Here is a 72,089-nt window from a genome sequence, read left to right on the forward strand (position 1 = left end):
AACAATAAAACCATCATCTTTGTCTATACATCCAACAATAAAACCATCATCTTTGTCTATACGTCCAACAATAAAACCATCATCTTTGTCTATACATCCAACAATAAACCATTATCTTTGTCTATACATCCAACAATAAAACCATCATCTTTGTCTATACATCCAACAATAAAACCATTATCTTTGTCTATACATCCAACAATAAAACCATCATCTTTGTCTATACATCCAACAACAAGAGGCCCAGAGGGCCTGTATCGCTCACCTGGTTTGTAATGCCTAGGAATGTTCTGAATTCAAGTTCATTGTTTCTTTCTGAATTCCCCTATTAGGCCCCACTCTTTCTGCTCCAGGGGGTCAAAGCCAAAATTTATACAAATTCTGTTAACCCCAAGGATGTGTCTCGGCTAAATTTGGTTAAAATCCAAGCAGAACTATATGACTATTAGCGATTTACAGGATTTACCTCTATTTCCACTATTGGGCCCCGCCCTTCCTGCCCCCAGGGGGTAAGAGCATAAATTTATACAAGTTCTGTTCCCCTTCTGCGCCAAGGATGTTTTTGGCCAAATTTGGTTACAATCCATGCAGAACTCTAGGACAAGTGGCAATTTAAAGGATTTACCTCTATTTCCCCTATTGGGCCCCACCCTCTTGCCCCCCGGGGGATCAGAGCCAAAATTCATACAAGTTCTGTTCCCCTTCCCCCAAGGATGTTTCTGGTCAAATTTGGTTACAATCCATGCAGAACTCTAGGACAAGTAGCAATTTATAAGATTACCTCTATTTCCCCTATTGGGCCCCGCCCCTCCTGCCCCCAGGGGGTTAGAGCATAAAATTTATACAAGTTCTGTTCCCCTTCTGCCAAGGATGTTTGTGGCCAAATTTGGTTACAATCCATGCAGAACTCTACGACAAGTAGCGATTTAAATGATTTACCTCTATTTCCCCTATTGGGCCCAACCCCTCTTGCCCCCGGGGGATCAGAGCCAAAATTTATACAAGTTCTGTTCCCCTTCCTCCAAGGATGTTTGTAGCCAAATTTAGTTACATTCAATTCAGAACTCTATGACTAGTAGCGATTTAAAGGATTTATCTCTATTTCCCCTATTGGACCCCGCCCCTCTTGCCCCTGGGGGATCAGAGCCAAAATTTATAAAAGTTCTGTTCCCATTCCCCCAAGGATGTTTGTGGCTAATTTTGGTTACAATTCATGCAGAACTCTAGGACAAGTAGCGTTTTTAAAGGATTTACCTCTATTTCCCCTATTTGGCCCCGCCCCCGGGGGACCAGAGCCAAAATTTATACAATTTCTGTTCCCCTTCCCGCAAGGAGGTTTGTGGCCAAATTTGGTTACATTCCATTCAGAACTCTATGACTAGTAGCGATTTAAAGGATTTATCTCTATTTCCCCTATTGGGCCCCGCCCCTCTTGCCCCTGGGGGATCAGAGCCAAAATTTATACAAGTTCTGTTCCCCTTCCCCCAAGAATGTTTGTGGCTAATTTTGGTTACAATCCATGCAGAACTCTAGGACAAGTAGCGTTTTAAAGCATTTACCTCTATTTCTCCTATTGGGCCCCGCCCCTCCTGCCCCCGGGGGACCAGAGCCAAAATTCATACAAGTTCTGTTCCCCTTCCCCCAAGGATGTTTGTAGCCAAATTTGGTTACATTCCATTCAGAACTCTATGACAAGTAGCGTTTTAAAGGATTTATCTCTATTTCCCCTATTGGGCCCCGCCCCTCCTGCCTCCAGGGGACCAGAGCCAAAATCTATACAAGTTATGTTCCCCTTCCTCCAAGAATGTTTGTGGCCAAATTTGGTTACATTCCATTCAGAACTCTATGACAAGTAGCGATTTAAAGGATTTACCTCTATTTCCCCTATTGGGCCCCGCCCCTCCTGCCCCTGGGGGATCAGAGCCAAAATTTATACAAGTTCTGTTCCCCCTCCCCCAAGGATGTTTTTAGCCAAATTTGGTTACAATCCATGCAGAACTCTAGGACAAGTAGCGATTTATAGGATTTACCTCTATTTCCCCTATTGGGCCCCGCCCCTCCTACCCCCGGGGGGTAAGAGCCAAAATTTATACAAGTTCTGTTCCCCCTCCCCAAAGGATGCTTGTGGCCAAATTTGGTTACAATCCATGCAGAACTCTATGACTAGTAGCGATTTAAAGGAAATGTTGACGGAAGGACGGACGACGGACGACGGACGCCGCACCATGACATAAGCTCACCGGCCCTTTGGGCCAGGTGAGCTAATAAAACCATCATCTTTGTCTATACATCCAACAATTAAACCATCATCTTTGTCTATACATCCAACAATAAAACCATCATCTTTGTCTATACATCCAACAACAAGAGGCCCAGAGGGCCTGTATCGCTCACCTGGTTTGCAATGCCAAGTAATGTTCTGAATACAGGTTCATTGTTTCTTTTCTGAAGGAATTTTAATATTAACCTCTAAATCCCCTATTGGGCCCCACCCCTCCTGCCCCTGGGGTATCAGAGCCAAACTTTATACAAGTTCTGTTCCCCTTCCCCCAAGGATGTTTGTGGCCAAATTTGGTTACAATCCATGCAGAACTCTAGGACAAGTAGCGATTTATAGAATTTACCTCTATTTTCCCCTATTGGGCCCCGCCCATCCTGCCCCTGAGGGACCAGAGCCAAAATTTATACAAGTTCTGTTCCTCTTCCCCCAAGGATGTTTTGTGGCCAAATTTGGTTACATTCCATTCAGAACTCTATGACTAGTAGCGATTTAAATGATTTACCTCTATTTCCCCTATTGGGCCCCTCCCCTCCTGCCCCTGGGGGGTCAGAGCCAAAATTTATACAAGTTCTGTTCCCCTTTCCCCAAGGATGTTTGTGGCCAAATTTGGTTACAATCCATGTAGAACTCGAGGACAAGTAGCGATTTATAGAATTTACCTCTATTTCCCCTATTGGGCCCCGCCCCTCCTGCCCCCGAGGGACCAGAGCAAAACTTTATACAAGTTCTGTTCCCCTTCCTCCAAGGATGTTTGTGGCCAAATTTGGTTACAATCCATGTAGAACTCTATGACTAGTAGCGATTTAAAGGATTTACCTCTATTTCCCCTTTTGGGCCCCGCCCCTCCTGCCCCCGAGGGACCAGAGCCAAAATTTATACAAGTTCTGTTCCCATCCCCCCAAGGATGTTTGTGGCCAAATTTGGTTACATTCCATTCAGAACTCTATGACTAGTAGCGATTTAAAGGATTTACCTCTATTTCCCCTATTGGGCCCCGCCCCTCCTGCCCCCGAGGGACCAGAGCAAAACTTTATACAAGTTCTGTTCCCCTTCCTCCAAGGATGTTTGTGGCCAAATTTGGTTACAATCCATGTAGAACTCTATGACTAGTAGCGATTTAAAGGATTTACCTCTATATCCCCATTGGGCCCCGCCCCTCCTGCCCCTGGGGGGTCAGAGCCAAAATTTATACAAGTTCTGTTCCCCCTCCCCCAAGGATGTTTCTGGCCAAATTTGGTTATAATCCATTCAGAACTCTATGACTAGTAGCGATTTAAAGGAAATGTTGACGGACAGACGGACGCCGACGGACGCCGCGCCATGACATAAGCTCACCGGCCCTTCGGGCCAGGTGAGCTAATAAAACCATCATCTTTGTCTATACATCCAACAATACAAGAGGCCCAGAGGGCCTGTATCGCTCACCTGGTTTGTAATGTCAAGTCATGTTCCGAATACAGGTTCACTGTTTCTTTTCTGAAGGAATTTTTAATATTTATCTCTTATTTTCCCTATTGGGCCCCGCCCCTCCTGCCCCCAACTTATTCAAGTTCTGTTCCCCTTCCCCCCCAGGATATTTGTGGCCAAATTTGGTTACAATCCATGCAGAACTCTAGGGACAAGTAGCGATTTATAGGATTTACCTGTATTTCCCCTATTGGGCCCGCCCCTCCTGCCTCCGTGGGGTCAGAGCCGAAATCTATACAGTTCTGTTTCCCTTCCCCCAAGGGTGTTTGTGGACAAATTTGGTTACAATCCATGTAGAACTCTAGGACAAGTAACGATTTATAGGATTTACCTCTATAACCCCTATTGGGCCACGCCCCTCCTGCCCCTGGGGGGTCAGAGCCAAAATTGATACAAGTTCTGTTCCCCTTCCCCAAAAGATGTTTGTGGCCAAATTTGGTTACAATCCATGTAGAACTCTAGGACAAGTAGCGATTTATAGGATTTACCTCTATTACCCCTATTGGGCCCTGCCCCTCCTGCCCCCGGGGGGTCAGAGCCAAAATTTATACAAGTTCTGTTCCCATTCCCCCACGGCTGTTTGTGGACAAATTTGGTTACAATCCATGTAGAACTCTAGGACAAGTAGTGATTTATGGGATTAACCTCTATTTCCCCTATTGGGCCCTGCCCCTGCTGCCCCGGGGGGGTCAGAGCCAAAAATTTATACAAGTTCTGTTCCTCTTCCCCTAAGGATGTTTGTGGCCAAATTTGGTTACAATCCATGCAGAACTCTAAGACAAGTAGCAATTTTACTTGCCCCTCCTGCCCCCGGGGTGTCAGAGCCAAAATTTATACAAGTTATGTTACCCCTCCCCCAAGGATGTTTGTGGCCAAATTTGGTTACAATCCATGGAGAACTCTATGACTAGTAGCGATTTAAAAGAAATGTTGACGGACAGACGGACGGACGGACGGACGACGGACCATGACATAAGCTCACCGGCCCTTCGGGCCAGGTGAGCTAATAAAACCATCATCTTTGTCTATACATTCAACAATTAACCATCATCTTTGTCTATACATCCAACAATAAAACCATCATCTTTGTCTATACATCCAACAATAAAACCATCATCTTTGTCTATACATCCAACAATAAACCATCATCTTTGTCTATACATCCAACAATTAAACCATCATCTTTGTCTCTACATCCAGCAATAAAACCATCATCTTTGTCTATACATCCAACAATAAAACCATTATCTTTGTCTATACATCCAACAATAAAACCATCATCTTTGTCTATACATCCAACAATAAAACCATCATCTTTGTCTATACATGTAACAATAAAACCATCATCTTTGTCTATACATCCAACAATAAAACCATCATCTTTGTCTATACATCCAACAATAAACCATCATCTTTGTCTATACATCCAACAATAAAACCATCATCTTTGTCTATACATCCAACAATAAAACCATCATCTTTGTCTATACATCCAACAATAAAACCATTATCTTTGTCTCTACATCCAACAATTAAACCATCATCTTTGTCTATACATCCAACAATAAAAACCATCATCTTTGTCTATACATCCAACAATAAAACCATCATCTTTGTCTTTACATCCAACAATAAAACCATCATCTTTGTCTCTACATCCAACAATTAAACCATCATCTTTGTCTATACGTCCAACAATAAAACCATCATCTTTGTCTATACATCCAACAATAAAACCATTATCTTTGTCTATACATCCAACAATAAAACCATCATCTTTGTCTATACATCCAACAATAAACCATCATCTTTGTCTCTACATCCAACAATAAAACCATCATCTTTGTCTATACATCCAACAATAAAACCATCATCTTTGTCTATACATCCAACAATAAAACCATTATCTTTGTCTATACATCAAACAATAAACCATCATCTTTGTCTATACATGTAACAATAAAACCATCATCTTTGTCTATACATCCAACAATAAAACCATCATCTTTGTCTATACATCCAACAATAAAACCATCATCTTTGTCTATACGTCCAACAATAAAACCATCATCTTTGTCTATACATCCAACAATAAACCATTATCTTTGTCTATACATCCAACAATAAAACCATCATCATCTTTGTCTATACATCCAACAATAAAAACCATTATCTTTGTCTATACATCCAACAATAAAACCATCATCTTTGTCTATACATCCAACAACAAGAGGCCCAGAGGGCCTGTATCGCTCACCTGGTTTGTAATGCCTAGGAATGTTCTGAATTCAAGTTCATTGTTTCTTTCTGAATTCCCCTATTAGGCCCCACTCTTTCTGCTCCAGGGGGTCAAAGCCAAAATTTATACAAATTCTGTTAACCCCAAGGATGTGTCTCGGCTAAATTTGGTTAAAATCCAAGCAGAACTATATGACTATTAGCGATTTACAGGATTTACCTCTATTTCCACTATTGGGCCCCGCCCCTTCCTGCCCCCAGGGGGTAAGAGCAAAATTTTATACAAGTTCTGTTCCCCTTCTGCCAAGGATGTTTTTGGCCAAATTTGGTTACAATCCATGCAGAACTCTAGGACAAGTGGCAATTTAAAGGATTTACCTCTATTTCCCCTATTGGGCCCCACCCTCTTGCCCCCCGGGGGATCAGAGCCAAAATTCATACAAGTTCTGTTCCCCTTCCCCCAAGGATGTTTCTGGTCAAATTTGGTTACAATCCATGCAGAACTCTAGGACAAGTAGCAATTTATAAGATTACCTCTATTTCCCCTATTGGGCCCCGCCCCTCCTGCCCCCAGGGGGTTAGAGCATAAATTTATACAAGTTCTGTTCCCCTTCTGCCAAGGATGTTTGTGGCCAAATTTGGTTACAATCCATGCAGAACTCTACGACAAGTAGCGATTTAAATGATTTACCTCTATTTCCCCTATTGGGCCCAACCCCTCTTGCCCCCCGGGGGATCAGAGCCAAAATTTATACAAGTTCTGTTCCCCTTCCTCCAAGGATGTTTGTAGCCAAATTTAGTTACATTCATTCAGAACTCTATGACTAGTAGCGATTTAAAGGATTTATCTCTATTTCCCCTATTGGACCCCGCCCCTCCTTGCCCCTGGGGGATCAGAGCCAAAATTTATAAAAGTTCTGTTCCCCTTCCCCCAAGGATGTTTGTGGCTAATTTTGGTTACAATTCATGCAGAACTCTAGGACAAGTAGCGTTTTTAAAGGATTTACCTCTATTTCCCCTATTTGGCCCCGCCCCCGGGGGACCAGAGCCAAAATTTATACAATTTCTGTTCCCCTTCCCGCAAGGATGTTTGTGGCCAAATTTGGTTACATTCCATTCAGAACTCTATGACTAGTAGCGATTTAAAGGATTTATCTCTATTTCCCCTATTGGGCCCCGCCCCTCTTGCCCCTGGGGGGTCAGAGCCAAAATTTATACAAGTTCTGTTCCCCTTCCCCCAAGGATGTTTGTGGCTAATTTTGGTTACAATCCATGCAGAACTCTAGGACAAGTAGCGTTTTAAAGGATTTACCTCTATTTCCCCTATTGGGCCCCGCCCCTCCTGCCCCCGGGGGACCAGAGCCAAAATTTATACAAGTTCTGTTCCCCTTCCCCCAAGGATGTTTGTAGCCAAATTTGGTTACATTCCATTCAGAACTCTATGACAAGTAGCGATTTAAAGGATTTACCTCTATTTCCCCTATTGGGCCCCGCCCCTCCTGCCCCTGGGGGACCAGAGCCAAAATTTATACAAGTTCTGTTCCCCTTCCCCCAAGGATGTTTGTGGCCAAATTTGGTTACAATCCATGCAGAACTCTATGACAAGTAGCGATTTAAAGGATTTACCTCTATTTCCCCTATTGGGCCCCGCCCCTCCTGCCCCTGGGGGATCAGAGCCAAAATTTATACAAGTTCTGTTCCCCCTCCCCCAAGGATGTTTTTAGCCAAATTTGGTTACAATCCATGCAGAACTCTAGGACAAGTAGCGATTTATAGGATTTACCTCTATTTCCCCTATTGGGCCCCGCCCCTCCTACCCCCGGGGGGTAAGAGCCAAAATTTATACAAGTTCTGTTCCCCTTCCCCCAAGGATGTTTGTGGCCAAATTTGGTTACAATCCATGCAGAACTCTATGACTAGTAGCGATTTAAAGGAAATGTTGACGGAAGGACGGACGACGGACGACGGACGCCGCACCATGACATAAGCTCACCGGCCCTTTGGGCCAGGTGAGCTAATAAAACCATCATCTTTGTCTATACATCCAACAATTAAACCATCAACTTTGTCTATACATCCAACAATAAAACCATCATCTTTGTCTATACATCCAACAACAAGAGGCCCAGAGGGCCTGTATCGCTCACCTGGTTTGCAATGCCAAGTAATGTTCTGAATACAGGTTCATTGTTTCTTTTCTGAAGGAATTTTAATATTAACCTCTAAATCCCCTATTGGGCCCCACCCCTCCTGCCCCTGGGGTATCAGAGCCAAACTTTATACAAGTTCTGTTCCCCTTCCCCCAAGGATGTTTGTGGCCAAATTTGGTTACAATCCATGCAGAACTCTAGGACAAGTAGCGATTTATAGAATTTACCTCTATTTCCCCTATTGGGCCCCGCCCATCCTGCCCCTGAGGGACCAGAGCCAAAATTTATACAAGTTCTGTTCCTCTTCCCCCAAGGATGTTTGTGGCCAAATTTGGTTACATTCCATTCAGAACTCTATGACTAGTAGCGATTTAAATGATTTACCTCTATTTCCCCTATTGGGCCCCGCCCCTCCTGCCCCTGGGGGGTCAGAGCCAAAATTTATACAAGTTCTGTTCCCCTTCCCCCAAGGATGTTTGTGGCCAAATTTGGTTACAATCCATGTAGAACTCGAGGACAAGTAGCGATTTATAGAATTTACCTCTATTTCCCCTATTGGGCCCCGCCCCTCCTGCCCCCGAGGGACCAGAGCAAAACTTTATACAAGTTCTGTTCCCCTTCCTCCAAGGATGTTTGTGGCCAAATTTGGTTACAATCCATGTAGAACTCTATGACTAGTAGCGATTTAAAGGATTTACCTCTATTTCCCCTTTTGGGCCCCGCCCCTCCTGCCCCCGAGGGACCAGAGCCAAAATTTATACAAGTTCTGTTCCCATCCCCCCAAGGATGTTTGTGGCCAAATTTGGTTACATTCCATTCAGAACTCTATGACTAGTAGCGATTTAAAGGATTTACCTCTATTTCCCCTATTGGGCCCCGCCCCTCCTGCCCCCGAGGGACCAGAGCAAAACTTTATACAAGTTCTGTTCCCCTTCCTCCAAGGATGTTTGTGGCCAAATTTGGTTACAATCCATGTAGAACTCTATGACTAGTAGCGATTTAAAGGATTTACCTCTATATCCCCATTGGGCCCCGCCCCTCCTGCCCCTGGGGGGTCAGAGCCAAAATTTATACAAGTTCTGTTCCCCCTCCCCCAAGGATGTTTGTGGCCAAATTTGGTTACAATCCATGCAGAACTCTATGACTAGTAGCGATTTAAAGGAAATGTTGACGGACAGACGGACGCCGACGGACGCCGCGCCAATGGACATAAGCTCACCGGCCCTTCGGGCCAGGTTGAGCTAATAAAACCATCATCATTTGTCTATACATCCAACAATACAAGAGGCCCAGAGGGCCTGTATCGCTCACCTGGTTTGTAATGTCAAGTCATGTTCCGAATACAGGTTCACTGTTTCTTTTCTGAAGGAATTTTAATATTTATCTCTTATTTTCCCTATTGGGCCCCGCCCCTCCTGCCCCCAACTTATTCAAGTTCTGTTCCCCTTCCCCCCCAGGATATTTTGTGGCCAAATTTGGTTACAATCCATGCAGAACTTCTAGGACAAGTAGCGATTTATTAGGATTTACCTGTATTTCCCCTATTGGGGCCCGCCCCTCCTGCCTCCGTGGGGATCAGAGCCGAAATCTATACAGTTCTGTTTCCCTTCCCCCAAGGGTGTTTGTGGACAAATTTTGGTTACAATCCATGTAGAACTCTAGGACAAGTAACGATTTATAGGATTTACCTCTATAACCCCTATTGGGCCACGCCCCTCCTGCCCCTGGGGGGTCAGAGCCAAAATTGATACAAGTTCTGTTCCCCTTCCCCAAAAGATGTTTGTGGCCAAATTTGGTTACAATCCATGTAGAACTCTAGGACAAGTAGCGATTTATAGGATTTACCTCTATTACCACTATTGGGCCCTGCCCCTCCTGCCCCCAGGGGGGTCAGAGCCAAAAATTTATACAAGTTCTGTTCCCATTCCCCCACGGCTGTTTGTGGACAAATTTGGTTACAATCCATGTAGAACTCTAGGACAAGTAGTGATTTATGGGATTAACCTCTATTTCCCCTATTGGGCCCTGCCCCTGCTGCCCCGGGGGGGGGTCAGAGCCAAAATTTATACAAGTTCTGTTCCTCTTCCCCTAAGGATGTTTGTGGCCAAATTTGGTTACAATCCATGCAGAACTCTAAGACAAGTAGCAATTTTTACCTTGCCCCTCCTGCCCCCGGGGTGTCAGAGCCAAAATTTATACAAGTTCTGTTCACCTTCCCCCAAGGATGTTTGTGGCCAAATTTGGTTACAATCCATGCAGAACTCTATGACTAGTAGCGATTTAAAGGAAAATGTTGACGGACAGACGGACGGACGGACGGACGACGGACATGACATAAGCTCACCGGCCCTTCGGGCCAGGTGAGCTAATAAAACCCAACATCTTTGTCTATACATTCTAAAACAATTAAAACCATCATCTTTTTGTCTATACATCCTATACGTCCAACAATAAAACCATCATCTTTGTCTATACATCCAACAATAAAACCATCATCTTTGTCTATACATCCAACAATAAACCATCATCTTTGTCTATACATCCAACAATAAAACCATCATCTTTGTCTATACATCCAACAATAAAACCATCATATTTGTCTATACATCCAACAATAAAACCATTATCTTTGTCTATACATCCAACAATAAAAAACCATCATCTTTGTCTATACATCCAACAATAAAACCATCATCTTTGTCTATACATGTAACAATAAAACCATCATCTTTGTCTATACATCCAACAATAAAACCATTCATCTTTGTCTAAACATCCCAACAATAAACCATCATCTTTGTCTATACATCCAACAATAAACCATCATCTTTTGTCTATACATCCAACAATAAAACCATCATCTTTGTACTATACATCCAACAATAAAACCATTATCTTTGTCTCTACATCCAACAATTAAACCATCATCTTTGTCTATACATCCAACAATAAAACCATCATCTTTGTCTATACAATCCAACAATAAAACCATCATCTTTGTGTCTCTACAATCCAACAATTAAACCATCATCTTTGTCTTTACATCCAACAATAAAACCATTATCTTTAGTCTATACATCCAACAATAAAACCATCATCTTTGTCTATACATCCAACAATAAAACCATCATCTTTGTCTCTACATCCTATACACAACAATTTAAAACCATCATCTTTGTCTATACATCCAACAATAAAAACCATCATCTTTGTCTATACATCCAACAATAAACCATCATCTTTGTCTATACATCCAACAATAAACCATCATCTTTGTCCAACTATATCATCCATACATCCAAAATAAACCATCATCTTTGTCTATACATCCAACAATAAACCATCAAACAACAATAAAACCATCATCTTTGTCTATACATCCAACAATAAAACCATCATCTTTGTCTATACATCCAACAATAAAACCATCATCTTTGTCTCTACATCCAACAATAAAACCATCATCTTGTGTCTTTACATCCAACAATAAAACCATCATCTTTGTCTATACATCCAACAATAAAACCATCATCTTTGTCTATACATCCATTAATAAACCATCATCTTTGTCTATACATCCAACAATAAAACCATTTATCTTTGTCTATACATCAAACAATAAAACCATCATCTTTGTCTATACATCCAACAATAAAAACCATCATCTTTGTCTATACATCCAACAATAAAACCATCATCTTTGTTTATACATCCAACAATAAAACCATCATCTTTGTCTATACATCCAACAATAAAACCATCATCTTTGTCTATACATCCAACAATAAAACCATCATCTTTGTCTATACATCCAACAATAAAACCATCATCTTTGTCTATACATCCAACAATAAAACCATCATCTTTGTCTATACATCCAACAATAAATAAACCATCATCTTTGTCTATACATCCAACAATAAAACCATCATCTTTGTCTATACATCCAACAACAAGAGGCCCATGGGCCTTAACGGTCACCTGTGTTCAGATACAGAATGAAACAAAGACATGCATAATAAACGCTATATATTTGCCCATCAGGCCCTTGAAGTCAGTCAGTGATTTTATAAATTTGACTTTTTAATCTATGAAGATTATTTGGTTCCATCAAATCTGTGAAATCAGAAGAAAGATTTTTGAAATGTTATCCATTTTGACCCCTTTTGGCCCCACCCCTCTGGCCCCTGGGGGTCGGCCAGGACCAATATGGATATGATGTTAAAATGCTATCTCAGACTAATAATTCTAACCCAGTTTGACTAATTTCCTATGAAAAATAGGCAAATAATGTTCATAAATGTGTTTTTCCTATATAAACTAAAGTAAACTTGACCCCCTCCCCAGAGGGAAACATGGGACCCCAGGGCCATGAAATTCACAATTTTTGTAAAGGACTTTAAGACCTTTCAATCTATGCAGAGTATTTGATTCTACCAGTTCCAGAATTTCAGAAGAAGATTTTTGAAGTTTTAGCCTATTTGACCCGTTTTGGCCCCGCCCCTAAGGCCCCTTGGGATCAGTCATAGAAAATTTGGTAATAAGATTCAATGGTCATCACATAGGGATAATTCTGACTACAATTGACTAATTTCCTATTATAATGACTAAATAATGCTCAAAAATGTCTTTTCCCTTTATAAACTACAGTAAACTTACCCCCCTCCCCAGGGGGAAACCTGAGACCCAAGGGTCATATAATTCACAATTTTCATAATACACCTTAAGACCTGCCTTTTTTGTGACGAGTATTTGATTCTACCATTTCCAGTATTTAAGAAGAAGATTTTTAAAGTTTTAGCCTATTTGCCCCTTTTGGCCCCGCCCCTGTGCCCTGAGGGGGTTGACCAGGACCAATATAGATATAATATTTAAATGTTATCTCAGGCTAATAATTCTAAACAAGTTTGACTCATTTCCTATGAAAATTGAGCAAAAAATGCTCATAAATGTGTTTTCCCTATATAAACTATAGTAAACTTGACCCCCTCCCCAGGGGGGAAACGTGATGGGTCATATAATTCACAATTTTCATAAAACACCTTAAGACCTGTCCATCTAAGAAGAGTATTTGGTTCTACCATTTCCAGTATTTAAGAAGAAAATTTTTAAAGTTTTAGCCTATTTGCCCCTTTTGGCCCCGCCCCTCTGCCCGAGGGGGTTGACCAGGACCAATATAGATATGATATTAAAATGTTATCTCAGGCTAATAATTCTAAACAAGTTCGACTCATTTCCTATGAAAATTGAGCAAAAAATGCTCATAAATGTGTTTTCCCTAGTAAACTTGACCCCCTCCCCAGGGGGAAACGTGAGACCCCAGGGTCATATAATTCACAATTTTTGTAAAGGACCTCAAGACCTTTCCATCTATGAGTATGTGATTCTACCATTTCCAGGATTTCAGAAGAAGATTTTTGTAGTTATAGCCTATTTGACCACTTTTGACCCCACCCCTAAGGCCCCTGGGGGTCAGTTATGGAAAATTGGTTAATAGGATTCAATGGCCATCTCATACAGATAATTCTGACAATATTTTGACTCATTTCCTATTACAAATGATCAAATAATACTCAAAAATGTGTTTTCCCTATATAAACTATAGTAAACTTAACCCCCTCCCCAGGGGGAAACCTGAGACCCCAGGGTCATATAATTCACAATTTTTGTAAAGGACCTCAAGACCTTTCCATCTACGAAGAGTATGTGATTCTACCATTTCCAGGATTTCAGAAGAAGATTTTTGAAGTTATAGCCTATTTGACCCCTTTTGACCCCGCCCCTAAGGCCACTGGGGGTCAGTTATGGAAAATTGGTTAATAGGATTCAATGGCCATCTCATACGGATAATTCTGACAATATTTGACTCATTTCCTATTACAAATGATCAAATAATACTCAAAAATGTGTTTTCCCTATATAAACTATAGTAAACTTAACCCCCTCCCCAGGGGAAACCTGAGACCCCATGGTCATATAATTCACAATTTTTGTAAAGGACCTTAGGACCTTTCTATCTATGAAGAGTATTTAATTCCATCACATCTGTGAGTGGAGAAGAAGATTTTTGAAATTTTAGTCAATTTTACCCCTTTTAGCCCCTCCCATAGCTCCCTGGGGGGTGGGGACCATATAATTCACAATTTTGATTGGCCTTATGCCTTAGAAGGTTTGTGCAAAATTTCATTGAAATTGCTTCAGCAGTTTTGGAGAAGAAGTTGAAAATGTAAATTGTTTACGGACATACGACGGACGACGACACGACGCACGACGGACGACGGACGACGACGGACAAAAGGCGATTAGAATAGGTCACTTGAGACTTCGTCTCAGGTGACCTAATAAAACCATCATCTTTGTCTATACATCCAACAATAAAACCATTATCTTTGTCTATACATCCAACAATAAAACCATCATCTTTGTCTATACATCCAACAATAAAACCATCATCTTTGTTTATACGTCCAACAATAAAACCATCATCTTTGTCTATACATCCAACAATAAAACCATCATCTTTGTCTATACATCCAACAATAAAACCATCATCTTTGTCTATACATCCAACAATAAAACCATCATCTTTGTCTATACATCCAACAATAAAAACCATCATCTTTGTCTATACATCCAACAATAAAACCATCATCTTTGTCTATACATCCAACAATAAAACCATCATCTTTGTCTATACGTCCAACAATAAAACCATCATCTTTGTTTATACATCCAACAATAAAACCATCATCTTTGTCTATACATCCAACAATAAAACCATCATCTTTGTCTATACGTCCAACAATAAAACCATCATCTTTGTTTATACATCCAACAATAAAACCATCATCTTTGTCTATACATCCAACAATAAAACCATCATCTTTGTCTATACATCCAACAATAAAACCATCATCTTTGTCTATACATCCAACAATAAACCATTATCTTTGTCTATACATCCAACAATAAAACCATCATCTTTGTCTATACATCCAACAATAAAACCATCACCTTTGTCTATACATCCAACAATAAAACCATCATCTTTGTCTATACATCCAACAATAAAACCATCATCTTTGTCTATACATCCAACAATAAAACCATCATCTTTGTCTATACATCCAACAATAAAACCATCATCTTTGTCTATACATCCAACAATAATAAAACCATCATCTTTTGTCTATACATCCAACAATAAAACCATCATCTTTGTCTATACATCCAACAATAAAACCATCATCTTTGTCTATACATCCAACAATAAAACCATCATCTTTGTCTATACATCCAACAATAAAACCATCATCTTTGTCTATACATCCAACAATAAAACCATCATCTTTGTCTATACATCCAACAATAAAACCATCATCTTTGTCTATACATCCAACAATAAAACCATCATCTTTGTCTATACATCCAACAATAAAACCATTATCTTTGTCTATACATCCAACAATAAAACCATCATCTTTGTCTATACATCCAACAATAAAACCATCATCTTTGTCTATACATCCAACAATAAAACCATCATCTTTGTCTATACGTCCAACAATAAAACCATCATCTTTGTCTATACATCCAACAATAAAACCATCATCTTTGTCTATACATCCAACAATAAAACCATCATCTTTGTCTATACATCCAACAATAAAACCATCATCTTTGTCTATACATCCAACAATAAAACCATCATCTTTGTCTATACATCCAACAATAAAACCATCATCTTTGTCTATACATCCAACAATAAAACCATCATCTTTGTCTATACATCCAACAATAAAACCATCATCTTTGTCTATACATCCAACAATAAAACCATCATCTTTGTCTATACATCCAACAATAAAACCATTATCTTTGTCTATACATCCAACAATAAAACCATCATCTTTGTCTATACATCCAACAATTAAACCATCATCTTTGTCTATACATCCAACAATAAAACCATCATCTTTGTCTCTACATCCAACAATTAAACCATCATCTTTGTCTATACATCCAACAATAAAACCATCATCTTTGTCTATACATCCAACAATTAAACCATTATCTTTGTCTATACATCCAACAATAAAACCATTATCTTTGTCTATACATCCAACAATAAAACCATCATCTTTGTCTATACATCCAACAATAAAACCATTATCTTTGTCTATACATCCAACAATAAAACCATCATCTTTGTCTATACATCCAACAATAAAACCATCATCTTTGTCTATACATCCAACAATAAAACCATCATCTTTGTCTATACATCCAACAATAAAACCATTATCTTTGTCTATACATCCAACAATAAAACCATCATCTTTGTCTATACATCCAACAATAAAACCATCATCTTTGTCTATACATCCAACAATAAAACCATCATCTTTGTCTATACATCCAACAATAAACCATCATCTTTGTCTATATATGTCCAATAATAAAACCATCATCTTTGTTTATACATCCAACAATTAAACCATCATCTTTGTCTCTACATCCAACAATAAAACCATCATCTTTGTCTATACATCCAACAATAAAACCATTATCTTTGTTTATACATCCATTAATAAACCATCATCTTTGTCTATACATCCAACAATAAAACCATCATCTTTGTCTATACGTCCAACAATAAAACCATCATCTTTGTCTATACATCCAACAATAAAACCATTATCTTTGTTTATACATCCATTAATAAACCATCATCTTTGTCTATACATCCAACAATAAAACCATCATCTTTGTCTATACGTCCAACAATAAAACCATCATCTTTGTCTATACATCCAACAATAAAACCATCATCTTTGTCTATACATCCAACAATAAAACCATCATCTTTGTCTATACATCCAACAATAAAACCATCATCTTTGTCTATACATCCAACAATAAAACCATCATCTTTGTCTATACGTCCAACAATAAAACCATCATCTTTGTCTATACGTCCAACAATAAAACCATCATCTTTGTCTATACATCCAACAATAAACCATCATCTTTGTCTATACATGTAGATCCCTAACATAAGAAACAAGAGATCCCAGAGGGATCTTGGCGCCCACCAAAGAATGATCTATGTCTGACAATGGAAAGAGGGATCTTTTCTCTGCTTTTCAAACTTTTGCAAACATACTACATATTAAATTTGAGACAGATCGCTTCAGTACTTTCTGAGAAATAGCAGTAACAAACTTCAACTATCAAAATCCAAGATGGCTCCTTGGCGGCCATCTTGTAAATCGATCGGTCCCAAATCGAAATATGCACAACTAGGGCCATAGAGGAACCTATATATGAAATTTGAGACAGATTCATTCAATACTTTCTGAGAAATAGTGATAACAAACTTCAACTATCAAATTCCAAGATGGCAGCCTGGCGGCCATTTTGTTGACCGATCGATCCAAAAATGCATTATGCACAACTAGAGCCCTAGGGGAACCTACATATGAAATTTGAGAAAGATCCCTTCAGTACTTTGTGAGAAATAGCGATAACAAACTTTAACTATCAAATTCCAAGATGGCAGCCTGGCGGCCATTTTGTTGACCGATCGATCCAAAAACGCATTATGCACAACAAGAGCCCTAGGGAAACCTACATATGAAATATGAGAAAGATCCCTTCAGTACTTTGTGAGAAATAGCGATATTAATCTTTAACTATCAAAATCCAAGATGGCTGCCTGGTGGCCATTTTGTTGACCGATCGATCCAAAAACGCATTATGCACAACTAGGGCCCTAGGGGAACCTACATATGAAATTTGAGAAAGATCCCTTCAGTACTTTCTGAGAAATAGCGATAACAAACTTTAAGTATTAAAATCCAAGATGGCTGCCTGGCGGCCATCTTGTTAACCGATTGGTCCCAAAATGCAATATGCACAACTAGGGCCCTAGGGGAACCTACATATGAAATTTGAGAAAGATCCCTTTAGTACTTTCTGAGAAATAGCGATAACAAACTTTAAGTATTAAAATCCAAGATGGCTGCCTGGCGGCCATCTTGTTAACCGATTGGTCCCAAAAATGCAATATGCACAACTAGGGCCCTAGGGGAACCTACATATGAAATTTGAGAAAGATCCCTTCAGTACTTTCTGAGAAATAGCGATAACAAACTTTAAGTATCAAAATCCAAGATGGCTGCCTGGCGGCCATCTTGTTAACCGATTGGTCCCAAAATGCAATATGCACAACTAGGGCCCTAGGGGAACCTACATATGAAATTTGAGAAAGATCTCTTCAGTACTTTCTGAGAAATAGCGATAACAAACTTTAAGTATCAAAATCCAAGATGGCTGCCTGGCGGCCATCTTGTTAACCGATTGGTCCCAAAATGCAATATGCACAACTAGGGCCCTAGGGGAACCTACATATGAAATTTGAGAAAGATCCCTTCAGTGCTTTCTGAGAAATAGCGATAACAAGAATTGTTAACGGACGGACGGACGGAAGGACGGACGGAAGGACGGACGGACCACGGACAAAAAGCGATTTGAATAGCCCACCATCTGATGATGGTGGGCTAAAAATCTGACGATCATACTCCACCTTACACAACTAACAACACAGCTCGAGGGAATAGATACTAAAGACAAAGAAGGTGAAAATATAAATATTTATTTATGAATCTTGCAGACAGGCAAGCACAATGGCAAGCACAGATGTTCATCAAGCACTGGCGGCATAAAACAATATTTGAGATTCTAAAAAAGTTCTAATAGAACATGATGACCCTTTTTATTTTGTCATTACTTGTTCATGTCAACTGATAAAAGAGATTTGATTTACAGATTTCAAGTTTAGAAAATACAGATGATAAATTTTCAACCTTTAATGATATCATAAAATGTAAAAGTATCAAACACCTACAAAAAGTAAGTAAAAACAGACCTGATACAAGTTCACACTGTTAAAATCAAGTATACATTGACAAATCAAATCATGGTACCCTGCCTAATAAAAATACATGTACAGTTTGTATTCTCTATTTCAAAAATGCTTAGAGTAAAATAAATTCCAGCATGTTTCATCATACCTTTCTATATGTATTATGCAAATCTTAATAAATCTTATCATAAAATCAACTTTTTAAACAACTGACTATACTGCGGATGTTAGGTTAGTTTGTATCCAAAGAAGGACTTCACACTATTTTGCAATATCTTGGTAATCTAGAAAAATATTTTTGCAGTCTGATTATTGTCATTGAATATATAAGAGAGAAACATAAGCTATTATGATAAATAAGAAGCATAAATACAGAATAAGGCACTGATTTACCTATACTCAACAAGGAATTACATACAACAGTTACAAAATACATTTATATCAACAACTCTCACTCCACATAATAATACATATAATGTAGTAAACAAGCATGATAGGAAATATCTTATTATATATTAATATCTACATCGCATTTATAACATACATACTATATACACGTAAAAATGAGTATTTCTTGTATTCATCATGTTCTATTTGCATTACTTAAACAATATAAAATTATCTGTTATCTTTCCAAAAACAAATTTAAGAACGGTGACTACATTGTGTTGTGATTCTATTCAATAACTTGCAACAGACAACGCCTGTTTTAATAGTTCATCCTTAGGTGGTGTGAAACTTGTGCATCTTACTCAACATAACAAAACATACAATTAGATATACACAATGTACATGTATATTAATGTATCTATATTCACTGATATCAAAATATATTATGATAATCATTTAAAGCTTTTAAGTAATCTATTCTTTTTTAAGCAATTTTAAAAATACTAAACAAATAAAATATACACATTTAAAGATATCACTTTTTGCTCAGAGCCAACAGTTCTTTGACACAGTCTGATGCTTAATATCGTTGTGACTTATTCTAACAATGATAGGAGAGGTTAACATCATAGCACCTTGATCGAGGGACCCAATCTAACTGTTAACATCATAGCACCTTGATCGAGGTACCCAATCTAACTGTTAACATCATAGCACCTTGATCGAGGTACCCAATCTAACTGTCAACATCATAGCACCTTGATCGAGGGACCCAATCTAACTGTTAACATCAGAGCACCTTGATCGAGGGACCCAATCTAACAGTTAACATCATAGCACCTTGATCGAGGGACCCAATCTAACTGTTAACATCATAGCACCTTGATCGAGGGACCCAATCTAACAGTTAACATCATAGCACCTTGATCGAGGGACCCAATCTAACTGTTAACATCATAGCACCTTGATCGAGGGACCCAATCTAACTGTCAACATCATAGCACCTTGATCGAGGGACCCAATCTAACTGTCAACATCATAGCACCTTGATCGAGGGACCCAATCTAACAGTTAACATCATAGCACCTTGATCGAGGGACCCAATCTAACTGTTAACATCATAGCACCTTGATCGAGGGACCCAATCTAACAGTTAACAAAACAGTAGTCATATCACAGACTGGCCTTGCACATTTGATTTGGTGAGATATTTATTCTAAATATATAAAATTTTATCATTATTAAAAAGTACATTTACAACCAATTCTGTGGACTTACTGAACAAATCAAGTGTTTAGCAGTCTATATCTAGTAATTTATTACTTACTATTATCCCACAGAAGTGACGTTAGATTACTGATTACAGATATGTTTCAAACCCTATTGCTTAGAACTCAATCATTCAGTATCATTTCTAAAACATTTCTAATTCTTATCTACATTTCTGACCACAAATATCATCAGAGCAGTACTGAAATAAAACTGTTCTGTGTATATTCATAACCATTGCAGATCTAGTTGGCTCTGTGTTATAAAATACCTTAATATAGGCTCGAGCCTTCAATATCAGACTTTGTGTAATAGGCTCACCGTTTCACAATAGTTTTAAGTGACCAAATTCTTCACTAAAATTGACCATAAATTATAAACGACAACAATTTTATAGATAATGGTGACATTATGTTGCTGTTCATCATGGGTTTCTATTTTATAAATAAGGGGATAAGATATAAATGTGTAGTGACAGTATCAATCTGTCCCAATGGCTCTTTTTTTTTTTTTTTTTTACTTATTATGAGTTTGCTCTATGCTTGCTGTACGTTGAACACAGATCAATATTTTAAAAGTACTCTCTATAACTACACGCCAGAATTGGATTTTATAATGTTTCATGTAACAATATTCTGGAGGTTCCCTATTGATTTGATGGAGTTTAAAATTTAGAATCTAAATGAGAGAAGAAGTCCCATGATGATAGAGAGGAATGTGGCGACAGAAGCGACAGGGACACTTCCTGCTCCAATGGGACGCTGGGATCGGTCGTATTCTCTCCAGGACTGGTACTCGCCTCGCAGAACATTCCTAAAATAGTATCAACTCATTAAAACAAGGTTCCTAGTCAATTATACAAATAACAAGTCGCCCAAAAGGACTACCCGCAGGAAATTCCAAGAGTAGGAAATGAGTCATATGTGTATAGCAGGTTTGATTGTTGGCCCACTATTGAATGTTCTACAATATCCCAAACCCTGACTTACCTGTAGTCTACAATAAGACTGTATAGACCAGCTGTTAGGTCCTTTTTGTCCATGAAATGATGGATATGGTGATTGGTGATCTCTGTAATAATTGTGTTACTAAGTCGCAATGCTGATGTCTTTCCGGCCATGGTAAAAAGCTGCCAATGGATAATAAACAATTAAGAGATTACTATTTCCCAAATAATCACACTTAACATGGAGTACTAAAGCAAGTCTCAAATAACATGAACCTTCCATAGAATGTCAAGGCCAAGAAATTCTAACAATGAGTAATACAGGCATTAAACCTAAAATGAGTATTTACATCAAGGAAGTTGATAATAGACTTTTCATTGATGGTACTATATAGTATTTTCAACAGAAGGTAACTATGTGTTGACAATAGGAGACTGTAGCAGGTATAATACAAATTTGTATACTCAGCGTTTACGAGGCTATAGCAGGTATAATACAGATTTGTAAACTCACTGTTTAGGAGGCTGTAGCAGGAATAATACAGATTTGTAAACTCACCGTTTAGGAGACTGTAGCAGGTATAATACAGATTTGTAAACTCACCGTTTAGGAGACTGTAGCAGGTATAATATAGAGTTGTAAACTTACTGTTTAGGAGGCTGTAGCAGGTATAATACAGATTTGTATACTCACCGTTTAGGAGGCTGTAGCAGGTATAATACAGATTTGTATACTTACTGTTTAGGAGGCTGTAGCAGGAATAATACAGATTTGTAAACTCACCGTTGAGGAGGCTGTGGCAGGTATAATACAGATTTGTAAACTCACCGTTTACGAGGCTGTAGCAGGTATAATACAGATTTGTAAACTCACCGTTTAGGAGACTGTAGCAGGTATAATATAGAGTTGTAAACTTACTGTTTAGGAGGCTGTAGCAGGTATAATACAGATTTGTATACTCACCGTTTAGGAGGCTGTAGCAGGTATAATACAGATTTGTATACTTACTGTTTAGGAGGCTGTAGCAGGAATAATACAGATTTGTAAACTCACCGTTGAGGAGGCTGTGGCAGGTATAATACAGATTTGTAAACTCACCGTTTACGAGGCTGTAGCAGGTATAATACAGATTTGTAAACTTACTGTTTAGGAGGCTGTAGCAGGTATAATACAGATTTGTATACTCGCCGTTTAGGAGGCTGTAGCAGGTATAATACAGATTTGTAAACTCACATTTTAGGAGGCTGTAGCAGGTATAATACAGATTTGTAAACTCAACGTTTCGGAGGCTGTAGCAGGTATAATACAGATTTGTATACTCATCGTTTCGGAGGCTGTAGCAGGTATAATACAGATTTGTATAACTCACTGTTTAGGAGGCTGTGGCAGGTATAATAAAGATTTGTATACTCACCGTTTAGGAGGCTGTAGCAGGTATATACGGATTTGTAAACTCACAGTTGAGAAGGCTGTAGCAGGTAAAATACAGATTTGTAAACTTACCGTTTAGGAGGCTGTAGCAGGTATAATACAGATTTGTAAACTTACTGTTTAGGAGACGGTAGCAGGTATAATACAGAGTTGTAAACTTACTGTTTAGGAGGCTGTAGCAGGCATAATACAGATTTGTAAACTCGCCGTTTAGGAGGCTGTAGCAGGTATAATACAGATTTGTAAACTCGCCGTTTAGGAGGCTGTAGCAGGAATAATACAGATTTGTAAACTTACTGTTTAGGAGGCTGTAGCAGGTATAATACAGATTTGTATACTCACTGTTTAGGAGGCTGTAGCAGGTATAATACAGATTTGTAAACTCACAGTTTAGGAGGCTGTAGAAGGTATAATAAAGATTTGTAAACTCACCATTTAGGAGACTGCAGCAGGTATAATACAGATTTGTAAACTCATCGTTTAGGAGGCTGTAGCAGGTATAATACAAATTTCTATACTCACCGTTTAGGAGGCTGTAGCAGGTATAATACAGATTTGTAAACTCATCGTTTAGGAGGCTGTAGCAGGTATAATACAGATTTGTATACTCAACGTTTAGGAGACTGTAGCAGGTATAATACAGATTTGTATACTCACCGTTTAGGAGACTGTAGTAGGAATAATACAGATTTGTTTACTCACCGTTAGGAGACTGTAGCAGGTATAATACAGATTTGTAAACTTACTGTTTAGGAGGCTGTAGCAGGTATAATACAGATTTGTAAACTCACCATTTAGGAGGCTGTAGCAGGTATAATACAGATTTGTAAATTCACCGTTTAGGAGACTGTAGCAGGTATAATACAGAGTTGTAAACTTACTGATTAGGAGGCTGTAGCAGGTATAATACAGATTTGTAAACTCACCGTTTAGGAGGCTGTAGCAGGTATAATACAGATTTGTAAACTCAACGTTTAAGAGGCTGTAGCAGGTATAATACAGATTTGTATACTCACTATTTAGGAGGCTGTAGCAGGTATAATACAGATTTGTATACTCACCGTTTAGGAGGCTGTAGCAGGTATAATACAGATTTGTATACTTACTGTTTAGGAGGCTGTAGCAGGAATAATACAGATTTGTAAACTCACCGTTGAGGAGGCTGTGGCAGGTATAATACAGATTTGTAAACTCACCGTTTACGAGGCTGTAGCAGGTATAATACAGATTTGTAAACTCACCGTTTAGGAGACTGTAGCAGGTATAATATAGAGTTGTAAACTTACTGTTTAGGAGGCTGTAGCAGGTATAATACAGATTTGTATACTCACCGTTTAGGAGGCTGTAGCAGGTATAATACAGATTTGTATACTTACTGTTTAGGAGGCTGTAGCAGGAATAATACAGATTTGTAAACTTACTGTTTAGGAGGCTGTGGCAGGTATAATACAGATTTGTAAACTCACCGTTTACGAGGCTGTAGCAGGTATAATACAGATTTGTAAACTTACTGTTTAGGAGGCTGTAGCAGGTATAATACAGATTTGTATACTCGCCGTTTAGGAGGCTGTAGCAGGTATAATACAGATTTGTAAACTCACATTTTAGGAGGCTGTAGCAGGTATAATACAGATTTGTAAACTCAACGTTTCGGAGGCTGTAGCAGGTATAATACAGATTTGTATACTCATCGTTTCGGAGGCTGTAGCAGGTATAATACAGATTTGTATAACTCACTGTTTAGGAGGCTGTGGCAGGTATAATAAAGATTTGTATACTCACCGTTTAGGAGGCTGTAGCAGGTATATACGGATTTGTAAACTCACAGTTGAGAAGGCTGTAGCAGGTAAAATACAGATTTGTAAACTTACCGTTTAGGAGGCTGTAGCAGGTATAATACAGATTTGTAAACTTACTGTTTAGGAGACGGTAGCAGGTATAATACAGAGTTGTAAACTTACTGTTTAGGAGGCTGTAGCAGGCATAATACAGATTTGTAAACTCGCCGTTTAGGAGGCTGTAGCAGGTATAATACAGATTTGTAAACTCGCCGTTTAGGAGGCTGTAGCAGGAATAATACAGATTTGTAAACTTACTGTTTAGGAGGCTGTAGCAGGTATAATACAGATTTGTATACTCACTGTTTAGGAGGCTGTAGCAGGTATAATACAGATTTGTAAACTCACAGTTTAGGAGGCTGTAGAAGGTATAATACAGATTTGTAAACTCACCATTTAGGAGACTGCAGCAGGTATAATACAGATTTGTAAACTCATCGTTTAGGAGGCTGTAGCAGGTATAATACAAATTTCTATACTCACCGTTTAGGAGGCTGTAGCAGGTATAATACAGATTTGTAAACTCATCGTTTAGGAGGCTGTAGCAGGTATAATACAGATTTGTATACTCAACGTTTAGGAGACTGTAGCAGGTATAATACAGATTTGTATACTCACCGTTTAGGAGACTGTAGTAGGAATAATACAGATTTGTTTACTCTCACCGTTAGGAGACTGTAGCAGGTATAATACAGATTTGTAAACTTACTGTTTAGGAGGCTGTAGCAGGTATAATACAGAGTTGTAAACTTACTGTTTAGGAGGCTGTAGCAGGTATAATACAGATTTGTAAACTCACCGTTTAGGAGGCTGTAGCAGGTATAATACAGATTTGTAAATTCACCGTTTAGGAGACTGTAGCAGGTATAATACAGAGTTGTAAACTTACTGTTTAGGAGGCTGTAGCAGGTATAATACAGATTTGTAAACTCACCGTTTAGGAGGCTGTAGCAGGTATAATACAGATTTGTAAACTCAACGTTTAAGAGGCTGTAGCAGGTATAATACAGATTTGTATACTCACTATTTAGGAGGCTGTAGCAGGTATAATACAGATTTGTATACTCACCGTTTAGGAGGCTGTAGCAGGTATAATACAGATTTGTATACTTACTGTTTAGGAGGCTGTAGCAGGAATAATACAGATTTGTAAACTCACCGTTGAGGAGGCTGTGGCAGGTATAATACAGATTTGTAAACTCACCGTTTACGAGGCTGTAGCAGGTATAATACAGATTTGTAAACTCACCGTTTAGGAGACTGTAGCAGGTATAATATAGAGTTGTAAACTTACTGTTTAGGAGGCTGTAGCAGGTATAATACAGATTTGTATACTCACCGTTTAGGAGGCTGTAGCAGGTATAATACAGATTTGTATACTTACTGTTTAGGAGGCTGTAGCAGGAATAATACAGATTTGTAAACTCACCGTTTAGGAGGCTGTGGCAGGTATAATACAGATTTGTAAACTCACCGTTTACGAGGCTGTAGCAGGTATAATACAGATTTGTAAACTTACTGTTTAGGAGGCTGTAGCAGGTATAATACAGATTTGTATACTCGCCGTTTAGGAGGCTGTAGCAGGTATAATACAGATTTGTAAACTCACATTTTAGGAGGCTGTAGCAGGTATAATACAGATTTGTAAACTCAACGTTTCGGAGGCTGTAGCAGGTATAATACAGATTTGTATACTCATCGTTTCGGAGGCTGTAGCAGGTATAATACAGATTTGTATAACTCACTGTTTAGGAGGCTGTGGCAGGTATAATAAAGATTTGTATACTCACCGTTTAGGAGGCTGTAGCAGGTATATACGGATTTGTAAACTCACAGTTGAGAAGGCTGTAGCAGGTAAAATACAGATTTGTAAACTTACCGTTTAGGAGGCTGTAGCAGGTATAATACAGATTTGTAAACTTACTGTTTAGGAGACGGTAGCAGGTATAATACAGAGTTGTAAACTTACTGTTTAGGAGGCTGTAGCAGGCATAATACAGATTTGTAAACTCGCCGTTTAGGAGGCTGTAGCAGGTATAATACAGATTTGTAAACTCGCCGTTTAGGAGGCTGTAGCAGGAATAATACAGATTTGTAAACTTACTGTTTAGGAGGCTGTAGCAGGTATAATACAGATTTGTATACTCACTGTTTAGGAGGCTGTAGCAGGTATAATACAGATTTGTAAACTCACAGTTTAGGAGGCTGTAGAAGGTATAATACAGATTTGTAAACTCACCATTTAGGAGACTGCAGCAGGTATAATACAGATTTGTAAACTCATCGTTTAGGAGGCTGTAGCAGGTATAATACAAATTTCTATACTCACCGTTTAGGAGGCTGTAGCAGGTATAATACAGATTTGTAAACTCATCGTTTAGGAGGCTGTAGCAGGTATAATACAGATTTGTATACTCAACGTTTAGGAGACTGTAGCAGGTATAATACAGATTTGTATACTCACCGTTTAGGAGACTGTAGTAGGAATAATACAGATTTGTTTACTCACCGTTAGGAGACTGTAGCAGGTATAATACAGATTTGTAAACTTACTGTTTAGGAGGCTGTAGCAGGTATAATACAGAGTTGTAAACTTACTGTTTAGGAGGCTGTAGCAGGTATAATACAGATTTGTAAACTCACCGTTTAGGAGGCTGTAGCAGGTATAATACAGATTTGTAAATTCACCGTTTAGGAGACTGTAGCAGGTATAATACAGAGTTGTAAACTTACTGTTTAGGAGGCTGTAGCAGGTATAATACAGATTTGTAAACTCACCGTTTAGGAGGCTGTAGCAGGTATAATACAGATTTGTAAACTCAACGTTTAAGAGGCTGTAGCAGGTATAATACAGATTTGTATACTCACTATTTAGGAGGCTGTAGCAGGTATAATACAAATTTGTAAACTCACCGTTTCATCATCAGCAGAGTACATGATGACAATGTTGTTATTACAAACACCTTTGTTCCAGCGAGCATTTGTCAGATTGTAGGCAAAAGTTCGGGCAGCATTCAGAAGGTTTTCTGTTGTAGGTTTCTGTCTGTAAAGATATCATTAAACATTATCCTTGTGTCTATAAAGATATCACTAAGCATTATCCTTGTGTCTATAAAGATATCATTAAACATTATCCTTGTCTCTATAAAGATATCACTAAGCATTATCCATGTGTCTATAAAGATATCACTAAGCATAACCCTTGTGTCTATAAAAATATCACTAAGCATTATCCATGTGTCTGTAAAGATATCACTAAGCATTATCCTTGTGTCTATAAGGATATCACTTAGCATTATCCTTGTGTCTATAAAGATATCACTAAGCATTATCCTTGTGTCTATAAAGATATCACTAAGCATTATCTTTGTGTCTATAAAGATATCACTAAGCATTATCTTTGTGTCTATAAAGATATCACTAAGCATTATCCTTATGTCTATACAGATATCACTAAGCATTATCTTTGTGTCTATAAAGATATCACTAAGCATTATCCTTATGTCTATACAGATATCACTAAGCATTATCCTTGTGTCTATACAGATATCACTAAGCATTATCCTTGTGTCTATAAAGATATCACTAAGCATTATCCTTGTGTCTATAAAGATATCACTAAGCATTATCCTTGTGTCTATAAAGATATCACTAAGCATTACCCTTGTGTCTATACAGATATCACTAAGCATTATCTATGTGTCTATAAAGATATCACTAAGCATTATCTTTGTGTCTACAAAGATATCATAAGCATTATCCATGTGTCTATAAAGATATTACTAAGCATTATCCATGTGTCTATAAAGATATCACTAAGCATTATCCTTGTGTCTATACAGATATCACTAAGCATTATCCATGTGTCTATAAAGATATCACTAAGCATTATCCTTGTGTCTATTAGGATATCACTAAGCATCATCCTTGTGTTTATAAAGATATCACTAAGCATTTCCCTTGTGTCTATATAGATATCACTAAGCATTATCCTTGTGTCTATACAGATATCACTAAGCATTGTCCATGTGTCTATAAAGATATCACTAAGCATTATCCTTGTGTCTATAAAGATATCACTAAGCATTACCCTGGTGTCTATATAGATATCACTAAGCATTATCCTTGTGTCTATACAGATATCACTAAGCATTATCCATGTGTCTATAAAGATACCACTAAGCATTATCCTTGTGTCTATAAAGATATCACTAAGCATTATCTTTGTGTCTATAAAGATATCACTAAGCATTATGCTTGTGTCTAAACAGATATCACTCAGCATTATCCTTGTGTCTATACAGATATCACTAAGCATTATCCATGTGTCTATAAAGATATCACTAAGCATTATCCTTGTGTCTACAAAGATATCACTAAGCATTATCTTTGTGTCTATAAAGATATCACTAAGCATAATCCATGTGTCTACAAAGATATCACTAAGCATTATCCTTGTGTCTATAAAGATATCACTAAGCATTATCCTTGTGTCTATACAGATATCACTATGCATTATTCTTGTGTCTATACAGATATCACTAAGCATTATCCATGTGTCTATAAAGATATCACTAAGCATTATCCTTGTGTCTATAAAGATATCACTAAGCATTATCCTTGTGTCTATATAGATATCACTAAGCATTATCCTTGTGTCTATACAGATATCACTAAGCATTATCCATGTGTCTATAAAGATATCACTAAGCATTATCCTTGTGTCTAAACAGATATCACTAAGCATTATCCTTGTGTCTAAACAGATATCACTAAGCATTATCCTTGTGTCTATAAAGATATCACTAAGCATTATCCTTGTGTCTAAACAGATATCACTAAGCATTATCCTTGTGTCTATAAAGATATCACTAAGCATTATCCTTGTGTCTTAACAGATATCACTAAGCATTATCCTTGTGTCTATAAAGATATCACTAAGCATTATCTTTGTGTCTATAAAGATATCACTAAGTGTTATTCTGTGTCTATAAAGATATCACTAAGCATTATCCTGTGTCTATTAAGATATCACTAAGCATTATCCTTGTGTCTATAAAGATATCACTAAGCATTATCCTTGTGTCTATAAAAATATCACTAAGCATCATCTTTGTGTCTATAAAGATATCACTAAGCATTATCCTTGTGTCTATAAAAATATCACTAAGCATCATCTTTGTGTCTATAAAGATATAACTAAGTGTTGTCCTTGTGTCTATAAAGATATCACTAAGCATTATCCTTGTGTCTATAAAGATATCACTTAGCATTATCCTTGTGTCTATACAGATATCACTAAGCATTATCTTTGTGTCTATACAAATATCACTAAGCATTATCCTTGTGTCTATACAGATATCACTAAGCATTATCCTTGTGTCTATACAGATATCACTAAGCATTATCCTTGTGTCTATACAGATATCACTAAGCATTATCCTTGTGTCTATAAAGATATCACTAAGCATTATCTTTGTGTCTATACAGATATCACTAAGCATTATCCTTGTGTCTATACAGATATCACTAAGCATTATCCTTGTGTCTATACAGATATCACTAAGCATTATCCTTGTGTCTATACAGATATCACAAAGCATTACCCTTGTGTCTATACAGATATCACTAAGCATTATCCTTGTGTCTATACAGATATCACAAAGCATTACCCTTGTGTCTATAAAGATATCACTAAGTGTTATTCTGTGTCTATAAAGATATCACTAAGCATTATCTTTGTGTCTATAAAGATATCACTAAGCATTATGCTTGTGTCTAAACAGATATCACTAAGCATTATCCTTGTGTCTATACAGATATCACTAAGCATTATCCTTGTGTCTATAAAGATATCACTAAGCATTATCTTTGTGTCTATAAAGATATCACTAAGCATTATTCTTGTGTCTAAACAGATATCACTAAGCATTATTCTTGTGTCTATACAGATATCACTAAGCATTATCTTTGTGTCTATAAAGATATCACTAAGCATTATCCTTGTGTCTATAAAGATATCACTAAGCATTACTTTTGTGTCTATAAAGATATCATTAAGCATTATCCATGTGTCTATAAAGATATCACTAAGCATTATCCTTGTGTCTATAAAGATATCATTAAGCATTACCCTTGTGTCTATATAGATATCACTAAGCATTATCCTTGTGACTATACAGATATCACTAAGCATTATCCATGTGTCTATAAAGATATCACTAAGCATTATCCTTGTGTCTATACAGATATCACTAAGCATTACCCTTGTGTCTATATAGATATCACTAAGCATTTTCCTTGTGTCTATACAGATATCACTAAGCATTATCCATGTGTCTATAAAGATATCACTAAGCATTATCCTTGTGTCTATAAAGATATCACTAAGCATTATCTTTGTGTCTATAAAGATATCACTAAGCATTATGCTTGTGTCTAAACAGATATCACTCAGCATTATCCTTGTGTCTATACAGATATCACTAAGCATTATCCTTGTGTCTATAAAGATATCACTAAGCATTATCTTTGTGTCTATAAAGATATCACTAAGCATTATCTTTGTGTCTATAAAGATATCATTAAGCATTATCCTTGTGTCTACAAAGAAATCACTAAGCATTATCCTTGTGTCTATAAAGATATCACTAAGCATTACCCTTGTGTCTATATAGATATCACTAAGCATTATTCTTGTGTCTATACAGATATCACTAAGCATTATCCATGTGTCTATAAAGATATCACTAAGCATTATCCATGTGTCTATAAAGATATCACTAAGCATTATCCTTGTGTCTATAAAGATATCACTAAGCATTATCCTTGTGTCTATAAAGATATCACTAAGCATTATCCTTGTGTCTAAACAGATATCACTAAGCATTATCCTTGTGTCTATAAAGATATCACTAAGCATCATCTTTGTGTCTATAAAGATATAACTAAGCGTTGTCCTTGTGTCTATAAAGATATCACTAAGCATTATCCTTGTGTCTATAAAGATATCACTTAGCATTATCCTTGTGTCTATACAGATATCACTAAGCATTATCTTTGTGTCTATACAAATATCACTTAGCATTATCCTTGTGTCTATACAGATATCACTAAGCATTATCCTTGTGTCTATAAAGATATCAATAAGCATTATCTTTGTGTCTATAAAGATACCACTAAGCATTATTCTTGTATCTAAACAGATATCACTAAGCATTATTCTTGTGTCTATACAGATATCACTAAGCATTATCTTTGTGTCTATAAAGATATCACTAAGCATTATCCTTGTGTCTATAAAGATATCACTAAGCATTATCTTTGTGTCTATAAAGATATCATTAAGCATTATCCATGTGTCTATAAAGATATCACTAAGCATTATCCTTGTGTCTATAAAGATATCATTAAGCATTACCCTTGTGTCTATATAGATATCACTAAGCATTATCCTTGTGTCTATACAGATATCACTAAGCATTATCCATGTGTCTATAAAGATATCACTAAGCATTATCCTTGTGTCTATAAAGATATCACTAAGCATTACCCTTGTGTCTATATAGATATCACTAAGCATTTTCCTTGTGTCTATACAGATATCACTAAGCATTATCCATGTGTCTATAAAGATATCACTAAGCATTATCCTTGTGTCTATAAAGATATCACTAAGCATTATCTTTGTGTCTATAAAGATATCACTAAGCATTATGCTTGTGTCTAAACAGATATCACTCAGCATTATCCTTGTGTCTATACAGATATCACTAAGCATTATCTTTGTGTCTATAAAGATATCACTAAGCATTATCTTTGTGTCTATAAAGATATCATTAAGCATTATCCATGTGTCTACAAAGATATCACTAAGCATTATCCTTGTGTCTATAAAGATATCACTAAGCATTACCCTTGTGTCTATATAGATATCACTAAGCATTATTCTTGTGTCTATACAGATATCACTAAGCATTATCCATGTGTCTATAAAGATATCACTAAGCATTATCCATGTGTCTATAAAGATATCACTAAGCATTATCTTTGTGTCTATAAAGATATCACTAAGCATTATGCTTGTGTCTAAACAGATATCACTCAGCATTATCCTTGTGTCTATACAGATATCACTAAGCATTATCCTTGTGTCTATAAAGATATCACTAAGCATTATCTTTGTGTCTATAAAGATATCACTAAGCATTATCTTTGTGTCTATAAAGATATCATTAAGCATTATCCTTGTGTCTACAAAGAAATCACTAAGCATTATCCTTGTGTCTATAAAGATATCACTAAGCATTACCCTTGTGTCTATATAGATATCACTAAGCATTATTCTTGTGTCTATACAGATATCACTAAGCATTATCCATGTGTCTATAAAGATATCACTAAGCATTATCCATGTGTCTATAAAGATATCACTAAGCATTATCCTTGTGTCTATAAAGATATCACTAAGCATTATCCTTGTGTCTATAAAGATATCACTAAGCATTATCCTTGTGTCTAAACAGATATCACTAAGCATTATCCTTGTGTCTATAAAGATATCACTAAGCATCATCTTTGTGTCTATAAAGATATAACTAAGCGTTGTCCTTTGTGTCTATAAAGATATCACTAAGCATTATCCTTGTGTCTATAAAGATATCACTTAGCATTATCCTTGTGTCTATACAGATATCACTAAGCATTATCTTTGTGTCTATACAAATATCACTTAGCATTATCCTTGTGTCTATACAGATATCACTAAGCATTATCCTTGTGTCTATAAAGATATCAATAAGCATTATCTTTGTGTCTATAAAGATACCACTAAGCATTATTCTTGTATCTAAACAGATATCACTAAGCATTATTCTTGTGTCTATACAGATATCACTAAGCATTATCTTTGTGTCTATAAAGATATCACTAAGCATTATCCTTGTGTCTATAAAGATATCACTAAGCATTATCTTTGTGTCTATAAAGATATCATTAAGCATTATCCATGTGTCTATAAAGATATCACTAAGCATTATCCTTGTGTCTATAAAGATATCATTAAGCATTACCCTTGTGTCTATATAGATATCACTAAGCATTATCCTTGTGTCTATACAGATATCACTAAGCATTATCCATGTGTCTATAAAGATATCACTAAGCATTATCCTTGTGTCTATAAAGATATCACTAAGCATTACCCTTGTGTCTATATAGATATCACTAAGCATTTTCCTTGTGTCTATACAGATATCACTAAGCATTATCCATGTGTCTATAAAGATATCACTAAGCATTATCCTTGTGTCTATAAAGATATCACTAAGCATTATCTTTGTGTCTATAAAGATATCACTAAGCATTATGCTTGTGTCTAAACAGATATCACTCAGCATTATCCTTGTGTCTATACAGATATCACTAAGCATTATCTTTGTGTCTATAAAGATATCACTAAGCATTATCTTTGTGTCTATAAAGATATCATTAAGCATTATCCATGTGTCTACAAAGATATCACTAAGCATTATCCTTGTGTCTATAAAGATATCACTAAGCATTACCCTTGTGTCTATATAGATATCACTAAGCATTATTCTTGTGTCTATACAGATATCACTAAGCATTATCCATGTGTCTATAAAGATATCACTAAGCATTATCCATGTGTCTATAAAGATATCACTAAGCATTATCCTTGTGTCTATAAAGATATCACTAAGCATTATCCTTGTGTCTAAACAGATATCTCTAAGCATTATCCTTGTGTCTATAAAGATATCACTAAGCATTATCCTTGTGTCTATAAAGATATCACTAAGCATTATCCTTGTGTCTATAAAGATATCACTTAGCATTATCCTTGTGTCTATAAAGATATCACAAAGCATTACCCTTGTGTTTATAAAGATATCACTAATTGTTATTCTGTGTCTATAAAGATATCACTAAGCATTATCCTTGTGTCTATAAAGATATCACTAAGCATTATCCTTGTGTCTATAAAGATATCACTAAACATTATCCTTGTGTCTATAAAGATATCACTTAGCATTATCCTTGTGTCTATAAAGATATCACAAAGCATTACCCTTGTGTCTATAAAGATATCACTAAGTGTTATTCTGTGTCTATAAAGATATCACTAAGCATTATCCTTGTGTCTATAAAGATATCACTAAGCATTATCCTTGTGTCTATAAAGATACGATTAAACATTCTACTCAAGTACATAAAGATATAACTAAACATTATACTCAAGTATATAAAAATATCACTAAACATATGCTTGAGTATAATGTTTAGTGATATCTTTATACGCTTGAGTATAATTTTTAATGATATGTTTATAGCCACAAGTATAATGTTTAGTTATATCTTTATAGACATGAGTATAATGTTTAGAGTTATATTTATATATCATAAATCAAACATTATACTTGAGCTGACTTTTTTATGTTAAACCTGCTGAAATCAATATTCAAAATCTGATGACGAGGTGTTTCAAATCTGATTAATATTCTGTGAATGTTAATCTGTACTCACTTGCTCTTTATATTTACTTTCAGAGTCTATTTTACAAACATGCATTTTTAAGTACAGCATTTTGGGTCTAGGGACAGTTACAAGAGGCCCATGGGCCTTAACAGTCATCTGACTAAATTGACACAATACAACACTCAAAGAATATAGTAGTGGCAAACAATTAAGGCAATACACAGTTCATTTAATAGAAGAAGTTCAGTTTCTGATATATTTGATAAATTAGACCACGAAGGAAGGTCCCTTGGTCCCCACCATGCTACAAGTCCAATATCCAGTCTCTAGGACTCTTACTTATTTACAAAAAGTTGCTGAAAATTTTTATCCTATTTGACCCCTGTGACCTTGAATGAAGGTCAAATTCATTCATTTGAATAAACTTGGTAGCCCTTTATCCCAGTATGCTACACATGCCCAATATCAGCACCCTGGGCCTTCTAGTTCTTTAGAAGAAGTTATTTAATGATTTTAGCCTTTTTGACACATGTGACCTTGAATGAAGATCAGGGTCATTGATTTGGACAAACTTAGTAGTCCTTCATCCCAGCATCCCACAGGCCCAATATCAGGTCTCTAGGCCTCTTAGTTATTTTCAAGAAGTCGTTTGAAGATTTAAACCTATTTTACCCCTGTGACCTTGAATGAAGGTCAAGGTCATTAATTTGAAAAAGCTTTCATTCAAGAATGCAACAGGCCAAATATCAATACCCTAGGCCTTTCGGTTATTGAGAAGAAGTTGTTTGAATGAAAAGTTTATGCACTGCCGACGCGTACTATGGTAGACGGTGCATGATGACAATAGTTCATTCTGACCCTTCTGACCGACCTCATAATAAGTAACAAAGAAACATTTTTGTTAAAGTCATCAAGAGACCCTCCACCTACCCTTCAGGTCTCTTCATTTTTTTGATGACAGCGACATTGATGATGGAGCCATAGGGCTTAGCGTCGTTAGATTCACATCGATAATCAGAACAAGGGCATGTGGTGTCGTTCAGGTAGGTGCCCTCTGCTAGCCAGTCAAGGATATCAGCTGTACAGAGAAACATTTAGGCACATCAATACTGTATTAAGATCTAGGGTATTAGCTGTACAGAGAAACATTTAGGTACATCAATACTGTATTAAGATCTAGGGTATCAACTTTACGTAGACACATTTAGGCACATCAATACTATATTAAGATCTAGGGTATCAACTTTACAGAGACACATTTAGGTACATCAGTACTGTATTAAGATCTAGGATATTAGCTGTACAGAGAAACATTTCGGTACATCAATACTGTATCAAGATCTAGGATATTAGCTGTACAGAGAAACACTTAGGTACATCAATACTGTATTAAGATCTAGGGTATCAACTTTACAGAGAAACATTTAGGTACATCAATACTGTATTAAGATCTAGGATATCAGCTGTACAGAGAAATATTCAGGTACATCAATACTGTATTAAGATCTAGGATATTAGCTGTACAGAGAAACATTTAGATACATCAATACTGTATTAAGATCTAAGATATCAGCTTTACAGAGACACATTTTGGTACATCAATACTGTATTAAGATCTAGGACATCAGCTGTACAGAGAAATATTTAGGTACATCAATACTGTATTAAGATCTAGGATATCAATTTTACAGAGAAACACTTAGGTACATCAATACTGTATCAAGATCTAGGATATTAGCTGTACAGAGAAACATTAAGATACATCAATACTGTATTAAGATCTACGATATCAGCTTTACAGAGAAACATTTAGGTATATCGATACTGTATTAAGATCTAGGATATTCGCTTTACAGAGACACATTTAGGTACATCAATACTGTATTAAGATCTAGGATATTAGCTGTACAGAGAAACATTTAGGTACATCAATACTGTATTAAGATCTAGGATATTAGCTGTACAGAGAAACATTTAGGTACATCAATATTGTATTAAGATCTAGGATATTAGCTGTACAGAGAAACATCAATACTGTATTAAGATCTAGGGTATTAGCTGTACAGAGAAACATTAAGGTACATCAATATTGTGTAACAGGAGAGGAGAAAATGTAGCGGCCAGACCGGGATTCGAACCCGGGACCCTCAGAATACTAGCCGAGTGCTCTACCGACTGAGCTACCTGGTCACCGATGATCGACCCAGTCCAATCCCGCTACACTCCTCCCTCCTTTCTCGAAGTCTTCGCCCTCGAAGACACACGAGACCCTTCCAAACACCACCACCATGGGTTATTTAGTTGGGCGCCAATTCTGTAACAGGAGAGGAGAAAATGTAGCGGCCAGGACTGAGTTTCACTAAAGGTCGTAAGTCTACACGTAGACTTAGACGTAAACGTAGACCTTACGTCCGAACTTACGTGTGCGTAAGATGTGTTTCACTAAAGGGCGTAACTCTGCACGTACGTGTAAACGTAGACGTAGGATTTTGCGTAACTTACGTCTGAAAATCAATTTGTAACATCACGTCTGATTGGCTGATGCGACTTGGTACCCGATCAAATTTGGCGGGTGTTTTAAAACTTTTTATATTCCGGCTTGTTATCTATTTGATATGTTTTATATTTCTTATGTTTTATCGTGTACAAAACTAAACATGCCATATATTTGACATGAAAAAATATTTGTATAAAAATCGATGCTTACTCCATTTTACAAATTGCCAGGAGTGAATTTGAAAATGATTTTTGTAGGACTGAATTTACATGTATGTAACATGTATTAAAAAATCGTTAATTATTATTAAAAAGAGATAGAGATTTATCGGAATTATCCTACTATTTGGTCACCATGTAACGGGATATATAATTACCTATCGACCATTTATCGGGATATCCTAATATTTGACAGGGTCGTAAGAAGCGGGGGAGCATGGGGGGCATTGCCCCTCCCCCCTTTTTGCCGAGTGAATTGTTTTAAAAATGCACATTTAAAGAAAAAAGGGTCCTCCTGCTTCATTTAGAACATTTTCCGCTGCGCAGCGCGTTTCCTAAAACGTTCAAGCACGTAATGTTCAAATTTTTAATAATGAAAATTCAATACGTGACACGAACTACGGCGCTCGCAAATTCAACAAAATGAATTGTAAAACTCATCTCAGCCATTCTAAATCGTACTTTTTCGGCGCTCGCAAATTCAACAAAAGGCATCGTTTAACTCATGTCTGCCATTCTAAAATCTAAATTATGACAAATCGGCAAATCGTTGACTAATAATCGAAATCAACAAGACACCTGTATACCAATTGATATATTCAAAAATAGAATCGATATACGCTCTTATGTGATTAAAAAGCATGGTAATTTAATCTTGCTGTTTACATGTTTTTTCAACTGACCACTAATAAATGTAATTTAGAAGCAATCTCTGATTGATATTTATTGTAAGAATTAAGCCGCGGAAGGTAATGCGTGTCTCCGATGTTATGTAATCTATAATTTTAAGACAGATTACTATAATATAAACTTCTATCAATGCTAGAATGATAAAAATAACAGATTCTTGGGTCATGTACGGTACTCATTATTAGAGAAGACTTACTTCGTTATCGTTTCAATCAGTTTCATATTCAATTCAGAAAATGTACATTGTGTATTTGTTATAACATCATGCAATGCAAAAATAAACTACACATTTTCGGCTAACATTCAACAAGAGAGTTTGATTTACTTATATCTCTATGTATTCTTCGGTAGAGTAACGATACATTCTGTACATCTACATGTACATATGCACATGTACAATACTCATAACAGGCGAATTAGTTCCTAAATAGTTTTATATTAAACCTTTTTTGTTCCCATTACAATATTATTGTTCTGAAAAAAATACCATTTATTACAGCTGCATAGGACATGGTATTTCAATTTTTTTTTATTTCGCATTTTCGAAGTGTTGGGTGAATAATGCATCCGGATCAAAGATCCGTCACTTGGTTTTTCCTTTAGTTTGACGTGATTGCATCCGTAATCAACAAAGACGTCTGCTGCTGATTTTAAACCTGTTTGAACGGTCAGTGTTGTAAATGACCGGCTTAAGTATCTAAAATATCGATTTCTACTCAACCGGAAACTTATTCGATGTTCTCTCAGTCAGAAAAATAGCGCAATGTTGTTGTGAAGTGGGTTACGTTTAATTCTACGTGTACTCCAAAGTAGACGTAGATTTACGTGTAAAATTAATCGTAACTTCACTTCACGTAAAGTTACGACCTTTAGTGAAACACGTTTTAGACGTAACTTACGTCTACGTCTACGTTTACGTCTACGTGTAGACTTACGACCTTTAGTGAAACTCAGTCCAGACCGGGATTCGAACCCGGGACCCTCAGAATACTAGCCGAGTGCTCTACCGACTGAGCTACCTGGTCACCGATGATCGACCCAGTCCAATCCCGCTACAATTGTATCAAGATCTAGGATATCAATTTTACAGAGAAACATTTAGGTACATCAATACTGTATCAAGATCTAGGATATCAACTTTACAGAGAAACATTTAGGTACATCAATACTGTATTAAGATCTAGGATATCAACTTTACAGAGAAACATTTAGGTACATCAATACTGTATTAAGATCTAGGGTATCAACTTTATAGAGAAACATTAAGGTACATCAATACTGTATTAAGATCTAGGATATTAGCTTTACAGAGAAACATTTAGGTACATCAATACTGTATCAAGATCTAGGATATCAACTTTACAGAGAAACATTTAGGTACATCAATACTGTATTAAGATCTAGGGTATCAACTTTATAGAGAAACATTAAGGTACATCAATACTGTATTAAGATCTAGGATATTAGCTGTACAGAGAAACATTTAGGTACATCATTAGCTGTATTAAGATCTAAGGTATCAACTTTACAGAGAAACATTTAGGTACATCAATACTGTATTAAGATCTAGGATATTAGCTTTACAGAGAAACATTTAGGTACATCAATGCTGTATTAAGATCTAGGATATCAGCTGTACAGAGAAACATTTAGGTACATCAATACTGTATTAAGATCTAGGGTATCAATTGCAACTTTACAGAGAAACATTTAGGTACATCAATACTGTATTAAGATCTAGGATATTAGCTTTACAGAGAAACATTTAAGTACATCAATGCTGTATTAAGATCTAGGGTATTAGCTCTGTACAGAGAAACATTTAGGTACATCAATACTGTATTAAGATCTAAGATATCAGCTGTACAGTGAAGTATAAAAATTACTTACTGCTGGTCATAACCTTGTATATGTATCCAACAAATTAATTAACCAAGTCAACACCGTAATTTATACATGTATCTGATAATGGCAAGTCATGGATACTACATGATTACAAAGATGAGTTTAACATTCTATATAAATATAAACTGGTCAATATTACTTACATCCATGCACACTTGTGATTTATTTCTTTGTAGAATACTAGACTTACCTCCCTTGGCAGGTAGTATGTTGTTAGGATCACAGACATAAGCCGGCTTATTCTCGTATCGACCACAAGCCTTGGGGTTTGTGTAGGGGTCAGGCATCTGTCCTGCCTCCCACTCCATGGGAACTGTGTCAACAGTTTGTTGACAGTAACAGGCTCCAAACAGGAAACCCAACACCACCAACGCCCTCATATTCCTGTCAATGATAAATACAAAATGTTTTACATAGTAACACCACCAAGGCCCTCATATTCTTGTCAATGATAAATACAAAATGTTTTACATAGTAACACCACCAACGCCCTCATATTCTTGTCAATGATAAATACAAAATGTTTTACATAGTAACACCACCAACGCCCTCATATTCCTGTCAATGATAAATACAAAATGTTTTACATAGTAACACCACCAACGCCCTCATATTCCTGTCAATGATAAATACAAAATGTTTTACATAGTAACACCACCAACGCCCTCATATTCCTGTCAATGATAAATACAAAATGTTTTACATAGTAACACCACCAACGCCCTCATATTCTTGTCAATGATAAATACAAAATGTTTTACATAGTAACACCACAAACGTCCTCATATTCTTGTCAATGATAAATACAAAATGTTTTACATAGTAACACCACCTACGCCCTCATATTCCTGTCAATGATAAATACAAAATGTTTTACATAGTAACACCACCTACGCCCTCATATTCCTGTCAATGATAGATACAAAATGTTTTACATAGTAACACCACCAACGCCCTCATATTCCTGTCAATGATAAATACAAAATGTTTTACATAGTAACACCACCAACGCCCTCATATTCTTGTCAATGATAAATACAAAATGTTTTACATAGTAACACCACCAAGGCCCTCATATTCATAGAAGAAAGTAATTTAGGAAGAAAGAAAAGATAAGATCCTAAATTTAGTCACCTTTTACAATCATGCAATAGGGGCAGCAGGTACAATTGTAACGTGCTACCTGTAGGGCCACGTACGCCACATATAGTAACGACCACCAACACACTCATTGTTCCTGTCGATGATGATACAAATTTATATACCTGGTAATACAATGTATTGATCACCACATTCATGTTCCTGTCCGGGGCATTTTTCCCTACTTTGGGTTTGAGGCCTGTGGTTGGAACTAGGGAAAATGCAATATAGAACTAAACCAATTGCAAAGATTTGAAAAATAATTAAAGATGATATAGAGCATTAAGAATAGGATTACTTTTACAGAGCATTTAATTTAAATATAAGAAAAGGATTATTTTTATTAATTATTTCCAGCATTTGGTATACTAATCTCAAGCAATATACAAATATTTAAAGCCTTGCTTCGAACTTCATACAATTTGGTTTGGATTATTTTTAAGTGACTTTGATTTTGAGAAATTAAAGCTTATTGGTGGAAAAAATAAACGCTTTACCATAGCAAATGGAGCTGAAATTTGGCCCTAAATTAATATCTTACTGAAACAAGGGGCCCATGGACCTTAACGGTCACCTGAGTTTGTTTAGAATGAAACAAAGACATATAAACACTAATATACTGGCCCTTGAAGTTGGTCAGTGATTTTATAGATATTTGACTTTTTAATCTATGAAGAGTATTTGCTTCCATCAAACCTGTGAATTTAGAAGATTTTTTAAATTTCATTTTGACCCTGTTTGGCCCAGCCCCTCTGGTCCCCCAGGGAGTCAGCGAGGACCGATATTGATGTTAAAAATTGCTATATCTCAGGCTTAGAATTTGAATCAAGTTTGACTCATTTCCTATGAAAATTGAGCAAATAATGTTCCTAAATGTATTTTTCACATATAAACTAATAATAATAAACGTAAACTTGACGGACTAAAGGCGATTACTTGATAAATCAACAACAAACAAAATGTTTATACAGATTCAATGACTATTTACATTCTACAAACCATTATTATAGACTTCAAAGCACACATATCTATGTCAATTTTGTATTCAGACATGATATGCAGTCTATATAATAATTTTTCATATCTGGATTGCACATCATCAGGGTTATATAAATATGAAGCACTATTACATAGCATCACCAGATAATCACTGGATCGTGGTGAATTAATTTGTGTTGGTGTACATGTGCTACATAGGTATACGTATTTCTATACCTCTGTCTTTTCATGTAGTATTCATCAGTTTTGTTATTTTATATTACATGTATTTAAATACCAACTATCAAATACAAATAAACTAAAAGTTAATGTTGGCTATTCATGAGAAGGGGGGTGACTTACGTCTATAATATAAGAAACAAATTATATAATAAAATTTCTAGATCTTCCACTCACACATAGATCTACAAGTAAATGACGGCTCAATCTGAAATTCTTATTCATTAATTGAATTAATTGCAATTTGTTTTAGTAATTATCCTGAATTTGAATCCTTTTTATTTAAGGAAATCAGAATTAACTTACATCTATAACTATAAGAGTATTGGTAAGATTTTTGTTTCACATCAATATAGACAATTTACAATATGGGATTTACAGCTTATCAATGAATGATGCATATAGTTTCACAAATATATAGTTAACAAATAACAATATATGTGTTAGAATCAGATAGTGTCACTTTTAAGGAATGTAAATATTCTCCCACATACTTGAGGCGTTAAACCACAAACTTTCCGGTAGACAAGTGTGTAGGTGTATATAAAGGACTACTTATAATATAAACTAGTAATAAAATGAACAAAGAAATACTGCAGTTTTAAGGTGAGAAAAAAAGAACATTTTAGTTAAAGGCCGTTAAAGAAACTCTTGCTGTGGGATTTCCAATGAGTTCAATAATTACACAGTATAATTCAATATGGTATTCACAAAGAGTCGAATTATAATTAATACTCAATATAATTCAATATGAGATTCACAAAGAGTTAAATAATAAAACCCAGTATAATTCAATATGGGATTCACAAAGAATTGAATTACAATACATATTCAGCACAATTCAATATGGGATTCACAAAGAGTTAAATTATAAAACTCAGTATAATTCAATATGGGATTCACAAAGAGTTGAATTATAATACACATTCAGTACAATTCAATATGGGATTCACAAAGAATTGAATTACAATATGTATTCAGTACAATTCAATAAGAGTTGAATTATAATACTCAGTATAATTCAATAGTCAGTACATTTGAGTAATAAGTTGATGACTACCTATAAAGAAGAGAAAATGTGTTCAAGTCAAGTGTATGAATTGCCAAATGAGTACCTGCTATAAGATGTTACAGAACTAAATAGTGCCCAGAGGAAGTTACAGTGCTCCACCAAGGTATAAATTTGGAGACTATCCTATATAGTCCAGGTCAAAGGGATACACCCATCACAGAGTCCCTGGGGCAAGCTGTGATAAATGTCACATACAGTAGCTAACTGCGTACAGATAAAGAGTAGATATATCACTAGGATTTAACAGTAGACAGCTGTTAGAAACTGAGAAAGAGATCTATCTCGTACAATAACCCTACTGAGTCTCAAGAATTTCAAGCAGGCATAGACAGTGTAGTCACTTGGACTAGAGTCACTGAAAAATGGCCTTGAACACTAAAAAATGCAAACATCTCAATATAGGTAATCTAGAACAAGATACGCATTATTCCTTCCCACAAAATGAACAAATAGAGAAGGTACAGTGTGAGAAAGATTTAGGTGTACTTTTCGACAACAAACTTAAATTTAGTCAGCATGTTAGTCAAGCAGTTAACAAAGGAAATCGCATACTGGGTCTAATATTCAGGACATTTGTCTATATAGATATAACTATGTTCTTAACCCTGTACAAAAACCTAATTAGACCTAACTTAGAATATGCAACCCAGGTATGGTCTCCACTGCTAAAAAAAGATCAGATCGCTCTTGAAAACTTCCAACGAAGAGCTACTAAAAGAGTTCACTCTATTGAAGATCTACCATACCATTCAAGACTTAAAAAGTTGGGACTTCCCACCTTAGAATATAGACGTAAAAGGAATAATGTGATCGAAGTCTATAAAATTCTGAATGGAATAGATAAACTAGAAAAAGACAAGCTATTTACAATGTCTTCAGCTAGTACTAGAGGTAATAGTTTAAAACTCTTTAAGAAACAGAGCAGGACTAAAGTCACACAAAGTATATTTATTCGGCGAGTGGTAAATTCGTGGAACTCCCTTCCAAACTTCGTAGCAGAAGCCCTTACTCTGAACTTGTTTAAAAACCGACTGAACACTCACTGGAATTCAGTACCATGTAAATTTTACCCCAGTTTTTATATGGCACAACCGGACAATAACCTAGTAAATGAACAAAACGCGCCACAACTAGCTGGAACCAGCTACCTACGGTGTCTAAGAAGAGGTAACAGGTAACAGGTAAGAGTATCTACTACATATCTGGGAAATCTGCAATAATGTGCATGTTGGTAACAATAAACTGTGTATGGCAGCAATTCGTTGATATCCCCCAAAAAACTGAAAGGGAAACTAAATTAAAACAAAGTAATAGCATATAAATCCAATAAAAATTGTATGGCCAGCCGATTGTGTTGTGTATAATTAGTGTGATATTGCTAATTGTCTGATTGTAAAATAGTGATTAAGATTTCCGAGTCAATCATATTGATCATACTTATATATACATACTGTAAACCAGCTTTCTTTTGAGTGCAATTTGTTTTCGCGATCAGGGTAAATTCCCTGTAGTTTATCTCCGCAAATTAACATAGTACATCCTCCACAATTTTTGTAGAATTAAATTCAAAGATATTTCCATTCAATTGTAAATTCTCTGCAAAAATGATTTGAAACAGAAATGGCGACATATGACGCGGAAGAAAGTTGGTTTACAGTAGTATATTTAACTGTCGTCTCTAGTAGCCATGAGTATTATTAGTTTAAAGTGAATAGTCGGACAAATAAAAACCATTCTAAATGCATTCATTTCCAATCATTGGCCTTCCAAAAGTCCTTACATATCAAAATGGTGGTCGAGTTCTAGCTTACTTTGTCATGTTTTGACCGATGAAATTATGGAAAAGCCCCATGTAAATTTCTAAAAATAACTTTTTGAAAGCGACGTTGCGTGGAAATGTCAACATGGACATAGCCAGCCAGGAGGACATTTTAGGATTCCTAGAAATTTTATTTTTTCTATAAGAAATTATACTGGATATATTAACACCATTTTTACTGACTTTAGCGGTTTAGCCTTCCATTGCCCGACTATTTCCTTTAAAGAGTAGCCCTGAATATAATAGCTAGTTTATTTAAGTTTAAAAATGTAGTAATTAGCTGCTAAGAAAAGTTGATCATTGACATAGGTGACCAGGTAGTTCAATCAATAGAGCATCCAGTGAGTGTTTGGAGGTCCTGGGTTAGAACCCTGGTCTGGCCAAACTTTATCTTTTCTCCTGTTACAGGTTTGGTACCCCAACTAAATACCCATGGTGGGACATTCATAGTTTCTTGGGCATATATTAGAGGGTTGAGAAAGGAGGGAGGACTGTACTCAAGTTTCCAATTCAAACTTCTTGGTCAACCAATTATTATTACGATAGCTTTCAAAGGTTGTTTATGGGCATTTTCAGGAAAAGCTTTCATGTACTGTTACAAATGTAATACTATATAACTCATAATAATCATTTGAATGTAATGACTCAAAAGTCGTAATTAACCAGTGATGAGGTTGCTCCAATACATAACTGTTATATATGCAGTATACACACATGTACAGTTTAATATTCTGTCGAACAACATGTATTAGGGATGGGTATCGCAAAAAATTTTGTATCGCGATATATCATGATACATCATAAGTGTATTATGATACGTATCATGATATTTTGGCATTATTTTTGTGCAATAAGAATTGCATGTTTTTTTTTCTGTCAATCACCTCAAAAAAGAGTATGAAATAAATGTTTTGTCAATTTTTCACTTTTATTCTTGTTTTTATCTGTGTTACTTCCGCTCGATGTTTTGCAAACACTTACTACTGGAGAGGACGCTAGCTTTAGTAGCTGAGTGATGGCGACACAAGTGAGTCATCAGGTTCGTTACCCCGCCATTACATTTAACGATTGCCATACACAACCGACATCCAGCGATGTTTTACTCGTTATTTCTTTCCTCTTTACGTACTAAGACCAAAATGCTGCCATATAGCCGCTTTTGCTTTGGGCTTTTTTACGAGGTTATCCTCTGTGCCTATGAATTTCACAGAAATTTACGGAAAATCCCTGAATGATTCTGAGTGAACCGATACGACTAAATAGTACCGCGATACGTATCGTTTTCAAACTGAACCTGGATATATTGGTATACAGATAATACCGCGCACCACTAATATGTATACAATCTAGCATAAACAATTAACATATTAAAATACCCCCTATACAGTATACTGTTAAAAACAAAGGGTATTTTATGTGTTGTATCACAGGTACCTGGCTCGTTTCTTGTACCTGTGGTTTACTGAAAGAACGCGTACCTCAAACTCTTCTGACTTGTGTTATAACTACAAGACATTATTTCTATCTGCTCGTTGTTTCAATACCTATTTTTTTTTATTCTTCTTCTTCTTTGATATGACATCGATGCCGTCCATCAATATATGCAATAACTGGCTACTGTGGAATAATATGAGGACTTTACAAGTCTAATATTATTACCTAGGGGACTTTACAAGTCTATTATTGCGATACTGTAACTGACTGCTGTGGAATGCGGTGATTCAGACAAACTCCCATCCCATAAGCCAACTTGTAAAAGTTTTACAAACTTTACAATCACACCTTTTACAATATGATAGTCGTATTTGTTTAACATAAAGTGTTAAGTGATACATACAAATCTTTTCAGCAAGGCTACCGTTCCTTCTCGATGACAGGTCGTGCTCAGTTGCTACTTTCTACTTCCTAACAAGGCAATCCAGCATCTGTCGGGAGTTTCAAGCCTCATGGGCAGGTAACTCGCATATTATTACACTCGGGAACATTCGGCACTTTCGGTAAAAGAGAGAGACAAAGAAATTGTCGAAGGAAACATAAATATAATCACTATATTATACTTATTTATAAACTCCGATAGATATACAACAATAATACAAAATAATGATACAATATTAATTTCCAGTATTTTGATAGAGACCGATTTGTCGTGTTAATTTGTTTATTAAATTTATTTTGGACCGTATTTATCAAGTCCGATGTGGTCTAGTGGTTAGGATTTCTGGTTTTCACCCAGACGGCCCGGGTTCAATTCCCGGCATCGGAACAAATTTTTTTTTTAATTTTTATTATCAACAGAAAAATATAATGTTAGATGTGCTTGCACTCCTCAAAAAATCAGACCTTTGTAATTAGCATTCCATTCAAAGATACATGATATTACCACAGGAGTTTAACGTTCTGTCAATAATATATAGTATAAATATATATAAAAATACCCTTGAATGGGGCGAAAGCGCTCACTAGTCAGTCATTATTGTTTTTATTTCTTAAAAATACCCCTTTATACTATATAAAAACACGTATATAGGGGTATTTATATATATATATATATACTATACATTTGTATATTATTGACAGAACGTCAAACTCCTGTGATATAACCTGTTATCTCACAATAAAAAAAAATGTCATTGTTTTCATATTAATGGTCAAACCATTATTAATGTAAGCCTTTCACCAAAATTATACATAATATCAAATCTGACTAATCTTTCATTGATGTTTTGTTGATCATGTTAACTGTACATTACTGGATATGAGCTAACCTGTTTAAGATTTTCCTTTTTTAAGTGAGAAAGATACTCTACAAGATGTATCATACTGATTTATACAAGAAAAATTCTATGACAGTAAATCAGCTCCAGAAGTAGACAGGAACATCTGACCCCAAAGTTCAGTGGTATGGTATGTCAGCTCCTGAGGTTAGATAGGAACTTCTGTCCCCAAAGTCCAATGGTATGGTATGTCAGCTCCTGAGGTTAGACAGGAACTTCTGTCCCCAAAGTCAAATGGTAGTGAATGTCAGCTCCTGAGGTTAGATAGGAACATCTGTCCCCAAAGTCCAATGGTATGGTATGTCAGCTCCTGAGGTTAGACAGGAACTTCTGTCCCCAAAGTCAAATGGTATGGAATGTCAGCTCCTGAGGTTAGATAGGAAAATCTGTCCCCAAAGTCCAATGGTATGGTATGTCAGCTCCTGAGGTTAGATAGGAACATCTGTCCCAAAAGTCCAATGGTATGGTATGTCAGCTCCTGAGGTTAGATAGGAACATCTGACCCCAAAGTCCAATGGTTTGGTATGTCAGCTCCTGAGGTTAGATAGGCACATCTGTCCCCAAAGTTCAATGGTATGATATGTCAGCTCCTGAGGTTAGATAGGAACATCTGTCCCCAAAGTTCAGTGGTATGGTATGTCAGCTCCTGAGGTTAGATAGGAACATCTGACCCCAAAGTCCAATGGTATGGTATGTCAGCTCCTGAGGTTAGATAGGAACATCTGTCCCCAAAGTTCAATGGTATGGTATGTCAGCTCCTGAGGTTAGATAGGAACATCTGTCCCCAAAGTTCAGTGGTATGGTATGTCAGCTCCTGAGGTTAGACAGGAACTTCTGTCCCCAAAGTCCAATGGTATGGTATGTCAGCTCCTGAGGTTAGATAGGAACATCTGACCCCAAAGTTCAGTGGTATGGTATTTCAGCTCCTAAGGTTAGATAGGAACATCTGTCCCCAAAGTCCAATGGTATGGTATGTCAGCTCCTGAGGTTAGACAGGAACTTCTGTCCCCAAAGTCCAATGGTATGGAATGTCAGCTCCTGAGGTTAGATAGGAAAATCTGTCCCCAAAGTCCAATGGTATGGTATGTCAGCTCCTGAGGTTAGATAGGAACATCTGTCCCAAAAGTCCAATGGTATGGTATGTCAGCTCCTGAGGTTAGATAGGAACATCTGACCCCAAAGTCCAATGGTATGGTATGTCAGCTCCTGAGGTTAGATAGGAACATCTGTCCCCATAATTCAATGGTATGGTATGTCAGCCCCTGAGGTTAGATAGGAACATCTGTCCCCAAAGTTCAGTGGTATGATATGTCAGCTCCTGAGGTTAGACAGGAACTTCTGTCCCCAAAGTCCAATGGTATGGTATGTCAGCTCCTGAGGTTAGATAGGAACATCTGACCCCAAAGTTCAGTGGTATGGTATGTCAGCTCCTAAGGTTAGACAGGAACATCTGACCCCAAAGTCCAATGGTATGGTATGTCAGCTCCTGAGGTTAGATAGGAACATCTGTCCCCAAAGTTCAGTGGTATGGTATGTCAGCTCCTGAGTTTAGAAAGGAACATCTGACCCCAAAGTTCAATGGTATGGTATGTCAGCTCCTGAGGTTAGATAGGAACATCTGTCCCCAAAGTTCAGTGGTATGGTATGTCAGCTCCTGAGTTTAGAAAGGAACATCTGACCCCAAAGTTCAATGGTATGGTATGTCAGCTCCTGAGGTTAGATAGGAACATCTGACCCCAAAGTCCAATGGTATGGTATGTCAGCTCCTGAGGTTAGATAGGAACATCTGTCCCCAAAGTTCAGTGGTATGGTATGTCAGCTCCTGAGGTTAGATAGGAACATCTGTCCCCAAAGTTCAGTGGTATGGTATGTCAGCTTCTGAGGTTAGACAGGAACTTCTGTCCCAAAAGTCCAAGGGTATGGTATGTCAGCTCCTGAGGTTAGATAGGAACATCTGACCCCAAAGTTCAGTGATATGGTATGTCAGCTCCTAAGGTTAGACAGGAACTTCTGTCCCCAAAGTCCAATGGTATGGAATGTCAGCTCCTGAGGTTAGATAGGAAAATCTGTCCCCAAAGTCCAATGGTATGGTATGTCAGCTCCTGAGGTTAGATAGGAACATCTGTCCCAAAAGTCCAATGGTATGGTATGTCAGCTCCTGAGGTTAGACAGGAACTTCTGTCCCCAAAGTCCAATGGTATAGAATGTCAGCTCCTGAGGTTAGATAGGAACATCTGTCCCCAAAGTCCAATGGTATGGTATGTCAGCTCCTGAGGTTAGACAGGAACTTCTGTCCCCAAAGTCCAATGGTATGGAATGTCAGCTCCTGAGGTTAGATAGGAAAATCTGTCCCCAAAGTCCAATGGTATGGTATGTCAGCTCCTGAGGTTAGATAGGAACATCTGTCCCAAAAGTCCAATGGTATGGTATGTCAGCTCCTGAGGTTAGATAGGAACATCTGACCCCAAAGTCCAATGGTATGGTATGTCAGCTCCTGAGGTTAGATATAGGAACATCTGTCCCCAAAGTTCAATGGTATGATGTCAGCTCCTGAGGTTAGATAGGAACATCTGTCCCCAAAGTTCAATGGTATGGTATGTCAGCTCCTGAGGTTAGATAGGAACATCTGTCCCCAAAGTCCAATGGTATGGTATGTCAGCTCCTGAGGTTAGACAGGAACTTCTGTCCCCAAAGTCCAATGGTATGGTATGTCAGCTCCTGAGGTTAGATAGGAAAATCTGTCCCCAAAGTCCAATGGTATGGAATGTCAGCTCCTGAGGTTAGATAGGAAAATCTGTCCCCAAAGTCCAATGGTATGGTATGTCAGCTCCTGAGGTTAGATAGGAACATCTGTCCCAAAAGTCCAATGGTATGGTATGTCAGCTCCTGAGGTTAGATGGTATGTCAGCTCCTGAGGTTAGATAGGAACATCTGACCCCAAAGTCCAATGGTATGGTATGTCAGCTCCTGAGGTTAGATAGGCACATCTGTCCCCAAAGTTCAATGGTATGATATGTCAGCTCCTGAGGTTAGATAGGAACATCTGTCCCCAAAGTCCAATGGTATGGTATGTCAGCTCCTGAGGTTAGATAGGAACATCTGTCCCAAAAGTCCAATGGTATGGTATGTCAGCTCCTGAGGTTTGATAGGAACATCTGACCCCAAAGTCCAATGGTATGGTATGTCAGCTCCTGAGGTTAGATAGGCACATCTGTCCCCAAAGTTCAATGGTATGATATGTCAGCTCCTGAGGTTAGATAGGAACATCTGTCCCCAAAGTTCAGTGGTATGGTATGTCAGCTCCTGAGGTTAGATAGGAACATCTGACCCCAAAGTCCAATGGTATGGTATGTCAGCTCCTGAGGTTAGATAGGAACATCTGTCCCCAAAGTTCAATGGTATGGTATGTCAGCTCCTGAGGTTAGATAGGAACATCTGTCCCCAAAGTTCAGTGGTATGGTATGTCAGCTCCTGAGGTTAGACAGGAACTTCTGTCCCCAAAGTCCAATGGTATGGTATGTCAGCTCCTGAGGTTAGATAGGAACATCTGACCCCAAAGTTCAGTGGTATGGTATGTCAGCTCCTAAGGTTAGATAGGAACATCTGTCCCCAAAGTCCAATGGTATGGTATGTCAGCTCCTGAGGTTAGACAGGAACTTCTGTCCCCAAAGTCCAATGGTATGGAATGTCAGCTCCTGAGGTTAGATAGGAAAATCTGTCCCCATAGTCCAATGGTATGGTATGTCAGCTCCTAAGGTTAGATAGGAACATCTGTCCCAAAAGTCCAATGGTATGGTATATCAGCTCCTGAGGTTAGATAGGAACATCTGACCCCAAAGTCCAATGGTATGGTATGTCAGCTCCTGAGGTTAGATAGGAACATCTGTCCCCAAAATTCAATGGTATGGTATGTCAGCTCCTGAGGTTAGATAGGAACATCTGTCCCCAAAGTTCAGTGGTATGGTATGTCAGCTCCTGAGGTTAGACAGGAACTTCTGTCCCCAAAGTCCAATGGTATGGTATGTCAGCTCCTGAGGTTAGATAGGAACATCTGACCCCAAAGTTCAGTGGTATGGTATGTCAGCTCCTAAGGTTAGACAGGAACATCTGACCCCAAAGTCCAATGGTATGGTATGTCAGCTCCTGAGGTTAGATAGGAACATCTGTCCCCAAAGTTCAGTGGTATGGTATGTCAGCTCCTGAGTTTAGATAGGAACATCTCTCCCCAAAGTTCAATGGTTATGGTATGTCAGCTCCTGAGGTTAGATAGGAACATCTGACCCCAAAGTCCAATGGTATGGTACGTCAGCTCCTGATGTTAGATAGGAACATCTGTCCCCAAAGTTCAGTGGTATGGTATGTCAGCTCCTGAGGTTAGATAGGAAAATCTGTCCCCAAAGTCCAATGGTATGGTATGTCAGCTCCTGAGGTTAGATAGGAACATCTGTCCCAAAAGTCCAACGGTATGGTATGTCAGCTCCTGAGGTTATATAGGAACATCTGACCCCAAAGTCCAATGGTATGGTATGTCAGCTCCTGAGGTTAGATAGGCACATCTGTCCCCAAAGTTCAATGGTATGATATGTCAGCTCCTGAGGTTAGATAGGAACATCTGTCCCCAAAGTTCAGTGGTATGGTATGTCAGCTCCTGAGGTTAGATAGGAACATCTGTCCCCAAAGTCCAATGGTATGGTATGTCAGCTCCTGAGGTTAGACAGGAACTTTTGTCCCCAAAGTCCAATGGTATGGAATGTCAGCTCCTGAGGTTAGATAGGAAAATCTGTCCCCAAAGTCCAATGGTATGGTATGTCAGCTCCTGAGGTTAGATAGGAACATCTGTCCCAAAAGTCCAATGGTATGGTATGTCAGCTCCTGAGGTTAGATAGGAACATCTGACCCCAAAGTCCAATGGTATGGTATGTCAGCTCCTGAGGTTAGATAGGCACATCTGTCCCCAAAGTTCAATGGTATGATATGTCAGCTCCTGAGGTTAGATAGGAACATCTGTCCCCAAAGTTCAGTGGTATGGTATGTCAGCTCCTGAGGTTAGATAGGAACATCTGACCCCAAAGTCCAATGGTATGGTATGTCAGCTCCTGAGGTTAGATAGGAACATCTGTCCCTAAAGTTCAATGGTATGGTATGTCAGCTCCTGAGGTTAGATAGGAATATCTGTCCCCAAAGTTCAGTGGTATGGTATGTCAGCTCCTGAGGTTAGACAGGAACTTCTGTCCCCAAAGTCCAATGGTATGGTATGTCAGCTCCTGAGGTTAGATAGGAACATCTGACCCCAAAGTTCAGTGGTATGGTATGTCAGCTCCTAAGGTTAGATAGGAACATCTGTCCCCAAAGTCCAATGGTATGGTATGTCAGCTCCTGAGGTTAGATAGGAACATCTGTCCCAAAAGTCCAATGGTATGGTATGTCAGCTCCTGAGGTTAGATAGGAACATCTGACCCCAAAGTCCAATGGTATGGTATGTCAGCTCCTGAGGTTAGATAGGAACATCTGTCCCCAAAGTTCAGTGGTATGGTATGTCAGCTCCTGAGGTTAGACAGGAACTTCTCTCCCGAAAGTCCAATGGTATGGTATGTCAGCTCCTGAGGTTAGATAGGAACATCTGACCCCAAAGTTCAGTGGTATGGTATGTCAGCTCCTAAGATTAGACAGGAACATCTGACCCCAAAGTCCAATGGTATGGTATGTCAGCTCCTGAGGTTAGATAGGAACATCTGTCTTAAAAGTTCAGTGGTATGGTATGTCAGCTCCTGAGTTTAGATAGGAACATCTCTCCCCAAAGTTCAATGGTATGGTATGTCAGCTCCTGAGGTTAGATAGGAACATCTGACCCCAAAGTCCAATGGTATGGTATGTCAGCTCCTGAGTTTAGATAGGAACATCTCTCCCCAAAGTTCAGTGGTATGGTATGTCAGCTCCTGAGGTTAGATAGGAACATCTGTCCCCAAAGTTCAATGGTATGGTATGTCAGCTTCTGAGGTAAGACAGGAACTTCTGTCCCAAAAGTCCAATGGTATGGTATGTCAGCTCCTGAGGTTAGATAGGAACATCTGACCCCAGAGTTCAGTGATATGGTATGTCAGCTCCTAAGGTTAGACAGGAACTTCTGTCCCCAAAGTCCAATGGTATGGAATGTCAGCTCCTGAGGTTAGATAGGAAAATCTGTCCCCAAAGTCCAATGGTATTGTATGTCAGCTCCTGAGGTTAGATAGGAACATCTGTCCCAAAAGTCCAATGGTATGGTATGTCAGCTCCTGAGGTTAGACAGGAACTTCTGTCCCCAAAGTCCAATGGTATGGAATGTCAGCTCCTGAGGTTAGATAGGAAAATCTGTCCCCAAAGTTCAGTGGTATGGTATGTCAGCTCCTGAGGTTAGACAGGAACTTCTGTCCCCAAAGTCCAATGGTATGGTATGTCAGCTCCTGAGGTTAGATAGGAACATCTGACCCCAAAGTTCAGTGGTATGGTATGTCAGCTCCTAAGGTTAGACAGGAACATCTGACCCCAAAGTCCAATGGTATGGTATGTCAGCTCCTGAGGTTAGATAGGAACATCTGTCCCCAAAGTTCAGTGGTATGGTATGTCAGCTCCTGAGTTTAGATAGGAACATCTCTCCCCAAAGTCCAATGGTATGGTATGTCAGCTCCTGAGGTCAGATAGGAACATCTGACCCCAAAGTCCAATGGTATGGTATGTCAGCTCCTGAGGTTAGATAGGAACATCTGTCCCCAAAGTTCAGTGGTATGGTATGTCAGCTCCTGAGGTTAGATAGGAACATCTGTCCCCAAAGTTCAGTGGTATGGTATGTCAGCTTCTGAGGTTAGACAGGAACTTCTGTCCCAAAAGTCCAATGGTATGGTATGTCAGCTCCTGAGGTTAGATAGGAACATCTGACCCCAAAGTTCAGTGATATGGTATGTCAGCTCCTAAGGTTAGACAGGAACTTCTGTCCCCAAAGTCCAATGGTATGGAATGTCAGCTTCTGAGGTTAGATAGGAAAATCTGTCCCCAAAGTCCAATGGTATGGTATGTCAGCTCCTGAGGTTAGATAGGAACATCTGTCCCAAAAGTCCAATGGTATGGTATGTCAGCTCCTGAGGTTAGATAGGAACATCTGACCCCAAAAAGTCCAATGGTATGGTATGTCAGCTCCTGAGGTTAGATAGGAACATCTGTCCCCAAAGTTCAATGGTATGGTATGTCAGCTCCTGAGGTTAGATAGGAACATCTGTCCCCAAAGTTCAGTGGTATGGTATGTCAGCTCCTGAGGTTAGATAGGAACTTCTGTCCCCAAAGTCCAATGGTATGGTATGTCAGCTCCTGAGGTTAGATAGGAACATCTGTCCCCAAAGTTCAGTGGTATGGTATGTCAGCTCCTGAGGTTAGATAGGAACATCTGACCCCAAAGTCCAATGGTATGGTATGTCAGCTCCTGAGTTTAGATAGGAACATCTCTCCCCAAAGTTCAGTGGTATGGTATGTCAGCTCCTGAGGTTAGATAGGAACATCTGTCCCCAAAGTTCAATGGTATGGTATGTCAGCTTCTGAGGTAAGACAGGAACTTCTGTCCCAAAAGTCCAATGGTATGGTATGTCAGCTCCTGAGGTTAGATAGGAACATCTGACCCCAGAGTTCAGTGATATGGTATGTCAGCTCCTAAGGTTAGACAGGAACTTCTGTCCCCAAAGTCCAATGGTATGGAATGTCAGCTCCTGAGGTTAGATAGGAAAATCTGTCCCCAAAGTCCAATGGTAATGATGTATCCAATGGTATGGTATGTCAGCTCCTGAGGTTAGATAGGAACATCTGTCCCAAAAGTCCAATGGTATGGTATGTCAGCTCCTGAGGTTAGATAGGAACATCTGACCCCAAAGTCCAATGGTATGGTATGTCAGCTCCTGAGGTTAGATAGGAAAATCTGTCCCCAAAGTCCAATGGTATGGTATGTCAGCTCCTGAGGTTAGATAGGAACATCTGTCCCAAAAGTCCAATGGTATGGTATGTCAGCTCCTGAGGTTAGATAGGAACATCTGACCCCAAAGTCCAATGGTATGATATGTCAGCTCCTGAGGTTAGATAGGAACATCTGTCCCCAAAATTCAATGGTATGGTATGTCAGCTCCTGAGGTTAGATAGGAACATCTGTCCCCAAAGTTCAGTGGTATGGTATGTCAGCTCCTGAGGTTAGACAGGAACTTCTGTCCCCAAAGTCCCAGTCCAATGGTATGGTATGTCAGCTCCTGAGGTTAGATAGGAACATCTGACCCCAAAGTTCAGTGGTATGGTATGTCAGCTCCTAAGGTTAGACAGGAACATCTGACCCCAAAGTCCAATGGTATGGTATGTCAGCTCCTGAGGTTAGATAGGAACATCTGTCCCCAAAGTTCAGTGGTATGGTATGTCAGCTCCTGAGTTTAGATAGGAACATCTCTCCCCAAAGTCCAATGGTATGGTATGTCAGCTCCTGAGGTCAGATAGGAACATCTGACCCCAAAGTCCAATGGTATGGTATGTCAGCTCCTGAGGTTAGATAGGAACATCTGTCCCCAAAGTTCAGTGGTATGGTATGTCAGCTCCTGAGGTTAGATAGGAACATCTGTCCCCAAAGTTCAGTGGTATGGTATGTCAGCTTCTGAGGTTAGACAGGAACTTCTGTCCCAAAAGTCCAAGGGTATGGTATGTCAGCTCCTGAGGTTAGATAGGAACATCTGACCCCAAAGTTCAGTGATATGGTATGTCAGCTCCTAAGGTTAGACAGGAACTTCTGTCCCCAAAGTCCAATGGTATGGAATGTCAGCTTCTGAGGTTAGATAGGAAAATCTGTCCCCAAAGTCCAATGGTATGGTATGTCAGCTCCTGAGGTTAGATAGGAACATCTGTCCCCAAAGTCCAATGGTATGGTATGTCAGCTCCTGAGGTTAGATAGGAACATCTGACCCCAAAAAGTCCAATGGTATGGTATGTCAGCTCCTGAGGTTAGATAGGAACATCTGACCCCAAAGTTCAATGGTATGGTATGTCAGCTCCTGAGGTTAGATAGGAACATCTGTCCCCAAAGTTCAGTGGTATGGTATGTCAGCTCCTGAGGTTAGATAGGAACATCTGTCCCCAAAGTCCAATGGTATGGTATGTCAGCTCCTGAGGTTAGATAGGAACATCTGTCCCCAAAGTTCAGTGGTATGGTATGTCAGCTCCTGAGGTTAGATAGGAACATCTGTCCCCAAAGTCCAATGGTATGGTATGTCAGCTCCTGAGGTTAGATAGGAACATCTGTCCCAAAAGTCCAATGGTATGGTATGTCAGCTCCTGAGGTTAGATAGGAACATCTGACCCCAAAGTTCAGTGGTATGGTATGTCAGCTCCTAAGGTTAGATAGGAACTTCTATCCCCAAAGTCCAATGGTATGGAATGTCAGCTCCTGAGGTTAGATAGGAAAATCTGTCCCCAAAGTCCAATGGTATGGTATGTCAGCTCCTGAGGTTAGATAGGAACATCTGTCCCAAAAGTCCAATGGTATGGTATGTCAGCTCCTGAGGTTAGATAGGAACATCTGACCCCAAAGTCCAATGGTATGGTATGTCAGCTCCTGAGGTTAGATAGGAACATCTGTCCCCAAAATTCAATGGTATGGTATGTCAGCTCCTGAGGTTAGATAGGAACATCTGTCCCCAAAGTTCAGTGGTATGGTATGTCAGCTCCTGAGGTTAAACAGGAACTTCTGTCCCCAAAGTCCAATGGTATGGTATGTCAGCTCCTGAGGTTAGATAGGAACATCTGACCCCAAAGTTCAGTGGTATGGTATGTCAGCTCCTAAGGTTAGACAGGAACATCTGACCCCAAAGTCCAATGGTATGGTATGTCAGCTCCTGAGGTTAGATAGGAACATCTGTCCCCAAAGTTCAGTGGTATGGTATGTCAGCTCCTGAGTTTAGATAGGAACATCTCTCCCCAAAGTCCAATGGTATGGTATGTCAGCTCCTGAGGTTAGATAGGAACATCTGACCCCAAAGTCCAATGGTATGGTATGTCAGCTCCTGAGGTTAGATAGGAACATCTGTCCCCAAAGTTCAGTGGTATGGTATGTCAGCTCCTGAGGTTAGATAGGAACATCTGTCCCCAAAGTTCAGTGGTATGGTATGTCAGCTCCTGAGGTTAGACAGGAACTTCTGTCCCCAAAGTCCAATGGTATGGTATGTCAGCTCCTGAGGTTAGATAGGAACATCTGACCCCAAAGTTCAGTGATATGGTATGTCAGCTCCTAAGGTTAGACAGGAACTTCTGTCCCCAAAGTCCAATGGTAAGGTATGTCAGCTCCTGAGGTTAGATAGAAAAATCTGTCCCCAAAGTTCAATGGTATGATATGTCAGCTCCTAAGGTTAGACAGGAACTTCTGTCCCCAAAGTCCAATGGTATGGTATGTCAGCTCCTAAGGTTAGACAGGAACATCTGACCCCAAAGTCCAATGGTATGGTATGTCAGCTCCTGAGGTTAGATAGGAACATCTGTCCCCAAAATATTCAGTGGTATGGTATGTCAGCTCCTGAGGTTAGACAGGAACCTGTGCTTCAAACAGCTATTTCAATCATTGCTGAAGGCATTATTTTGTGAATTGGAGTTGTTTTGTTTGAATAGCTCTGAACCAGAGATCAGTGAATCAGTACATGTATACTGGTGTCCAGACAACAAGAAATCAGTAATTTTACATACTGGTGTCCAAACAACAAATACAAATTAAAAAATCAAACACTTATATAGAGTTCTTTTTTTATTCTTGAATCACAGGACATATTTTATAACGTTGATAAACTTTAGCTTATATAGAAAGTCCATAACATGGTTAAAGTTAAAAGATTCTTTATTTGTGCAAAAATAAAAATCCTTAAATTGTAATAGCTAGTTAAAACAAGGGGCCCAGAGGGCCTGTATCGCTCACCTGGTTTTTCTGTTTTGTTTTTTGTAATTATCACAAAGACTCTTACAATTAGAAAAGTTAGTAAAATTGACTCCAAAATTTGTTTAATTTTGAAACACAACCATATAATGATACTATAGATACCATACAAATATACTCTCCAGAGAGGAAGTAATTTACATGAAAACAGTAGCTTAATTGACCTTTTTGGCCCCGTGTCTAAGGCCCCAGGGAGTCAGCCCTTTACTTTGCCATACCGTTTAATTTTAAATCCCAATCCTATAAGGATGTTACTATTGCATTATGAGTGCTCTTCCATGCTGAGTTGCAGAGAAGAAGTTGTTCATATGATAACAGCAAAAATTGCTCCCTTTTGACCCCGCCCCTCAGCCCACGGGGGGTGGGTGGGTGGGTGGGGGGTGGGAAGTTGTTTATATGGAAATAGCCAAATTGACCCCTTTTGACCCCACCCCTCAGGCCCCTGGGGGATCAGCCCCATCATTTGCACAATTTTGAAATCCCACCTTATAAGGATGCTACCATTACATTATGAGCGTAATCCCATGTTTAGTTACAGAGAAGAAGTCGTTTATATGGAAAAGCCAAATTGACCCCACCCCTCAGGCCCCTGGGGGATCAGCCCCATCATTTGCACAATTTTGAATCCTCACCCTATAAGGATGCTACCATTGCATTATGGGTGCTATATTTATATATCACATGCTTAGTTGCAGAGAAGAAGTAATTTATATGGAAATAGCCAAATTAACCCCTTTTGACCTCGCCCCTCAAGTCCCTAGGAGGTCAGCCCCATCATTTGTACAATTTTGAATCCCCACCCTATAACGATGCTACCATTGCATTATGAGTGCTATCCCATGCTTAATTTCAGAGAAGAAGTTGTTTATATGGAAATAGCCAAATTGACCCCGCCCCTCAGGCCCCCAGGGGGTCAGTCCCATCATTTGTACAATTTTGAACCCCCACCCTATAAGGATGCTACAATTGCATTATGGATGCTATTCCATGCTTAGTTTCAGAGAAGAAGTTGTTTAAATGGAAATAGCCAAATTGACCCCTTTTGACCCCGCCCCTCAGGCCCCCAGAGGGTCAGCCCCATCATTTGCACAATTTTGAATCCCCACCTTATAAGGATGCTACCATTGCATTATGAGCGTAATCCCATGTTTAGTTACAGAGAAGAAGTCGTTTATACGGAAATAGTCATATTGACCACTTTTGACTCCACCCCTCAGGCCCCCGGGGGGGGGGGGGGGGGGGGGGGTCAGCCCTATCATTTGCACAATTTTGAATCCTCACCCTATAAGGATGCTACCATTGCATTATGGGTGCTTGTTTATATATCACATGCTTAGTTGCAGAGAAGAAGTAATTTATATGGAAATAGCCAAATTAACCCCTTTTGACCTCGCCCCTCAGGTCCCTAGGAGGTCAGCCCCATCATTTGTACAATTTTGAATCCCCACCCTATAACGATGCTACCATTGCATTATGAGTGCTATCCCATGCTTAGTTTCAGAGAAGAAGTCGTTTATATGGAAAAGCCAAATTGACCCCGCCCCTCAGGCCCCCGGGGGGTCAGTCCCATCATTTGTACAATTTTGAATCCCCACCCTATAAAGATGCTACAGTTGCATTATGGATGCTATTCCATGCTTAGTTTCAGAGAAGAAGTTGTTTAAATGGAAATAGCCAAATTGACCCCTCTTGACCCCGCCCCTCAGGCCCCCAGGGGGTCAGCCCCATCATTTGTACAATTTTGAACCCCCACCCTATAAGGATGCTACAATTGCATTATGGATGTTATTCCATGCAGTAGTTTCAGAGAAGAAGTTGTTTAAATGGAAATAGCCAAATTGACCCCTTTTGACCCCGCCCCTCAGGCCCCCAGGGGGTCAGCCCCATCATTTGTACAATTTTGAATCATCACCCTATAAGGATGCTACCATTGCATTTTGGGTGCTATCCCATGCTTAGATTAAGAGAAGAAGTCCTTTAAATGGAAATAGCCAAATTGACCCCTTTTGGCCCCGCCCCTCAGGCCCCTGGGGGGTCAGCCCCATCATTTGTACAATTTTCAGTTAGTAGCCCATAAGGATGCTACCAGTCAAATTTTGTTGAAATCCGATCAGCGGTTATGGAGAAGAAGTCGATTGTTGACGGCAAACGGACGGACAACTCGCAAACGGACGGACAACGAACGACGGACGCCAGACACCACGGTATGGCATAAGCTCACCTTGGTCCTGCGGCCCAGGTGAGCTAAAGAGTGCAATTATTCAAATTCATCCCCATTTTCTAACCCACTGATTGTTTTAATTACATGAGTACCTGGTAATATTCAAATTTTATAATGAAATTATTTTTTTTCCTTACCATGCTACTTAGTATTTTGCAAGGTTTTGAACTTTATAATAAGTATATTATTATTATAAGTAACTTCATTTGCAAACATGGAGTTTGTCTGACTTCTGGATGTATACCCATAGGGCAATAAGAAAAGTACCTCTGTATTGTCTATAACTGCTATAAGAAATATTTTGTTCTCATTTAAGAATGGAATAGCCTAATATTAATTGGTAAATGAATGAATGAATGATTAAGAAAAGAATCTAAAGATTAAAATTGATTTTGAATTAAATTATATCTAAAGTATTGTAAAACTCGCATTCTCAAGCCAATGGCATTCAAAATACTCCTGCTAGCTAAGTTGTGTACAACTCTCAAATACATTTCCTTTAACATACAGGACATCTTTCTTTACACAGCCTAATCAATTAAAAGATTTTCAAAAAAGGTCGCCCAAAGTTGATATCCACTTATATTACAGTTGATCTTGTTGAAATCAAATATTAAAAGGAATTAAAATGTTTTAGACACTAATATTTTTAAGGAATGGAAAGCATGCTGAAGTTAAAGAAAGCATTTGATCAGTATTTTAATTTTTCATCTTTAATAGGGGGAAAACTCAAAATTTGTCATGAAATGAATTTGAATAATTTAGTCATTGCAAAAACATAAATGTACCGATTTCTTACACTGATTATCTCCCCTTAATATGAAATCCAATGGCTAGCTCATCATCTTTCCTTGACCTAATGGCAAAGACCTTTAAACATAACCGAGAGAATGAACAGTTAATAATTCAACATCAGCAACATCAACACACACATGTAATGAACACACATATTGTTACATATATGTAATTTAAAAAAAAATGCAGGTAAAAGTATTTTATTCAAGTTAAATCTGCTATAAAATTTGCTCAGCATCCTTCAACTTACTCCTACACATGTTTGAGGCCTTATTCCACCCTTATTACATTGGTTGAATATGCAAAACGATGCAATATCAAAAAGTGTCTTGTTGTCATGTGTTATGTAACCTCTAACAATTGTTGGAGTATATCTTTAACTCTGACCTTTAAACCTTCTGACCTTTTAGTTGTTAGTAAAATAACAGAAATATCTGTACACCACCATACACTGAGGAACGTCATATAGCCTGTAGCTAACTGTTCTCCAATTGTAGCTTGTATTACGTCCCCTTAATCTTCACATTGACATGTAAATCCTTATATAAAGTGATGTTTTGCTGGATTTTAATGACAAATCTACAGCATGTGAAGGCATCTGTAAATTGTATCACATGAACCACTGTCCATTGTTCCTGTAAACATGAACACTTTCCAGATATTGACCCTGAAGCTGAGAACCATTAACCTTGGATTGTGCACACTGCTGGGGAAGGATTAAGCCATTACCTCCCAATATAACAGTAGACGTCATTGGTCCATTTTTTGAGTAAGTCAAACACCTGTCTGAAGTGCCATATTAAGTGTACCCTTGGGTAAACCCATCAAACCTTTGTCATTGAATGTAGTGCAAAATTGCATTGCAAAAGTAATATAAAGATTTTTATTCCGATTGGAAAAAATGTAAAAGTTAAAATTGATGAAAATGTTCAGTCTTCTCCAACTTCTTCCATATGTTTAATAATCTCTTTTTCTACCATCTTCTGCCTATCACAGAACCCTAGTCGTCCTTTTCCAAACGAATTTGGTCCAGCGGCTGTGGGCGTGTCCCTGTAAATATATAGAAATGAATTCATGTTTTCTATTTCAAAATGACAAAAATTTAATAAAGAAGCTTGACTGCAATAATAATATATTTGTATTGAAATAAATATGGCTTTCAGCGTTTCCTTATGATTACTTCACCAAAATAAAATATTGAAATTTTGAGGGACTCATATTTTTAATATATGGATTTAATTTTGATATCTCCTTTTCCAAAATGAAAGAATTAGTTTAAAGGCACGCTACCTTTCCAAAACAAACCTTTTGCAACTACAAAATCATCCATCTCCTTTTACATTCAAGTTTGAAAAATTAAAAGCTGTTTTGTAAAGATATTGGGTCTTTAATTAATAATAATTTCATAATCCTTAGTCAATGTTTATGGTAAAGAATGGTTAATAAGTGACAGTTCGTATAAATAACATTGATCAGTGTTGTGTATGGTTTATAATGAACTGTTAGTATTTTTACCTTCCAATATTTCTCATCCTCATCTTTGCTTCAGGCGGCATTTCTTCTTCATCACTCTAAAACAGACAGTTATAACTACATTCTCAATCTGATTGATGTTAGGCTGTATATAACAAGCTTGATGGAGATTCATCATGCTTGCAAGGTCAAATACCACCATACTACATGTATTATGTAAATTGTAAAGACTCTTTAATTCATGTACTGTCGAATATTGTACATATTTAGGTTGGGTTTTTTTAACAGTAAACACTTAAATAACAAAAATATTTTTAAATATTTACGTCATAGTAATGTTGATAAAGAGTTACGTCCCTTTACACAAATCAGTTAAACTCAAAATCTAAGTCATGTACTGACTCATAGATCTCAGTTTTTAAATGTTTTGAAATGTTGTTGAATGTAAGCTAAGCTGCATACAAAGTTCCATAAGTTCAGTTAATACTGTTGTGTTCACAAGGAAAAGGACAATGGGAGATCTACCATGATAGTCAGACAGCGTAAAAAGTTTAATAGAACTTGACCTACATCTTCAGCGAATGCTTTGGCTACAGCTGCTGTTTTGGGTTTTACTGTGGCAGAGGACTCCTTTGGTTTCTAAAGTAAAAGAAAGAAAATAATATATATATATCTCAATCCTTTTTATTAAAATCACGAAATTGAAATCATCTCTTGCATTATGGTGTTTTTAACTGTTCTAGTCGTCTGAAAATCATCAAAAACGTCGTTAACTTTTGTATAATACCTGGTAATTCAATACATGTAACGTGTCATCTGTAATTAATCCTGTTTATGAATTTGTTTCACAATGGAAACTTATTATCTAAGATACTCATGCCTTCTTTTAATTCCATCACTTCTCATTGACAAATCTACTTTTTTACTTCCAAAATTACAAACATGAACACTTTAAGTATATACTGGAACATACCTGTACTCAGAGGATATATCATGATTGTTAACATAATTTGGTCATTGTTCTAATTAATGATATTTTATGCACCTAACCCATAATAGATTATAAGAAAAGAAAAACTTCACTCAACAAAATCAATTCCACTCAAAGGAAAATATCTATATACTGGTTACATTTCCAAAGCCAAACTTTTATCAAAACCAAGTGTAATAGCCTTGTAAATATTGTCAAACTTGCAAGGAAAGACAAAAATTTATGTAAACCATAAAGTACATACTCACCTGTGAAGATAAAGACATTTTTATAGGTGTCACATTCTGTTTAGAATTGCTTCCTAATTGCACATTATTCACAGTTTTTTTCATATTGAAATTCATCGCAAACTTTTTCTTTTCCGTCGGTTCGCCTTCATCCTCATGTGAAGCTTTCCTCTTGTTTGGGCTCGTGATGAGAGCTGGTTTGTTGGCATTGCCTGGCAAGTATTTGGTTGAGCTTTCATTGTCTGTATCTATTGTAAAAACACTGGGAAGCATTAGAAAAGCAGTTAATTTAATAATGCAATATATAGTGACATATGAACATCAATTAAAAGACCATGAATTAATCATGATTCCAGCTATTTCATGCCTATTAGCATGATGATCTGCTATTAAATTAATCGTGCTGGTTATGGATCATATAAGATCAAATAATCTGATTGCAACTTACAACAAATTATATAATAAACAAATCATGATTGATAATACAGCCTGCAGATATATAAACATGTACCAGATTAGACAAAATAATGTCGACAAGTATCTGTACCGTTCCCCTATACATGTAACTAGTTTAAAATTAAAAATTCATTGATTTAATCAAGGATTTATAAGTGATAAGGATTTGTCACTATCATTCTTCAAGCATTTATAAGTCATCTACGTCCTTGATTTCATTTACATAAATAAACAGACATGATGTTATGATTATTTTCACGTTTTATCAGTGACAAGAGTAGGCTAGTAATTAAATTTTAAAACGTTATGCCAGACGAAGTGGTCTTTAATACCATGTAAACCACTTTGCCTGACTCAGGAAAGGATCACTGTCTGAATTATCCAATCCTTTTGTTGCTCAATAAAATATTTTGAATATTGGTCTGGTGGTTTGTGACTATTTCTCTCATATTGGCGATGTAATCAACCATACGTCTCGCTCTGTGACAAACACGGGACCAAATAACATCGTAAAATGAGACCATATCGATATGTCTTATGAAGCTGTAATCAACCACATTAATATACTTTTTTTAGCTATTTACAGAGGAAAATACATTTTTTCTCACCTCTGCCAATGAAAGTGTCGGCCATATTAGTTTTAGCGGATTGTATAAATTTAGACACGAAGACGGTCTTCCAGTCCGGATAGAACACAAATTCGGGCCGTGGACCGCAGACGAACTGCCCAGATTTTGATTAAATATGCCTGTTTGTCGGTACCGTTTTGTTTCATCAATCTGTCATTAATTCATAGACAACTCACTACAACCAGTCAAACCGTATATTTACGCCAATGTGTCCGAACAATAACGAGATTATCACACAAAACATTACTATACAAAATATTTTGCTCAAAACGTAACTCTTTTATAATTATAGAGATTTAGATGGCAAATATCTGATAATTTAAACAACTCGATTATATCAAGAATTATAAGTGAGAAGTCTACGTCCTGGATCATATTTATCAGTTCGAAGAATGAAATGATAATATATGTTATTATTGCATGAACATCTTATACATTTATTATAAAAAAAAAAGAAAAGAAAGATATAACATTAACATATTAATCCTCTAGAGAACAGGGGCGAAGGAAGCGGGGCAGGGGTGGGGGGAACTGTCTTTTTGCCCCCCCCCCCCCCCCCCCCCCCCATTTTCGCCGACTGAAATGTTCTAAAAATGCATATTGAAAGAAAAAAGGATCCTCCTTCACAATTTTCGTACTTCATTCTAAAAAAAATTCCGCTGCGCGGCGCATTTCCTAAAACGTTCAAGCACATAATGTTCAAACCTTTCATAGTAGAAATTCAATACACATGAACTACACTAAAAATGTCTATTAAGAGATTCTACGTACTGCATTTGTATTTAAAAAAATGTCTCTTAAAAGATTACTTTGTTTATAAGTCTTAGCAAGACCATTAATTCATTACTATTTTGAGTTACACAACAATGTGCCGATGGTGTGAAGCCGGTATGTTCAGATCGAGCAGGGTTGCACAATGATAAAACGATATAATTATCACAATTATCATTTCTAAATGCAGGTTACTTTAAATAAAAAAAAATTACCATGGTAAGAACGCTTTAAAATCATTAAAATACATCGTAAAACTCATCTCAGCCATTCTAAAATCGTAATTTTTTTCCCGGGGGAGACCCCCGGACCCCCCAAACTCCAAAAGCTCACGCCTTCGGGCGCTCGCAAATTCATCAAAATGCATCGTAAAACTCATCTTAGCCATTCTAAATCATAATATTTTTTCCCGGGGGAGACCCCCGAACCCCCCCAAACACCAAAATCTCGCGCTTTCGGGCGCTCGCAAAATCATCAAGATACATTGTAAAACTCATCTCAGCCATTCTTAATCGTAATATTTTTCCCGGGGTCGACCCCCAGACCCCAAAATCTCGCGCCTTCGGCGCTCACACGCTAATTTGACTAGTTTTCGTATTCGTTAATTTCCTTTTAGCGACCCCACTGTCTATAAATGTGTACAAGGATTATATTAATGATATATCAAAAAAGTATATATGGTTGTGTGTTGAATTAATCTCCTCCTGTAGGTGCGGCGGGGGGGGGGGGGGGGGTTACAAAATATTGAGGACCTTTGCCCCCCCCCACCCCCAATTACGTTTCATCTTCCTACGCCACTGGAGAAAAATATATAACATGCACGTTTTTTGCCTTCTCTATAGAGTTCTGACTCTTCAATGGGAGAACATTGTATATAAAATCAAGGATCTAGAAGTCCTTGACAATAAGTTAAGAAATATAATGCACATTGATCTACGTTCTTGTGAGTACAATTCAAATCATAGGAATTCAATGACACTAATATTATAGTTTTTATACTGTGCATGCTCTTTTACTTTTATTTACTCCAATCTGTTAAAATTGAGCATCGTTACCTGTTTCATAAAATTACATCGATATTTATTTATCGGTTACCTAATTTATTTATTGATTCAACTAAATAATATTGCGATTCATATATTGTGATTTGTGACAAATCTCCCGGGCCCCTCCCCCATATCCCCACCACACACACACCCTGTCACCCTAAATGTGGTTTCAACAATATTTGGATTTCTCAGAATGTAGATAATGAAAAACACTTTCTGGAAGTGTATTCACAGCGCTTGCATGATATATTTATTCAAGAACTGCGTTGCGCATTTAATGTTTTCTTCTATGTGAAATTTACAAACATTTTGTTGATAACTTTGAAATTCAATTTTATTTAAAGATACTTTTGAATTCTAAAACTAAACAAATATTGAGTAAATATCGCGTGCAAGCCCGCTCTCTGCATATTGAAGCTGGCCGTTATAACGCCGTTCCCAGAGGCGATAGACTTTGTACTGTTTGTGACAAAAATGATGTAGTTCTTTTGAAATGCATTTTGTATTACTATGTCCTGCTTATTCTGAGTTACCTAAAAAGTTTATAAAAACTTATTACCACAAACACCCAAGTGTATATAAATTAATTATGTTATTTTCATGTAAAGAGCTTAAAGACGCTCCACCGCTGACAGATAGTATTTTTTCCCTATCGAAAACAGTAGAAGACGATTTAGTATTTTTCTTCAGTTACAAAAGTTACTAACTTTACGCCATTACCACCAATGGAAAGTTTGAGCTTCTAATTTTACTTCAAGTTAAAATTACAAAAAATTAATTAATTGCATACCGAAAAAATTCCGTGGCACTATATTCTATATGGAATGAAGTACTGATTGCGCATGCACCAAAGGCAAAATAAATTATGTTATATTATTTTTTTTTTTTGTGTTAACTAGACACATGTAAACACGATTAAACATTAATTATTGTTCAAGTAATTAATACAATTTATGGTCTGTCGGCGGTGGAGCATCTTTAAATTAACTGGGAAAATCTGTAGTATGTCATACTCATTTATTAGTCAATTTGTTAAATTTGTTATGAAGTATATCGGAATTATCCTCCGCCATCTTGAAACATAACAACGATTATTGTATTATGTATATATGTATTTGTTAAATTTATATGCTGCATTGCATTTGGAAAATAAAAAAAAATGATAACTTGAAATCCTCACACCACACATATACACCCACTGCTGCCTGTAATTACAGGTAAATAACACGTCGCGGCGGGGGAGGTTGGGGGAGGGGTAAGAGATACGTGTCACACCCCACAGTGATCGGTGTTGTACAGGTAAATAACACGTCGCGGCGGGGGGAGGGGGGCAGGGGTAAGAGATACGTGTCACACCCCACAGTGATCGGTGTTGTACAGGTAAATAACACGTCGCGGCGGGGGGGGGGGGCAGGGGTAAAGAGATACGTGTCACACCCCACAGTGATCGGTGTTGTACAGGTAAATAACACGTCGCGGCGGGGGGGGGGGGCGGGGGGCAGGGGTAAGAGATACGTGTCACACCCCACAGTGATCGGTGTTGTACAGGTAAATAACACGTCGCGGCGGGGGGAGGGGGGCAGGGGTAAGAGATACGTGTCACACCCCACAGTGATCGGTGTTGTACAGGTAAATAACACGTCGCGGCGGGGGGAGGGGGGCAGGGGTAAGAGATACGTGTCACACCCCACAGTGATCGGTGTTGTACAGGTAAATAACACGTCGCGGCGGGGGGAGGGGGGCAGGGGTAAGAGATACGTGTCACACCCCACAGTGATCGGTGTTGTACAGGTAAATAACACGTCGCGGCGGGGGGAGAGGGGCAGGGGTAAGAGATACGTGTCACACCCCACAGTGATCGGTGTTGTACAGGTAAATAACACGTCGCGGCGGGGGAGGGGGGCAGGGGTAAGAGATACGTGTCACATCCCACATCCTGTGATCGGTGTTGTAAATAACAAGTCAACTAACAATACCTTTATAGAATCTAAACAATGACCATAAAAATGTGTTTGAAAGAATATGATAAATACATGTAACAGAAGAAGGCATTCTCAAACTCCTAAAAAACCTCAACCCAACTAAAGAAGCTGGTCCAGACAACCTTAAACCTAAAATCCTTAAAGAATAGACAGAAGATATAGCACCTATCCTAACCATTATATCTACCAGCAGTCTCTTGTCGAGGGTAAAGTGCTATCTGCCTGGAAAACAGCTTATGTCACGCCCGTATATAAGAAAGTACCCAAGTATACACCTGGAAATGATCGCCCTATTTCATTAACATGTATATGCAGCAAGATCTAAATTCATAAAAAAATGCACATTATGTTTCTGTCTTTTTCGTTTAATGGTGTATAGATGTATATAGGATTAATTTGAAAGGAAAATTATCGCTCTTTCCAACGGTAGTAACCGTTTTTATGACGATGTACTAGAAATGTGTTTTTATAGTTGCTAAAGGTAGGCGGGTTAGAAATTTGGGGTCTTGGCTTTCCACCCTATAGTACCATGTAGAGTATGATTTTTATCGTATTTTAATCTAGACCTCTAAAATGTCTAAAAATGGTCTTAGGGCACTCTGGTGGGTCCATGATTATATAATCTGTAACTTATTTTCAGCAGAAACATATATGTATATATGTTTCTGTTTTCAGATCCCTGTGACCAGGAACAATATGTACAAAGAAAATATATATGTGGGTTTTTCTGAAGTATATACATGTAGTGTTTGTACACTTATTATATATCTTACGTATGAACGGTATTGTTATTTCTTTATTTCCTCCAAATATGAAGTAAACCAATGATTTATAAGAGTATACAATTATGGCATTATACAATAATTACATGATAGCCGGATCATCACTATAACTTACCTATAGACTGGTATTTTGACACGCGACGTGTGCTAATCAACAAAGCGTGATAGGTCACTACACCTTTCTTACGTAATCAGATTAGTACGGCGGCACAGAAGTGACACACAATTTTTTTTTATTTCACCCTACATAAAATTTGTTGTTTTTTTTTATCCTACATCACAAAAAAAAATCGTGTCACTTCTGTGCCGCCGTATATTAGCTAGGGTCAAGGACGTATATATCACTTATAAATCCTTGCTAGGGTTGAGCACGCGTTTTACATGTAGTTACTGCAGTATACAGGTATAGAGATTCACGCAGCACGACATTGGCTTTCGGAAGTTTTCTTACAGACATAACGCTATTAATAGATGGGTTAACATATATGCAAACATATATGTTTAGAATCTTATTTTATTTCGTACGGGCAGGTTTTATGAAAAAGTTATAACTTTGTTAAGTGGGTTTGACCCCAATGTGTGAATGTAATCAATCTTTTGAAACTGCATATCGCTATTTCCTTGAATGTAATATATAATATCAAAACCACCGTTTGACGCTGGAACAACATCTGAATCATCATCATCATAACCATATGTGTATAAATGTCCTTGTACAGGGATGTACAGATTGTAATGATACTGAAAATAGAAATATATTAACTTACGTGTCTAATTATATAGCTCAAACAAAGAGATTTAAAGTTTATTTATTTGTGTAAATAAAATATTTATTATTCTGGTATATGTAGCCACTTAGATCATAGTAATGGTAAGTCTTATAATATCATACATTATTGTTTATATGTACATGTACCTATAATCCTTTTTCCCTGGAGATCCACCTTGATACAGCTAGCAACTAACAACTAAC

General features: G+C 37.7%; 2 protein-coding genes and 1 non-coding gene across 3 annotated transcripts; 1 reads left to right on the forward strand and 2 right to left on the reverse strand.

The window, feature by feature from the left end:
• Positions 1-18,777: 18,777 nt before the first annotated feature.
• On the reverse strand, positions 18,778-47,960 carry LOC138307898 (uncharacterized). The gene is made up of 6 exons (XM_069248827.1): positions 47,835-47,960; positions 40,939-41,132; positions 36,369-36,516; positions 27,852-27,981; positions 21,712-21,851; positions 18,778-21,535 (listed from the first exon to the last, which is right to left on the reverse strand). The coding sequence occupies exons 2-6, from the start codon at positions 41,126-41,128 to the stop codon at positions 21,394-21,396; spliced, it is 750 nt and encodes a 249-aa protein (XP_069104928.1). The 5' UTR covers positions 41,129-41,132; positions 47,835-47,960; the 3' UTR covers positions 18,778-21,393.
• Positions 47,961-48,188: 228 nt separating this feature from the next.
• On the forward strand, positions 48,189-48,260 carry Trnae-uuc (transfer RNA glutamic acid (anticodon UUC)). The gene has a single exon. It is a non-coding gene; the product is annotated as a tRNA-Glu (tRNA).
• A 14,398-nt stretch (positions 48,261-62,658) lies between these two features.
• On the reverse strand, positions 62,659-66,601 carry LOC138307905 (PEST proteolytic signal-containing nuclear protein-like). The gene is made up of 5 exons (XM_069248836.1): positions 66,512-66,601; positions 65,469-65,695; positions 64,800-64,868; positions 64,272-64,327; positions 62,659-63,806 (listed from the first exon to the last, which is right to left on the reverse strand). The coding sequence occupies exons 1-5, from the start codon at positions 66,534-66,536 to the stop codon at positions 63,686-63,688; spliced, it is 498 nt and encodes a 165-aa protein (XP_069104937.1). The 5' UTR covers positions 66,537-66,601; the 3' UTR covers positions 62,659-63,685.
• Between the last annotated feature and the right edge of the window lie 5,488 nt (positions 66,602-72,089).

Source organism: Argopecten irradians, chromosome 1, assembly GCF_041381155.1.
Source record: "Argopecten irradians isolate NY chromosome 1, Ai_NY, whole genome shotgun sequence".
Taxonomy (NCBI): Eukaryota; Metazoa; Mollusca; class Bivalvia; order Pectinida; family Pectinidae; genus Argopecten; species Argopecten irradians.

Bases quoted from the DNA above. Each gene is read 5' to 3' on its own strand.
- LOC138307905 (XM_069248836.1), bottom strand. From the start codon at position 66,536: ATGGCCGACACTTTCATTGGCAGAG. The intron at 65,696-66,511 runs GTGAGAAAAAAT...TTTTTACAATAG, and splicing joins CGACACTTTCATTGGCAGAG to ATACAGACAATGAAAGCTCA. The intron at 64,328-64,799 runs GTAGGTCAAGTT...TGTCTGTTTTAG, and splicing joins CCAAAGCATTCGCTGAAGAT to AGTGATGAAGAAGAAATGCC.
- LOC138307898 (XM_069248827.1), bottom strand. From the start codon at position 41,128: ATGAGGGCGTTGGTGGTGTTGGGTTTCCTGTTTGGAGCCTGTTACTGT. The intron at 36,517-40,938 runs GTAAGTCTAGTA...TTCTCTGTACAG, and splicing joins CATACTACCTGCCAAGGGAG to CTGATATCCTTGACTGGCTA. The intron at 27,982-36,368 runs GTAGGTGGAGGG...ATATCTTTACAG, and splicing joins AAAATGAAGAGACCTGAAGG to ACAGAAACCTACAACAGAAA.